This window comes from Rhododendron vialii, chromosome 2a (assembly GCF_030253575.1).
Source record: "Rhododendron vialii isolate Sample 1 chromosome 2a, ASM3025357v1".
Lineage (NCBI taxonomy): Eukaryota > Viridiplantae > Streptophyta > Magnoliopsida > Ericales > Ericaceae > Rhododendron > Rhododendron vialii.
The window spans coordinates 42028466-42099920 of record NC_080558.1 but is presented as its reverse complement, the minus strand read 5'-3'; the positions used below and the strand labels follow the sequence as shown (position 1 = coordinate 42099920).

General features: G+C 38.7%; 6 protein-coding genes and 1 pseudogene across 7 annotated transcripts; 3 read left to right on the top strand and 4 right to left on the bottom strand.

The window, feature by feature from the left end:
- Positions 1 to 8368: 8368 nt before the first annotated feature.
- Positions 8369 to 11590, top strand: LOC131317832 (probable WRKY transcription factor 40). Of its 2 annotated transcripts, none has more exons than XM_058347500.1 (5): positions 8369 to 8812; positions 8952 to 9011; positions 9535 to 9891; positions 10849 to 10965; positions 11107 to 11590. In XM_058347500.1, exons 1-5 carry the CDS (start codon positions 8732 to 8734, stop codon positions 11464 to 11466), a joined length of 975 nt encoding a protein of 324 aa, XP_058203483.1. In that variant the 5' UTR covers positions 8369 to 8731; the 3' UTR covers positions 11467 to 11590. The 2 variants fall into 2 exon arrangements, with proteins under 2 accessions (XP_058203483.1, XP_058203482.1); XM_058347499.1 differs by having other exon boundaries at positions 8436 to 8812; positions 9535 to 9895; positions 10853 to 10965.
- Positions 11591 to 14245: 2655 nt separating this feature from the next.
- LOC131317831 (formin-like protein 17) lies at positions 14246 to 27341 on the bottom strand. Its single transcript, XM_058347498.1, has 15 exons — positions 26488 to 27341; positions 26258 to 26381; positions 21933 to 22004; positions 20973 to 21071; positions 20725 to 20766; positions 20298 to 20378; positions 20116 to 20166; positions 19932 to 20013; positions 19499 to 19593; positions 18701 to 18772; positions 18504 to 18620; positions 15977 to 16045; positions 15841 to 15907; positions 14694 to 15129; positions 14246 to 14595 (listed from the first exon to the last, which is right to left on the bottom strand). Exons 1-14 carry the CDS (start codon positions 27339 to 27341, stop codon positions 14936 to 14938), a joined length of 2019 nt encoding a protein of 672 aa, XP_058203481.1. The 3' UTR covers positions 14246 to 14595; positions 14694 to 14935.
- A 142-nt stretch (positions 27342 to 27483) lies between these two features.
- On the bottom strand, positions 27484 to 31305 carry LOC131317553 (formin-like protein 18; the record flags this gene model as incomplete). Its single annotated transcript, XM_058347094.1, has 5 exons — positions 27484 to 27885; positions 28211 to 28548; positions 28651 to 28826; positions 29589 to 29634; positions 30568 to 31305. Coding segments are annotated over 5 exons (1323 nt in total), but the record flags the coding sequence as incomplete, so codon positions are not given.
- A 6237-nt stretch (positions 31306 to 37542) lies between these two features.
- LOC131317552 (uncharacterized) lies at positions 37543 to 38022 on the top strand. Its single transcript, XM_058347093.1, has one exon. It carries the CDS (start codon positions 37543 to 37545, stop codon positions 38020 to 38022), a length of 480 nt encoding a protein of 159 aa, XP_058203076.1.
- Positions 38023 to 38287: 265 nt separating this feature from the next.
- On the bottom strand, positions 38288 to 47755 carry LOC131317551 (protein BONZAI 3-like). The gene is made up of 11 exons (XM_058347092.1): positions 47622 to 47755; positions 47147 to 47529; positions 43897 to 43944; positions 41396 to 41544; positions 41257 to 41305; positions 40929 to 40985; positions 39507 to 39686; positions 39266 to 39400; positions 38735 to 38796; positions 38509 to 38608; positions 38288 to 38422 (listed from the first exon to the last, which is right to left on the bottom strand). Exons 2-11 carry the CDS (start codon positions 47297 to 47299, stop codon positions 38288 to 38290), a joined length of 1068 nt encoding a protein of 355 aa, XP_058203075.1. The 5' UTR covers positions 47300 to 47529; positions 47622 to 47755.
- A 1569-nt stretch (positions 47756 to 49324) lies between these two features.
- LOC131317550 (photosystem II CP47 reaction center protein-like) lies at positions 49325 to 57258 on the top strand. Its single transcript, XM_058347091.1, is given in 4 exon segments — positions 49325 to 49401; positions 49403 to 49552; positions 49554 to 49694; positions 57114 to 57258. Coding segments are annotated over 4 exon segments (513 nt in total).
- Positions 57259 to 71043: 13785 nt separating this feature from the next.
- LOC131317829 (cell division control protein 48 homolog C-like) overlaps positions 71044 to 71455 on the bottom strand; it is a 12590-nt pseudogene continuing 12178 nt past the window's right edge.

Genomic DNA, 71455 nt, shown 5'->3' with positions numbered 1-71455 from the left:
CATTTACTTTTTAAAATGAAATCTACTTATAGGGACAAAATAGACAATTCACCAACTTTTACCCACTAACTTTACAAAATGAACACTTATTAAGGGACAGTCCAAAATAAAATACCGAACTATAAATAAGGGACGGAGGGAGTATTTAGGGTCATCAGGCACCGCTACATTTTGTATATATTTTTTTATAACCAAATGTACGGATTAGTGATAAGCACCTGACAATGCTATTAAGGGAGCGCTAGGTCCTTAGACTAGTTTAATTTCATCGTTAAATTTGTCGTTTTTATTTGATATTGCACGTAAGGTATGTTTTTAGTGTTTTCAGGTAAATCGTTTGAATAAGGCATGCTTTAACGTCGTGGGTGGCCCGAGTGCGTCCGAGGACCTGAGGAACCAATGAAAACCCTGTTGGCCCCTGAAATCTGTCTAAGTATGAAAAAATGACTTTTCGAAAAAATATCGATTTTCGAGATAAAAAATAGCGGTAATTGATCATTGAATTTTTCTAAGAGCAATTTCAAATTTGCAAGGTTTTATTCGAAGAGCAATGTCATAGTTTGAGTCATTTCTTCGATAGAAAAGTGTGTTGTTTTTGTTTTACACTAAAAGCTGGGGGTCAACATTTTGATTGGATTGAAATCTCAAAATTCTAAAAATGTCATTATTTTCAAATAGGGGGTACTTCCTTATTTTCATTAAATAAATTAAAGTAAAAGAAAGGTTTTTAAAATATAGTCTTTGCTTACGTTTAAGGAATGAAAATAAGATGTTATGAAAGCTGTTGGGTGCTGTGAAAGCTGCTGAAAGCTGTGAAGTTGGCACTTAAGGGCCTCGATACCGGTACCATGGAATGTGAGGTATCGGTTCCGAGCGGTTTAGCAACAGCAAATAGCGAGTTCGGTATCAACACCAAGGAATGTGAGGTATCAATACCTAGGGCCTTCGGAGCAGAATTTTTAGAGCATCTTTGGGATATTTTGTGCGCAAAACAGGAACGGTATAAATACCCCGTTATGTAACCATTACACGATTTGGACAAAAATGTACCCATTTTTAGATCTAGAATAGGATTTGAATTACTTTTTAAATTGTTCTTCATCGTTCTTCATTTTTTCCAACTTTGAATCTTTAATTTTCTGCCTTAGATAATTTAGTCTTGTTATTTTCGCCTTCATTAAAGTTATAACTACGCTTCCGATCTATCATAATCTCTAATTTATTTCATGCTTTGCTATTTCAATATGTTAGCTAGATTTTTGCTTGCTTTTATCTCTCTAGATATGAGTGAGTAGTTTTTCAAGGTTAGGTCATGGGGTAATTAGCATCTCATGGCTTGAGTTAAATTTGTTTTTCTCATCATAAAATTTAAATTTTTAGTTCGAAAATCGATGTGTAGTTCGGATTTGTTTGTCAAATTGCTAAGGTATTAACCTCCTTAATCATGTGTAGGCAAGAGCAAGCCTATGATGAGCACCCAATATTGTAGATATTTGGTGCGACTAGTCCCATTTTATGTTGTTTTAACTTGTGTTTATTTAGCTTTAATAGCGATATTTAACTTCTGTTTCAGGTAATTCGTGTGAATAAGGCGCATATCAACGCCATGGATGACCCAAGTGCTTCCAAGTACTCAAAGACCCTGTCGGCCCCTTAAAATTTGTCTAAGTATGAAAAAATGACTTTCTGAAAAAGTATCGATTTTCGAAATTAAAAATAGCGGTAATTAATCTTTGAATTTTTTTAAAAGTAACTACAAAGTTGCAATGTTTTATTTGAAGAGTAAAGTCATGTTTTGAGCCATTTTCTCTTGAGAAAAATGTGCAATTTTTTATTTTATACTAAAAGTGGGGGTTGACATTTTGATTTAATTAGAATCTTGAAATTCTGGTAATGTCATTGTTTTCAAATGGGAGGTACTTTCTTATTTTCATTAAATAAATTAACGTAAAAAAAAGGTAAAATAAATGTTTAAAATGTAGTCTTTACTTAAGTTTAGAGAATGAAAATAAGATGCTGAGGAGTTGTAAAGCTGCTAGGCGTTGCTTGCTGAAGCTGAGGCCAAAATCAAATTTCTGGAGACCTAGTACCGGTACTGGGAAAAAACCAGTACCAGTACCCACTTGGCAGAAACTGTGTTTTTCCAGCATTTTGAAGACCCAGTACCGATACTAGGAGTTGGCCAGTACCTGTACTGCCTAAAGAAATTTTCACGTTTTTTGCTTGCTTTTTCAACTTTCCTTTTGAAGCATCCTTGTCACTTTTGAAATATTTTTGGATATTTTTAGAGTGGGAAAGGTGTTTTAGTATAAATACATCTCTTCTCCCTTTATGGATATATTTAGTCAACATACTTGCCACACATGATGCTTGAAGCTCTGTCGCTCGAAGTGTTTGCCAAATGAATTTTAGAGCTAGCTTGGTAATCGAACCATGTATCTTTCGGGTTGAGAACTTTGGTTGTGTATCTCAAATCGAGTAATGAGATGAGAAGAGTGATTTGGCTTGAGTCGTGAGTGTTAGGATCTTCTAGACCTAGCCAGCTTTTTATTCTAGTTAATTCGCCGTTTAATTTAGCCTTTTAATTTTCACCGCATAAAGTAAAACAAACTTGGCTGTTTAAAAGCCGAAAACCTTGCTTACATCTACAAATTCATCCAAGCCGTATTAGTTATTCCCTTGGGTACGATCCCGGTCTTTCGGATTATTATGCTTATTATGCTTTAAATGACGTATTTACCCTACTCTTAGGGTGATCATATTTCGATATATTGACGCAAACGAAGCAATTAGCTTATGCAACTTGGTACTACCTAAAACTCTCTATCATCATATATATTCTGTAAAATTATTTATGCCCAACTTTTTGGTCTGGGATTTTCTTTGGTACTTTTTTTTTTGTTTCAATTTTTGAGATTATTTATTCGTCTTGATGAGGGGTCTCAGAAAAGTATAAAAAATGTTGATCAAAGTTTGAAAAATATTCCTATAAAACGACATTAAAGACAAAAAATACTAGTTGTTTGGCACTAAATTTTTTGCTTGTCTTTAGTGATTTTTTTCCCATCCTACTTTTATACTTTTAAGTCTCCTCTTGTCAAGATAAATGAATAATCCCAATAGTATAACGTGAATCTACCAAAAATTCAAAAAAGATAAATGAAAAACCAAAACTTTAATTTATGAAGAGCAGAGCCTAAGAGTATCCACAGTAGAATAATCAAAAGTGGATAATCAAAAATTGTCACATCATCTTTTGGTTATCCATTTAAGGGGTTGCTAAGGTTAGCAATGTAGAGGTCCAAAATAGTACAATCAAAATTAAATAACCAAAACTTGTCACATTACCTTTTTAACTTATAAAAATCTAGAAATTGTGACACAGAAAATAATTTTTTTAAAATAGTTTTCAAACTAATAAAAATAATTTATTAGAAAAAGAGAAAATAGTTTTTTGAAAACTTTGATTAAAAAAAACAGTTTTCGGGAAAAAGTTGAAAATAATAATTTTTGAATAGAAAAAGTTTTTTTTTTTTCAAAAGAACAGTTTTTTCAAAAGAACAGTTTTTGAAAAAAAAAGTTTTAATAAAAAAACTGTTTTCAAATAAAACTGTTTAAAATTTTTTTTTGGGAAAAACAGTTTTAATTAAAAAAATGTGTGAAAAAACTATTTTTGCAAAAAAATAAAAACTATTTTTAAAAGTATTTTTGCTATAAACATGTTGAAAATGGAAGAACGAAGGTTTTTGTGTAATGATGGTGTACTTGATTGAGAAAATGTAAAAACAATTAAATTTGATTATTGGCAAAAGGTTAATAGTTTTGATTATCCAATGGCCAAAATTTGATGAGTTACTAAGATATTTCTAAGTTTGGTTATTCCAATGTGAACTCTTTTTATTCCAATGTGAGCTCTTTTTAAGCAAATGTTGCTAACCTTATAAACCTTTTTGTTTTAATTATGCCACTGTAGATGCTCTAAGAATATGAATCCCATGTAATTGTCTGCAGAGGGCCTGAGGCACCACATAACACTGCCTAGGAGCATTGAATAATATCTCACATTGAAGGCAATACTAATTTTGCTAATACAAGTTGTAAAAATACTTTGAAAAAGATTAATTGTCATATAATTTATATGAGTCTACTCAATTAGTAAATATGAAGCAATGGGTAAACTCAAATCTAAGCAAAAAACTAAGCAAAGCTTCGATAATTATGTAGTTGTGAGAAACTAAGCTTAGTTAAGTTGGTTTGTTTATGTGTTTTCTTAGTGGTGGCTAGTGTTCGAGCCTCACGGGGAGCAAGTTTGGAGTTCAAGGCTATGGATAGCCTCTGAACTCCCGTAGACTAACATACTAACATCTCGCTAGCCCTCACTGATGTATAAACTATGGCAAAAAAAAATAAAAATAAATTACATAGTTGTAAATTTAAAAGAGGAAATAGCCTTCAAAACTTTGAGTAAAATTAAACTTTTTTTTTTTTTGTCATTCGTTAATCCTAATCCTAATCTACTATATCATAGAGGATTTGGGGAGTAGGATGGGTACTTACGGGAATTGAACCCTGTCCATGTGCATAAGAGTATAAGGGAGGCACCAACTACACTCCACTCCTCTTGCACGAGTAAAATTAAACTTGAGTCTCCCTTGATTTGACTAAAATTCAATCTAATGTAGGTTTGAGTAAATGATTGGGTTGAGCTTAAGATACAAATTTGAGGAAAATGTTTTGCAACTTACTCACTTATGTACTTTATTTTAATTAATGGATTAAGCACATAACAAATAATTATTTAACAGTTACTAATTTATCTTATTTATTTATTACAACAATTTCACTACACAAAATGAGAACACTACTACAATATTGTTAAAAGATGTCAGTTTTTGAAAAAATCGTAATTAAAAAGATTGCAATAGATAAATAATGTCAGTCATCTAAAAAACTGTAATATAATATATTTATGATGTCACTTTCTAAAATAGTGACATAACTATTCTTTCTTTTTAATGTCAGTTTCTCCTAAACTGTGATCTAATATATTTATGATGTCACTTTGTAAAATAGTGACATAACTATTCTTTATTTTTAATGTCGGTTTCTCCTTATAAGTGACATTGAAGAATAATTTTTTTTTTTTTGAAAAAAACGGCGTCACCTATGAACGTCATTGCTTTGAAGTCTCAAATCGGGAGCAGGTCGTTACATATGTTATCAGACCATGTACCAATCAGAAATGTGAGACAGAATCTCGACCCCATACGAGGACGTGTGTTTCTAAGTGGGGGAGATTGTGACGCTCTGCCCCTGGGGAGTTTTAGGTAGTAGTCAACCGGCCTGAGGGCAGTTGAGACCTGTGCGAGGGGCTGTCTGATCGGTGAACTAAAGGGTCAATCGAGGGTAGTCCCATATCTCTTGGTAAAGTATAAGTTGTGTGCTACAAAAAATATATCGTCATCCTATCTTGTACAAGGGCTTTTAAAGCTATGAGGGTGCCAAAATCAATTGAAACTTCATAGTTAAGCGTGCCTGCACTGGAGTAATCCTGGGATGGATGACCTCACTGAAAGGTTTGATGGGGTTTGGTATTCAAAGCAGACAATATTATGTAGAGCGGGAGCGGGTCGTTACAAAAGATAACGGCTTTAAAGCACTTTAATGACGTTTTACAACTGTCATCTTTTACCTTCAATTACGTTCATAAAGCGTCATCTTTATAGATATTAATGACAGTTTCAAACCGTTATTTTAAGTTTCAAACTTTTAATGATAGCTCCATAAATGACAGTTTTAAAACTGTCATCTTTCATGTTTAATGACACTTTTAAACTGTCATCTTTTGTGATTATTGTAGTAGTGGAAGTCTAATTAATGAAGAAAAAAAATATAGCCGCTGCTTACCATTTGAAATTCTCCCAAAGCATAATGTCGAAATTCAGAAGTGGCAAAATCATGGGTTATATGCATTATACTACTCCGGACAATTTTATTAGTTATTTACAATTTTGAAAGTAGTCTTGTTTTCTTGTCTTTGTTAATAGAACATGAAGAAACTTTATATCCATCTTAAAGTCAATTGGTAATGAGTGGAGAGATCCCAGATGTTATTAAATGATCACCCATTTCACTTCTAAGCAATATGGAATTCTATTTCTTTAACACCCCCCTCACGTGCAATTGCATTTGAGGTCTGACACGTGTGGCCACTTTTGGGTCCTATCATCGTGCAGTCTTTTTTTGCTGGTCTGTCATCATGGGGCATGAATTGTAAAAAAATTTTAAAATGTGGGGTGGAATGAGCTTTGCTTTGATACTATGAAGAAACTTTATATCCATCTTAAAGTCAATTGGCAATGAATGGAGTTACTTAATAACATTTAGAATCTCTCCACTCATTGTCGATTGGATTTGAAATGGATATAAAGTTTCTACATGATATTAGAGCAGGGCTCGTTCCACCTCACATTTTGAAAATTTACAATCCACACTCCACGATGACAGACTAGCAAAAAGGCTACACGATAATAAGACCCAAAAGTAACCACACGTGACAGACTTCAAACGCGGCTACACGTGAGGGGGGATGTTAAGGTAATAAAGTCCCACATTGCTTGGGAGTGGAATGGGTGATCACTTAATAACATTTGGGACCTCTTCACTCATTGCCAATTAGTTTTGAAGAAACTTTATATCAATCTCAAAGCTAATTGACAATGAGTAGAGAGGTCCCAGATGTTATTAAGTGATCACTCATTCCACTTCTAAGCAATGTAGGATTCTATTTCCTTAACAGAACCGACAACGCAAGACAGATTTGGAGGTTTAGAGATAAAAATTGGAAAAAAATATAGTAGTATATTGTTTCCAACTAGATCAAAATTGTTTAATATGGACATTTTAGTTATTGTGTATCTAACAACTCTTAGATTAGATCTCTGAAATAATTCAAACAACTTTAATTTGTTTGATAATTTATGAAATTACTATCTTTCTTAGTAAATATGTAAGCTTTGTTATTACTTTTAGCACAAGCATTCTTTTGTTATTTTGGTATTGCTTATCACAATTTATTTCTCGTTCAAGCGTATTTAAAAATGTTCTCACTATCGTTAATTTCAGGCTACGTCACAGGACCACTTGCCCACTGCTCCTCTAAGTTCAGCACATCCACGTAATGTTGGAGTCGTCATGATCAATGACTCAATACTCAGAGTTGGAAAATATCAAAATATCCTGCTCTCTCTGACTCTCTCTCTCTCTACTGAAAGTTGGAAAATATCAAAATCTCTCTCTCTCTCTCTCTGGGGGAGAGCAGCGCGCTACTGTGCCCGAATTCTGGATCCACTTTGCTCTCGCTCCAATGATCGGAAGCGTTCACTTCGTAGAGCTCGTCGGGTAGAACAACTATGTGAAAAAATCAGCTTAATTGGATATCATTAAGTACCTGATCGGAACCCATATAACTCTCGGTCCATGGGTTACAGCGGATTTGATCCAGTGTTTTGGATCCATTCTTTTCAAGATAAAAAGGTTCCAATCAGGAACTTAATGATATCCAATTAAACTGATTTTCTGCATAGTTGTTCTACTCGACGAGCTCTACGAAGTGAACGCTTCCGATCATCGGAGCGAGACCGAAGTGGACTCAGAATTCGGGCACAGCAGTGCGCTGCTGCCCCAAGGGGACAGCAGCCGCCCGCCTCCCCTCTCTCTCGTGCAGTTAGCCCGTGCCATATTGTTTTTCTTCTATAAAAATTTACCATACCCAATATTTATCCACCTTCTCAAATATTGGTTTTCAAACTTAACAAACAAAAAAAACTTTAAAACTTCCCCGCACGGTCCTCCTCACCTTCAAACTTTCTCTTTTAAAGGGTTGGCTCTCGAGACCCAAAACGGATACAGTTCCACGCTCGACATATTTTATGTGGTCATCCTTTTTTTAAACTTTTGATTAACTTTTTTTAGGATTGTTTTTTAATCAGCAAAAAAGGTTCTCCTATCATTAATAATAATGATACAAAAAGAAGCCCGTAGCAGGGAGCGTAATACAAAGAAAATAAGTTCAACCTATCACCACTGATCACCTCATTTTTTTTATAAAAAATAAAAAAAAAAAAAGAAAAAACACGTGAAACGTGTCGGTAAGGAGCCAACAAATACCCTAAAACCCAATAACCAAAGCCGATGCCCAACACCAAAAAACTAACCCAAAATGAAACAAAACATTTATAAAAGCCAAAACTTTAAGGTAAACCAAAACAATTAAAGTCAACTGACCGATTCACGTGTAACGTATTAGGATATACTAGTAGTTGGTGATTTACGGAACCTCAATTTCTTGGCACTTTCCTGAACCATATCTCTCTCTCTCTCTCTCTCTCTCTCTCTCTAGCTCTCTCTATAAGTATCTGACCATTCTTGGCTTTCCTTCTTCATTGAATAGAAAAACATACCAAGTGGTGCAACGTACTATTCAATTGCATAGAGTATCTGGTGGTGTTATTTTTTTTTAAATTTTTTTGGTAGAGCCGGTCCTTAGCTAGAGCTTGGGGTGTCGCCCCCTTTAGACTCCCGAAAAATACAAATTTTAGGAGCCCTTCATACTTTAACATCCCTTATAATAGTCCAACAAAACAGAATTTCATCGTTCATCTTCGATTTAGGCCCCCAGAAAATCAGGGCGACTGGCTCTGTAGTTTTTGGTGAACGATTGGATTTTCAAATGGGCGATACAATTCTCAGCCTTAACCTCAACATTAACCCTCAAGAGGACGACATTATTGATGAGCACGAATTTAATAAGGTATATAATAGTATTTCCTCAAGTTATTTTTTGTTTGCTTGCTTTAATTAATTGCTAATTCAACGACTTTAGCAGTTAATTAAGCATTAGTTTTTCTTTTTGTTATACTTACTTTTCCTTACTCTTTTGTTGCAATCAGGAGAGAGAGTTCCAAGGTGATGTGGTTGGTTCAGAAAGCAGAATACCAATGAAGAATGAGGCAAGTGAATGATATTCTTTGACTAATTAATTTAAGTACCTTAATTAGGGTCGATAAACGAGCCGAGCAATGGGTTGTTCAAGCTTGCTTTGTTTATCAGGCAACCTGATTTTCAACTGGTTTTAATCAAGCTGATTGAAACTAAATTTCAAAGAAGCTTAAATTTTTTAAACACGATCTTATCGAGCCGAATAGTAACTTGGTTTGCTGGCCGGGTTAACGAGCTTCAAAATATTCAAGGTTAGTTTATTTTATATAACAAACCGCATGAAACAAGTTTTTAACGACCCAAATATGAACTCGAATTCGAGTTAGCTTAGTTTGTTTATCAGCTTTTCTTTCTATTGTTTTAGTACAGTACCAAACTAGACAGATTAATCACTTTCCTCCTCCTCCTCTATTAGATGAGGATCAGTACTAAAATTATACAATTCTCCTGATTTCCTACAAGTTTCTAATCAATATTGTTTGCAAGTACTAAATCAAAGTCTTCTCTGATCTCTTTTTTCCTGGCATAAAACAGGAGACTGTCCTGATGGAAGAACTAAAGAGGACGAGAAGCGAAAACAAGAAGCTAACCGAAATGCTGATTTTCGTCTGCGAAAATTACAACAATTCCCTGAAAGGCGGCACCCAGTCCGCGGATTTGATTTCGGAAGACGACAGTAATTCCAAATCTTCAAAGAAGAGAAAGGGGTCAGGAGGTGAGGATTTGGGAATTGGAAACACTAGTACTCATGAGATCAGCAGCTCATGTGGTGCAGATAATATTGGTTGTGGTGGTGGAGCTGGTTGTTGTAAGAGGCCAAGGGAGATTATAAAAACTATCAGCAATGTTTCCAAGGTTTATGCAAAGACTCCTCCTTCTGATACAACCCTAGTAAGTTCCAACAACAAACAAAATATAGTTTCAGAGAGCTTTCACTTAAAAAGTAAACTAAACATGTTAGCCTTATACGGGGTTGGCGCCATGGTAGTTACCTGCAAACTAGGGCTCTCAGAAAGCTTTTCGATCGGCGGGGAATCGACTTCCACAAGTGTTTGATCACCAGTGGTCCAGTGCATACGGAGTTTTGCCCGGCCTTTAATGGACACCCTATAAGAGACGGTGGGATTGTTCTCCCGGATTAGTCGATCCACTGGACCGGATATATAACTAGTACCAGAAAACTTGAAATATGGTATGCAACTTTGACAAAAGAATGTTGTGACAAATTTGAGTACTAGTATGATCTTCTCAGTGAAGTGCTGTTTCAAGAATGACTAATTCAGAATTCGGATTCAGTGTTATGTAGAGGTTCTTGAAGAATAGCATTTTTTGTGATGAAATGATCTCTCTGTCATCTAACTGGGTTTTTTTTTCAAGAGTTGGCAAGACCCTATATTTCACACATGGGAGATCGTAAAGTTTGAACCTCAAAAGTTGGACCACGATCAATGATATTTCATTCTTCGCAAGAGCCAGCCTTGAGCTAAAGCTCAAGGTGCGACCACTTTAGACCATTGAAAATTTGCTAATTTTAGGGGTCACTCCTATTTTGGTACCTCTATGATAGTTCAATAAAAAATTATCTTTAATATTCACTTCAAGCCCTCAAGAAGTTAGGATCGGCCCTGTTCTTCACTCAACCTTGAGGTAGTCGCCGTAGCTTAGGCCTGATAATTTTCTGAATATATGGGACGAGGGACTCCATGTACACGATATTAGTCAGGGCGCGCGAAACTCTAAACATCCTAATTACGGAAACTTAAAAACATTTCTCCTCAATCGAATGTTTGAATGAGCAACATTCAAAGTACTGAGAACCCTTTGCGTCCTTTTGTGTTTGTATTGCAGGCAGTAAAGGACGGATATCAATGGAGAAAATATGGCCAAAAGGTCACTAGAGATAACCCTTCTCCTAGAGCTTACTACAAGTGCTCCTTTGCACCAAATTGCCCTGTTAAAAAGAAGGTGATCACCCACATCTCTCTCTCTCTCTCTCTCTCTCTCTCTCTCTCTCTCTCTCTCTCTCAAATTGTACCATCTAGCAATAGAAACACAGATACTGATTTGCTTTGGTTGTTTTTTGCTTTCTCTCATGTGTATGTTTAGGTGCAGAGAAGTGTGGAAGATCCATCACTGGTAGTAGTAATCTATGAAGGAGAGCACAACCACATCCAACCCAATTTTCAAGCCGAGATGCCTTTGGGATTCAACCAGTTAGCTAGCATGATTCCTTTTTCGGTCTCCAGCCCGAACTATACAACCTCTTCGAGCCCGAGACCAAACCCGAGCCCAATGCCCGATTTTATTCGGCACGGGATCGATACGTCGGCATTTCAACAGCTTTTGGTTGAAAAAATGGCTGATTCCCTGACGAGAAATTCCAGTTTCACTACATCACTTGCGGCAGCTATTTCAACCAGGATTCTTGACCAAGATCTTGTGGAGAGTTGGGAAAACACCACCTAATTACGTTATTTTTGGTGTTTTGTATTTTAAATCTACGGTGGAATCTTTTGAAGCATAAAGAGGAATATCAAATGATTGGCAGTACACCATCTGTAGGCATGCAATGCATTTGTCTTTTCTTTCATTACTGGGAGGTTTCGCCTGCAGAGAGCATTTCGTGTAATCTCAATTGTCCAGGAGTATTTAATGGGTAGGAGTTGTTACAAGACTCGGGATTAATAAACTCTACCAGAGAAAGTCTTTCTAAAAATTTGAACCATTAATCGTCGAGATGAATAACTGAGATGCAACTACAGAGAAGTTGGATCCTTTAGGGATGTTCAAGGATGAGTTTGGTGCAATTATGCTGAGAGCCAAGAACAATCCTACCTACAGTCGCAGAAATAACAAAAACAAACCGAACACAGAGTGCCGAATCACAAAAACCACTTCAGTACCACAAAAACCGATTTGGAAAATCCAACCTACAGTTGCAGAAATAACAAAAACAAACCGAACATAGTGTGCCGAATCACAAAAACCACTTCAGTACCGCAAAAACCGATTTGGAAAATCCTACGTACCTACAGTCGCAGAAATAACAAAAACAAACCGAACACAGAGTGCCGAATCACAAAAACCACTTCAGTACCACAAAAAAAACCGATTTGGAAACGTTAGGTTCTACAGTCGTATGCCAGTCAAGCAATGCTTTGAGGATGGGTTCACTACACATACAAACTATCTAGTTCAACAAAAAATACTGTACAAGCGTTCCAAAATCGAACTATAACTCAAGTATCCACCGTTCTTCAGATCATCTTCCATAGAATGTGCAATCATAGAACATGTAAGCATACAAATCATATTTACTGGTGAAAAAACATTAGATAAAGTACATAGATTTTGATATAGCGAGAGCGCGTAATTAGTTCACAATCCTGAACACATATGTCACCTGGAAAACAGATCCATTCGATCGGCTCTTTACAGTTTTTTTCTGAGTTTAACTTCATGAACCAAACCGTAGTCAATGATTCATAATTGGAACCAAACTGCTCGTAAAAACAGTCAAAACCAAACTACGCGTTTTGGAAAAGGTTCAGATTGGTCCCACGAAAAGAACTGTCCTGACAATCTATTAGTAGTTTGCACTACACGGTACGCAAGCCTATATTTTCAGTACATGCAGCACAACCAACCGATCCATATGTATTCGTTGACGGCGGGTTTTTCAGACGGGACGGAAGTAAGATAAAAAAGGAATAAAGGGGTGATGCTCACCACCTAAGTTAGGAAAACCAACGGGATAAGATATTAAGATATCACCACCCGAGTGTTAACTAGGGATACAGGGCTAGGGAACCGCTCACCACTCAAAGGAATCCACCTAAGAGATACAAAAACGGAGAACTCGCCACCTATCGGAATCCACCGAAAGATAAGAGTTACAAGAAGAATTATCTTCTCACAAGCCAAAGGCTATTTTAATTCAAAACACACTCTTCTATCGACTCAATGACTTCTTGGACTTTGACCGACATCATTCTCCCCCGGTTGAGAAAACTCGTCCTTGAGTTTCCAAGGCTTGAAACAGTTTAGAATGCCGAATCTTGTCTGCATCAACCTTGTACTTGAAATTAATTTTTTCATACCTGAACTTTAAAACGAAGCCAAAAACTAAATGAGTTGTTTCCTTCAAATTGTGCTCTAAATACGTAACCCATGGATTCTTGCTTGCAAAGTCTTCAATAAAATTCAAAAATGGATCCACATTTTGTTGCTCGAAAGATGCACCATGTATTTGGAACTCACCCTTTGCTTTATAAACTTCTTCAACAATAGTTTTTTTTCCGTCAAAAATTGGTGATTCAATCCAATCAAAATGCTTTTTCACTTCAACTTTCAGTTTGCTCTCTTCAATATGTTTGACGTGAATAGCACTCACCATGGTACTAGATAATTGCAAAATTTGCTTTTGCCTATTGCCATCTTGAATATTATCGTTGGCCACGAATAAATTATCAATTTCGCCATCAACGGGACCAACAACTTCATTAGCCACAAACAATATTCTTGGCGTGCACATCATGCAAAATCAAGAACCCATCTTCAGCGTATTCATCATAGATTGGAGGCAAATTCAAATTCACTATTGGTAGTGAAGAAGAATCCTTGTCTGAAAAGATTTCATCTGGCATTGTTTGAAATTGCAAGCAACAATAACTTGCCATTGAACCCAAAGCTCTGATACCAAAACTGACTGACGGCGGATTTTTCAGACGGGACTGAAGTAAGGTAAAAAAGGGATAAAGGGGTAACGCTCACCACCCAAGTTAGGAACCAACGGGATAAGATATCACCACCCAAAGATTAACTAGGGATACAGGGCTAGGGAACCGCTCACCACTCGAAGGAATCCACCTAAGAGATACAGAAACGGAGAACTCGCCACCTATCGAAATCCACCGAAGGATAAGAGTTACAAGAAGAATTATCTTCTCACAAGCCAAAGGCTATTTTAATTCAAAACACACTCTTCTATCGACGCAATGACTTCTTGGACTTTGACCGACATCTTGAAAGCAACATAAATTCTCACTCCAGACCTCATGATTCCCAGACTTGGCAAATAAGAGATGCTGGCAAGCATAAGCATCATAGAAGAACAATGACAAACACAAACAACATAAACTCCAGCGATGAATCTGAAACTCTTTTTGTGAATATAACCTCAAAAGACGGCAATATTACACCACAAATAAGAGGATTTTCAGCCAATGTCCGACGAGACCTGAAGTTAAAAGTGGGATTTGAATATCAGGTCCAGACAGACTTTGAAGAACGAGGTTTTCCGTCGCTAATCACCTCAAATCTAGACAAACATATTGCAAATCCAAAAGTTGGAAGATTTCCTTTGAAAGTTTTACTACTCATTGTATGTATACGTGAATCTATAACACAGCATACATGAGGCAAAATTTACAGATTGACTAATACAAGAAAAGAATAAACGACTAAACTATGAAAGATACCTTATAAACTCACTATAGAGGAATTTAAATGACTAAACTACAATAGATACCTTAAAAAACAAACTGTCGAAAACTATCTTACAGCTGATGCAGCAACCACGAATTTCCACTCCCTCTGTGTTGCAGAACATTAAACCACATTAGAATTGCTATGGAAAGTTGAAACAATGGTGGAAGAACCGAATTTCAAAATAATGGGACATAAAGGCTTACCACTTGTGATGAGTACAAGTAGTTGCGTTAAATCCTCGGGGAATTGTAAGACTTCAACTGCTGGCTTATTCTGCCATCAAATTTATAATCGTCCCCATTTAATTGTAAATATACATCAAACTTGCATTCCAGCTCACATGTATCTGTTGATCAATTAAATAAATCGTAAAAGGGGCTTGATTAATTGATGTTACTATTCTTGATGGCAGTCATGCCTTTTGGGAGAAATTGTTTCCATTTTCTCATTTAAAGATTCCTTTTTCGGAGCCACTTGTCTTCGTCTTCTCAGTTTCTGCACCCTTTTTCGGGGTACTTGCTTTCATGTTCTCATTTTCTGCTTCCTTCTGAGCCTTCTTCTTTTCCAGCTCAATTTGCTTGAGATTTTCATCATGGGCTCGGACAAATGTTCTCACAAAATTAAGTAGAGTAGAAACAACTGCAGTACATATTCTAAAGGGAGTCAATATTCAAAGTTACTCACAAACCCAAGGGAAAAGAGCATGAACATGCAACTGCTTCTGCAACAAAATAGAGCTAATATCTAAACAAAATAAATCTAGAGCCCAAGATGCACATCTCCTCCCCATCATAAATGATGTGCACTTGATCTTATTGCATCTTCAGTAAAGCATTATGATTGCTATTTTTTGCCATAGCCGCTGGAAAAAATTGTTTAAGTGAGTATTCCCTTTTTCTATTAATTTCCACCGAAAATTGAAGTATTTGATTGCTACGCTAATTCTATCATTTCCGGTATTAAATAACCTCGGGTAGTCAATGAGAGTATTCTTCTCAGACATGGATCAACTTCTATTTTATGAAAGGACATTCGTGAACAGAGACTTGAGCACTAGAAATGTCAACCCATTTAACCTTTTTGTGCAATTCCAGATGTAAGGAAAGTCTTCATATCTTATTGTCACTACCACACATGCTGAGCTTCAGAACTTACTTCTGGTGACTCCTAGTGAGATTAAAATGCACATCATGTATGAACTGAGCTTAGTAAGCAAAAGTGATGGAAGTAAATGTTGCCTTTTATTAAACTAATTTATTTTCTTTTCATTTTCAACAAGCAATGATTTACTGCATTTATCATGCTACTTATTACTACAGCATGTTAGAGGAAATTAAACTACCAGACTACCTTGCTCAAACGGAGTACGGGCTGGATCTTCTCCGAAGTAAAGAGCCAACGCGTCTGCATTTCTTCCCTGGAATCATCCAAGTTAAGGAAGGTGTTTTATATCTTCTGAGCTTACAATGGAAAAATCGAGACATACCACTCCAGAATAAAGTGGAGCCAAAGATCTCACTTCAGCTTCAGCAAAACCAAGAAACTCCTTCAAAATCTGAATATTTGCAAATAAAATAACAGATCAGAAAGGAGAACTACACGGAAGTGCATATTTGAGAACAACTAGTAGTCCTGGTAAATAATCTAGATTTGCACTGGGCTTAAAGACAATAGCATTTGGTAAGTGACTGTATATCAGAAAATACCAAAATGACATTTTTGCTTTTAAGTCCATCAGAGAATATGACTAACCATAGCACCAGCACATCAAGTGATGCAATGATAATAAAGCATGAGGGAAACAATTAAACCTTGCTCAAATAACTATGAATGTTGTAAGTGATCTACGTTCAATTTGAAAGCGAAGCCCCTTTGCCAAGTGCCGACAAAGAAACATAATTAACGTTCATGTCTTAATGCCTTCAGTAAAGTTTGACATCGTAAATCCAACTGTCTATGAAAGGCAATGGGGAGGAATTCTATGTTACATGGATCCTTCATTTTGGCTCAAGTATCCGTGTCGATGTGTCCGACACCCGTATCCTTTTGGACACTCAGATCCTCTAATTGTTAAGATACTTACAGAACAGGAATATCAAATTAGCTAGAAAAGCGATATTTCGAGTATTTCAAATAGACAGGAAATAGAAAAATAGCAAAAACATAATTTTCGTAACCCATTCTTGTTTAAATAAATTTGTAAACATAGTTTACGGTACATAATCTGACAAAATTATCCAATATATAATGCAAATAAGAGTTTAGGATGTGTCCCCGTGCCTGTACCCAAGTTGGGGACACATCCACGTATCCTAAGATTTAAGGTTAGGAAGGTCCGACGCTTGGACTTGCACCCGCACCTGATACTGACACCCGAGTCCATGTAACATAGGGGAGGATCACACTGTGGGTTATTCGTATTTGATCCTGGAGGAAATTTTAGAAAGATAGTATTTAGTAAATTAAGTTGGTACTTTAGGATTTTATGTATTAGAAATATTGGTCAGTTAGTCTTGTCTTTATCTTGATGTTATCGATTTGAAGACGCTATTCAAGGGACTTTACGAATATTGTTTAGGATAATTTATGAAACGACATTTATTTCTCTGCAGTACTGGTGCAAATGCCTTTGCTCCTCCCTAGATGTGGATTCTAGGGTTCCTTAGGTACCCGTTTCCAAAGTTTATCTGCTATGCCATTCTTCTTCTTCGATCGTCCAGAATCAGTTTGTACATATAATCAGAGCTCAGATAATGCACTTTACCAAAACTAAGTAGCTCCAATCACTGAAGTACCAAAAGAGAGAAAACCATGAGTTCTAGAATACAAAGGTGTCTCCACTCACACTGTAAATTAGAAAACATACAAGGAAAAAATTGAGGCGTGAGTGGTGTCAGAACAGAGGGGAGCGCTGAGATTTGAGACATGCGTACTTCAATATAATAGAATTAAATCAAGGATCATCAAGAATCCATTTCCTTTTGCATTTGCTATTGATGAAAGTATTCGATTTAATACTTTTCCCTTTGAACTCTAAGCAAGACCTCGAACCTCTGAATTCAGATGATCCAAGAGCAATAATAGTCGGATTTAGTTGAAAGACAGGAGAGAAACTAGAAGTTAATAAACTAAAAAGAAGAATGAAGGTAGAACGAAAGGAGGTTGACAGAAAGAGACACCTTAGAGTAGCAATTTCTGATACTCGATTTCAATCTCAGAAGCACAGACAAGGATACAAGACGCGGACATGACACAATACAGATGGACAGACAGACATGTGGGTCTTGAAAAAAAACACTAAAATAATAAAACCTCGCAGAAATAATTAAGCATAAGAAAACACAAAAGGCCTGCTGGAAATTTAAAATCATCGACACATACTAGAGCAACTCAGTAACAAAATAAGAACGAAAAAGGGCAATTCACACAACACAACAACAAAAAACATGCACATTAAAATGAGCATTTTCCCTAAAATATCTTGAGATGTATCGGGACACGAGCTAGAAGACAAATACTCCATGCGGCGTGTCTGATACATGTCAAACAAAGCTAAGTGTCCTTGCTTCATGGGCTCTGATGACGTATACCCAAAGATGGAAAAAAATGTGTCCCACAAAGTCAAAGGTTTTAGGAGTCAGAGATTTTTAGTGGTTGTTTGATAGGTCAAGTCCAAGTTGTACAAGATAGGTGAAGACCATGAGGATGATGAAATTGATAACTTAGACACGTCAGTGAAGTCACAATGAGGATGAGATTGATGAGCCATGCTACAAGGAAAGATAGTGGACTCCACATGCCAGTCTCATTTTATTATCACGTCAAATTTCACGTCATTGCATTCAACAGACAAAAGGCCCCTAGTCCAGTATAAATAAGTTCAGGTTGAGATGGCCCATCTAGGAAATCTTAAACATCATTGCATGCAAAGCACGTGGAATATTAAGAAAGATACAAAGGCAGATAAAACTCCCATCATAAATTTGATAAGAGTACTTTATGCACATGGTTACCTTGCAAAAGTTTTCAGACACAGGACCATCATTTTCTGATGCAGTTAGCTCCTGAAGAACTTTTTCTATCCCTTTGCTAACCGCTTGCTTTTCCTCTGCCAAATATTTCAATTGGATCTGCACGATAATCAACCATTTAACCCCTAAGATGCCAATGTAATGAAAGAAAATTGCATGTTCACATAGAAAAGGTGTACCTTTGTTGAAGCCTCCAAACTTTTGAGATCTGTCACAAAATCTAGTAGTTCTGGTAGTTTCTCAGCGAGCACCTGCAGATTGAAAAGAAAAAAGAAAGTAAGCAGTTCATCAATAACTATGAAGCACAGATACTTCTAGATGGGAGTCGTATCCTTATCGGATACTGACATTCCTTCGATACTTGCGCAAACATATCCCAGAAGTATCCACAATATAAACTAATAATTTTTAATTTTTGAAATATTGGATACTTTTGGATACTCACACGCATTCAAACTATTATGACATTAAGATATGGATGCGGCGAGAGCTGAGCACCCCAAGGGGAGAAAGGCTGGCAATTATCAGAGAAAGAGGGAGAAGACCAGAGGAAAAAAGCTGGGTTGTAGGTTGGTGGCCTCACTTACGTGGTTGAACATAGGATGAGGACCTCTACACCTGATGTGTGACTTGTCCCGAGGTATGTCTTCCATCCCAGGAGTTAGACCTCAACAGTCATGTCATGGGATGGCAATGCGTAGTTATAAAGTATCGCAATCAAGCTAAGATACGAGCTCCAACGCATATTCAACTATAGATTCCAGATTCATTAAAACAATAATGCATGAAAGGACACATCAAATTCGTAGCCTAATATGCCTGGATTTTGAGAAAGGAAATAAAAAAGAGCAAAATAGAAATTGGCTTATCAAAGATCTTAACGTGAGACGAAATTAGGTAAACAATGAACCACATCAGTCGAGCGGACTTGACAAGGGAAATAAACAATCAGAATTTAGAACGCACATATGACATACCTTGCACAGATAGTGCATGAGAGTCATTTTGTTGTTTTTGGCTCGGGTATCTGTAAGTTTGAGAAGACTATCCAATCGAAATCCAACAGCAGAACCTATGCAGAATGGAACTTGACATCATGCTAAAAACAAAGCAAAGTACATTTGAAACAGTGACAATATAACCACCTGAAAACATAAGTTTAGAAAAAGGCATGCTGAATGCACGAAAATTTCAGATTGAAGTAACCCTAAACTCAATTACGATAGGCATGCTGATTCATATTTCTCCTAACCATGTCCCAGGACCTACCATATTTCTCCTAACCGTGTCCCAGGACCTACCATGTAGAACTACCGCCTCCAATAAACTGTAACTATAGAAAACCCCAAACCACAAAATAAAACTATTGAAGCTGGAGAGTAAAAGAGGGGAACGAACTTTTTCACTCACCTCTTGCAGTCCCATGGTTCAAGGCATTCCCCAGTGAAAGAATAGTTTGCATAATTCTTTTCAATTTGGCTGAATTCCTGATCTGGTAGAAAAATTATTCAAAGTGATTAAGCAAACAGTACCTTCAAAGATACATCTTTTCCATCACAAGAGAAAGTAAACTGAAAAAGGCCGTCTATCTTACCTCATCAGCTACAGAATTTACAATATTCAAATTATTTCTAAGTTCAGAAACCTGAAAAAAGGTGCAAGAAGAAAACCGGATTGGTAACACACAACAACAACAGAACCCATGTAGTCCCCAATCATTGGGGATTGGTATCACAAAGAAAAGTAAAAGAAGACAATAAGAAACATTGCTCTAACCTGGCTGCGGAACTGTATTTTAAATGAGAATACTCTTAGCTTTGACTCTACTCGTGGCACTTTCATCAACTCTAGGAAGAACTGTCATAGAAACGTTCAAAGCACGTGCATCAGAACAAAATGATAATAAATCACTTTAGACACGTTAAGTATTCCTCCCAAACCTATAAAGTACTTTAACAAAAAAAGTCAGAGTTGAAGAGACGATTAGTACTTATATCTGTTTATTACGACCAATAGTTACAGTTCTGGGCCGCAAATACCCAATTTCCTTCCAATTGCATGGCCAGAAGATATATGGACGGCAAGTCAAGGTTAAAAGTTTGCAAGCTTTACCCACTCAGTAATGCTGCTTTTCTACCCAAAAGATAACAAAACAGTGAAAAGAGTTAATAATTAAAGGATGAAGATGTACAATCTGACTAACCTGTTCACATTTTCCTAAGATCTCCTTCTCGCCGTTGTAGTTCTGATTATAGAACTAGTGTTAGAATCCATTAGAATGAAAAGGGCACCTGTATAGTACAGTTGATGATCTAATTCTACTCGGAATCGATATAATCAATGGTGGGATAATATTAAAAGCTCAGCATGCAGGGGAATATTAAAAAATGGCAGATGCTAAATACATATTTTCATGTTATGATAAGTACTCAGAAAACAAAGTTCATTTACCTTGAGAAGTTCCATTTCTTCTTTCGTCGGACAGAATTTTATAAGATTATCAACCTGATCAACATCCAATGCTGAATCATCCAAAGCAAGGACTGAACCCTGTGATGGTACCAAGTAACAATTAATGGAGTACCAAGCAACAATTAATGGGAATACAGGTAATAGAAGCAAATGAAGCCCCCAAAGTTAATTTGAGATATCCCTACCCAAATGATGTAGCCACCAAATCTATTTCACCAAACGAAACCAATTGTGCCATAGCACTAAAGCCATGGGACAATGCCAAAAAACAGAAGAAAAAGATAGTCCGTTTCTCTTCATCCCTCCTGCACAAGTGCACCATCGCAGAAGCAAAAGAAAAAAATTATGTCCCATTTCTTTTATCATAGCATTAGTATTGAGCTATTTAGGAGCCAAGGACCATAAATGTTCCAGGGGCTTGCAAAATTACTTCCGGCCCCTTATGTTCTGAATGTTCTTTTCCAAAGTTAACCACAATGACATTTCAAACAACACTCGATCTTCACTTTCAATAACTTCTTATGCTGACTAACTCTATTTTCCTAGTGCATTTGTGGTCTCTGTCTCTCTGTTATAAACAACCTTCAAATAACTTTTCCTAATTTTATTTTCAGATAAAACTATAATGCCGCAAATGCATTGCTAATGTGTTTACATTGATCCTACTTCAGAACACTGCCCTAATTATAGCCAAGCTTGTTATTCCGGACAAATTAATGTCACTCTTATAAACTCAAAACCATTGGCTATGAGTGGAGAGGCTGCGAGGTTCATAAACTAGTTTTTAGGTGATAATTAACCGATGTGGAACAAGATCCACCACTCCCCTAAAATCACTTGTCTCTGTCCAAGATCCCAGCACCACAATTCCAGTTTCAAGAGCTTAAAAACTACAACAAATGGAAAATAACAATATTGAAGCCATGAAGTTTGGCTCACCATCAAATCAGGCAAAGGAACCTTAACTTTTGTAAGCATGATTTCACAATTATATGCCCGTCTGAGGTCAATCTGCAAGAAACAAACATACATTGATGATGACAGATCAGAGTTGATGCTCAAAGTGATAACTAATTAATCATGAATACTCATGCAATACACAATGCCACAAGCAGCGTGTTCACCTGGAAGGAGTACACAAGAGAAGGAATGAAGAAACACAACAAGCATGTTCACCACTCCGACAGTTTCAAGTGACTATGCAGGTTGCGAGAACAAATTCAGGTATGAGGACGGCTAACCGTGAGGAGTTGGACCATTGATGACGGATTTGATACGAGCTAGGTATGGACAGTGGACAGGCTTTTGAGACTATTAGGGTTGTGGAGTACGTTTAGACTAAAAGCTCTTGTTATAGAGTTAACATGCAAGACTTAATTCTTTTAAGTTTTTGATGTACAGCGATTTACTAGAATTTTGGATTTCTGTTGTGGAATTGCTACCATTTACATCTACTATCCTGCGATTTACAGTGAATTTTAGATACATGTTGTGGAATTGTTGCCATGTGATATAAGTCCAAAAACACACTCCCAAACTTGGATTATATTGCAATCGGTAGGAGGCCACCAAATAGATCATGGCACGGCTCTCTCACAAGCCAAACAATGGAACCCAGTACAGTAATCTATTTGGTGGCTTACTACCGGTTGCAATATAATCCAAGTTTGAGAGTGCGTTTTTGGATTTATATCATATAGCAACAACTCCACAACTTATATCAAAAATTGAATGTAAATCGCAGGACAATAGATGTAAATGGTAGCAATTCCACAGCAGAAATCCAAAATTCCATGTAAATCGCAAAACAGCAAAAACCTATAAGAAGTATCGCATGTTAATTTGCACAGCAAATCTCTATCACAAGAGCTTTTATTCTAAACGTACTCCACAGCCCTAGTAGTCTCAAAAGCCTGTCCAATGTCCAACTCCTCACGATGAGCCTCTACGTTAGCAGGATACCTAAATTTGTTCTTGCAACCTGCATAGTCACACTCGAAACTGTCAGATTGGTGAACAAGCTTGTTTTGTGTTTCTTCATTTCTTCTCTAGTGTATTCCTACAGACAGTGGTAGCAGAACCTACAAAACTAGACTTGGGAGAGACCAAGCCATAGCAGGCCTCCTATTGAATGAGGCAAGTGGCAAAAACTGATGGGGGAGTTTCTTTTAATGAAAGAATCCCTCTCCCCCTCCCCTTCCACCACCAAAACAGGAACAACAAAAATAAAAACAAAAACAACCACCAATACAATTTATATTTCTTCTGGTTTGTATAACAAAATGTAAAGTTGAGAGACGACAGTATCGATTTGTGGAAAACCCAAAAATTAGGGTAACTTTCATTAAACTGGGTATATATACAACGCAAGATACAACAATTACAATGAGGTCCTAACTAATTAACTATTTACATACTAAGGATAAATAATGAAACTCCGTACAACGAACTAATTCAATAATCTAACACAAAAAAACAAATTATATACTCCAACTTGGAAATGAGAGAATGTACAGATGAATTTTCAGTGGCAATGTATCGTAATCAGTCTAAGTGCCATCCACACCCGCACATAACATCTATTTCAAGTGATTAATCCTAGAGATGTCCACTAAAAGATGTAGTATATGGTGAAAAACTTTTCATAGCACCAAGGCAAAATGGTTCCACTACATGCTTCAGATTCAAAAGAACTGTCAAATGGAATTAGACATGGCATGCTCTGAACATTACAAAAATGCAATAAGGAACTTTCACCTATTACGCCTCTAGAATCTAACCAATAGTTATGAAATTTTGACGGCATTCTTTGTAAGCACGATTATCTTGAGCTATGTTACATGGACTCTTCTAAATGTATAAAAGTACTCTTGTAGTGCACAGGACATTCAGACAAGGGTAAGGGAATTGTGTTCGAAATATCTAGTTGGACATCCACTCAGCAAGCACTTTTCTAGTTGGACTCTTCTATATGTAATGGAACGATGCACTTCACATGCCAGAGATAGTACCAAGTAATATATAGCAAAACGGTTCTCTCGGGAGCATACTGCAAGAGTGGAAGTATACTACCTCCGATTTCAGCATGAATTTCAGCCATAGTTGTCAAATCGAGAATCGAATCGAGAATCGAAAAGGCCCATTTGCGAATCGTGAATCGTATCGAATCGTGAATCGTTCCGATTCAGTCAAATTCTTAAAAATGCATAAAAAATATAGATTTGAAGTTTGAATAATGATCTTGTGATCTAAATATGCAATACACTAGTTAAAAAGAAGTTTATTAGACTATGTTTTGCTTTTTTTATTTTTTGATAAAGGACTTTATATACTCTGATGTTTGGACACTCCATGGAACACATCTCCCACTGACTAATATATATATAAACACCCCACTACTAAAATATATATACTATATTATATACACCCACTAACTAGAATATACTATAATAAATACACCCCACTAACTAGGAATATATATATAATATACACCCATTAACTAGTGAATGTATAAAAGACAAAGAAAAAACTCAGTAAACTCACCGACAGGCGACAACAACGAGATGCAGTTCAGGCGTCGACGTCGAAGGTTTCGATGGAGCTCGAAGCTTCATCACGAGGGCTTGGGTCTGTGTTTTCGTGGATCGTTTGGATTCTCTACAGGTTAGAAAACATATCCCGACCCCTCGCCTCCCATAAAGGTAATGTATTTTCCGATTTATGCCCAGAAATTTGACCGAATCTGCCAGAAAACTCACTCATTCGAAAATAAACTGAATCGTACGATTCTCATGATTCACCTCACGATTCACCGATTCAAAGCACGATTCTGCGATTCTCACTTCGATTCTTACCTATTCACGATTCATATAATCGATCCGAATCGTTTCATACCTGAATCGAACCGAATCGTACGATTCGAATCGGGAATCGTACGATTTCGATAACTATGATTTCAGCATGAATTTCAAAACCACCATCTTTCCATGAAGAGAAACACAGCTTAGGTAGACAACTATACAAATGGTAACAGCCAAAAAAAACTATACAAATGATGAAAATCAAGTAAGAGGAGCAACCTCCTTCTCTCTACTTTCTCTCTCTAAAAACCACCCCCCCCCCCCCCCCCCCCCTCTCTCCCTCGTCCCTCCGGTGTATCTCTCTCTCCGGTCTGGTATGGCGAGCGTTGGCGTGTTTAAGGCGTCAAAGCTTCGGATGATCGGACCTCCGGCCGGTGTTCCGTGGGCTTGACTCGTCCGGGCCCTGCCTTGTCTTCTCAGATCCGGTGGTTGGTGGCCGGCGGCGAGGTAATAAAGGTGTGATGGAGTTAGGGCTTTTTTCCTGTTTTTTTTGGGTTTCCGGCTGGTCTCCCCAGTCCGGAGCAAGTACCGGTTTGATTTTCAGATCCGGTGTGGAAGGGTTGGTGGGCGAATAATCCGGCGCCTTTTGAGGATCGTCCGACGATGATGATTTTTTTGGTCTTGCTCCGTTGGCTGTTTTTCGGGGTTAAGATTGATTTGATGAAAAGGGATCCCCTATTTTCTTGCTTATTCAGTGATCAGGCTCCGTTCCCGTAGGTGCTTATTCTCTATTACGGTGAACGGCTCTATTGGTCAAACTTCGTGTGTCGACTCTGCTTTGCAGTATGTGCTTATTTCTCGGTGGTAGAGTTTAGGTTCCTGCCTGTTGTGCTTGTTTAGCTTGTATCTCTGTATTTTCAGTGGATTCCTGTATTTGCCCAATGGGCACTTTTATTGAAATGAAACTGATTGACTTGTCAAAAAAAAAAAAGTAAGAGGAGCAAAAATAGTTCAACAAATATTGAATTGTAGAATGCAAGAAAAGTGGTCAGCTCAAAATTCAAGTTATTGGAAGAAGCTAATCCGAAAAATTCATGTTATTCAACAAAAAACAGCATCAACAGCTCATCTTAACCTATACGTACAAGATTTGACTTCCTGGTATGAATACACAGTGATTGGTCTATGCATACGCATGCTATCCTTCTATAAGTTCCATTTCAAATGAAATTACATGGTTAGCCCAGAAAATTAGAGACTAGAAGGCCAACCTAAACCCAATCCCATGACAGCTAAGCTCGAGAATTACAACCTGGAAAACCAATTTCTGTTATTTGATGAACATGCAGCCCAATGCAAGACTACTAACATAAACTAGTGCACTAGAGATATAGATCACTGTGTTCAAGAGCAAAAAAGAGAACTAACTGTATGCTCCATTTTAATGATTTAGCACTAAATTACCAGATTGACTTTGTCAGATTTAGGTCCCGACCCACGACGATTTGATTTCCCACCAGTGCTTCCATTAGTTGGAATTGTTGCCGCAAAAAGACTCTCAAGTTCCGTCATGTCAAACTCAGGAGCCCTGGGGCAGGTGCAACACGGAAGGAGAATAAACATAAAAGAATTTGGGGGAAAAACAGCAACAAGAACTAAAAGAAAGAAAAGAAGATGAGGAAAATCACAAATACTTGGAAGCTTCATCAGATTTTTGCGTCTCAGCCCATAAGCTTCCTTGCATGGCCCTTGTCAACTTCAACCAATGATATGGCTTCAGGGATGCCTTTTTTGACTGATCCTGATTCCTGGAATTAGCCCGCAATGGCAGCCTTCCCTTTGTGCTCAAAGGTGGTCCTGGAATCGGAGGAATATTTCCATTACTGCCCGCTGCATGAGATTGTCGAGAGGCGCCACCAGTTTTTGACAGCCCATTGGTAAACGGAGCAGGAGGAGGTGGTAAAGGTGGACCATGGGGTGAATTCCTAGACAATGGATCCTTCAGAGCAAGACTGGGAGGACGGGGGGGTGGCGGCAGTGCTGAGGATATAGTACTAGGGCTTGAGGCTGGCCCAGGACATAAAGGAGGAGGAGGAGGCGGAGGAGTTGAAAATGAGTTCTTAATGGAGGGAGACTGAACCGGCGAAGAGGAAGAAGTGGGTGGTAGAGGGGGAGGAGGGGGTGGGTGAGTGGGAAATGTCTTCTTGATGTTGGGCAATGGAGCTACCCCTGAGAAAGGAGGAGGTGGAGGTGGTGGAGGAGGAAAAGACTTGTTGATAGTGGGCAATGGAGCTACCCCCACGAAAGGAGGAGGCGGAGGAGGCAATGACTTGTTGATAGTGGTCAATGGAGCTACCCCTGAGAAAGGAGGAGGTGGAGGCGGCATAGGCAAAGCTGTGAATGATTTATCAATGGAGGGTGATGGTTGTTGCCCTTTACCTTGTACTGATGTTAAAGCGAGCTGGGACACTATGGGAGGTGGAGGAGGAGGAGGAGGAGAAGGACAAGATGTTAAAGAAGTTCTACTCAAAGTTACGGGAACCTCCATAGAAGGTTGGAATGAGGGAGGACATCAGTGGTGGAGGCAATATTGAGATGATACCCGGCTGCAAATGTTTTGACGGAAGTGGAAAAGAATCTGAAGTGGCAGGAGGCGGCGATATAGACAATGGGTGAGTAAATTGGTTATTTTCAGACTCTGTGTGATCTTGCAACAGAGCTGTAATGCCTAGAGCTGAGGGTGCACTGTGGTATCTGGAATTCAACACAGGTGAACCTTGCAAGGAATTGCAATATGAAGCTGGAGCTGATAGAGAAGTTTGACGTACTCTCTGGGATATGATCTAAGTGTGAGTGGGGCGCTGAAGAGTAATCTTCAGCTCTTGAGGCTCAATCTTCTTAGAGTGAGTGGGGAGCTTAAGAGCAATCTTCAGTTCTTGGGACTCAATCTTATTCACCACTGAGCTCATCATCTCAGATGCCTCCAAAGAGGGCATAAGGTTCTTACCCATATCCATTGATGGTGAACATTTGAAGTTGTTTTCTAATTCCTCCGATTTTGGCTCCATTAAAACTCTTTCAGGATCCAGTTCCTGCAACAGATTCCTGTTAGATATGGTAGATATATTTTAAAAGCAAGCTTATAATTTTTTCCTATTCCTATTCTCGGTATTTTTTTCCCTCCATTTTTGGCTCTGTATTTCATGGTTCTGTAAAAACAAAAAAGTTGGAACCTAAAAACATAGTACTAGTAATACTCAAGATTCTTAACAACTTCCGTACTAGTAATACTCAAGATTCTTAACAACTTCCCACTCCTTAGCCGGAAAGATCTGTAGCCTTAGTTGGATTAGAATTGACTGGGTAAAATGGAAACACTTCTTTCCCAATTTAAGTGAGTAAAATAGAATTCCATACTTGATCTTTTTTGGCGTAGCAGCAGGGCTAGACTCCAATATTTCTAGAAGAACATTAATTTTCTGGAGCCCATCAGATTTTTGTCTCTCTGTTACTTCTTCAGGACTTGATTCTTGCAACAAACTGATCTTTTTAGCAATCTGGGGAGAACCGGACTCCAATTTCTCTTGGATGATATTGATTTGCTCAAGCATACTTAATTTTGGATCTAGCCAATCCACATTACTGAACATCTCTTGAACTTTAGCAAATGCTTCAATCGGAAGACCTTTCTCTTCAGTACCAGGCAAGTCAATCGTAGTACATGAAGGTGCAGCATCCATTTCTGAAAAGAGTACCTTCATCCAGCCCACAAAAGAAAACAGAAATTTGCTTCTGAAGGAAAAAAAAAAATGTTGTATCGCTAAACATTATTAAAAAAATTATAAAATCATATTTACCTCTATTCTAAAATCCTTCATAAACTGATCCTTGGCATTCCATAAAATATCGATTTCATCACGGTTAAGCATCAAAATGTTTGATCTAATGAAGGCAGTGTTGAACATGACACGAAAAACCATTGCCTCATTTTCCAAATCATTATCCAAGCTAATGCACTCGAGCACAACATCACCTTGAATATGGCCATAGTTGTCAAATCGTGAATCGAATCGAGAATCGAAATGGTCAATTTCGAATCGTGAATCGAATCGAATCGTTAATCGCTCTGATTCAGTCATGACTTCTATAATGCATAGAAACCTATGCTTATTGATTAGGGTAACAACAATATATACTACAAATGAAAGATTTAGACCTAAATCAATAAATACTTTCTTCTAAATGATGATTTGATAATAATGTGGAATATTAGGTAAGTTGCTTCTATTGCAACTACCAAGAGATGATGATTCGTAAAGCCTACTTATGGTTCTTTTTGTACGAAAGAGTTATAAGTACAAAACAAACCCTTAGAAGGCCTATTCCATTTATCTTCCTCATTTTCGATTCACTCTTGTAATAAATCTCTTTTTCTTATTATCAATCCATATAACATAGATAATAGATGACATATAACAATACTAGACCTTAAAAAAATATTTGAACCCGTTTCAAACAAAAAAAGAAGCAAAACAAGAGAAAAATGAATTTTGGAAATTTTAAGTGAATCGAACAATTCACTAATTCACTTATGATTCTCAGTTATTTCCGATTCGGCAGCCTATTCGTATCGATTACCCACCGAATCGTATCGAATCGTACGATACGAATCGTAAATCACCGATTCACTTACGATTCTCAGCTATTTCCGATTCGGCAGCCTATTCGTATCGATTACCCACCGAATCGTATCGAATCGTACGATACGAATCGTGAATCGTACGATTCTGACAACTATGAATATGGCAATGGATGTCAATTTTAACTAGTTCACAAGCTGTCTGCAATAAAGTAAGAAAACAATATGATATAAGCTATGCAGTGAACTTGATAATTAAAATTTAAAGTACCAAAATCTCCAAAAGTTTCTTCATAAGAACACAAAGCATAGAAATATCACTTATATTGAATGCAGTTAATATGAATGTTGTACGCAGGCCAGATCAAAGATTCAGTTGGCTTTAAGGCGACATAACAGCATTTTTTCCCAAGTTGGCAGAGAACAACAGCTGTCATTCCCAACCCGGAAAATAGAATGTAGTTTCACTTTGTTTGGTTTCCATTTTTGGGTATTTTAATTTTGGTAGTGGGTGGAGAGAGAAATAGGGTAATGATTCTAGAGAGAGGTAATGAGTAGAGAGAGATAGAGAGAGGAATGAAAGTAATAATTGGCGAAAAAGGGTAATGATTGAAGAGAAAAATAGGGTAATGATTAGAAAACAAAAACAAAACAAAGTTAAAATGGAAAATGAACAAAGCCATTGTCTTTGCCGGGTTGGGCGAGAACAGGTGTACGGCTTGGGAACCAGACCAAAGAAAGGATAGTCAGTGGACGCATGGGTAGAAGTTGAGGTAGCAGCCCCTGGATTCACACTTTGTGAAGCTGTGAATTCAGTAGATCTTTTTGATCCTGCTGACCCGGGTCTACACGAAAGCAATTCTACTGGTTAGCAGCAGAGTTAAAACAAAAATAACAAGTAAAAATGGAAGATTTGCTACACTAACTCTCAAAAACTATCCTTTGATGGTATGATTGCTTCAAGCATATTACAGAATAACGCAATAACATCTAATTAGCCGAATGATAGTAATATAAACAATATCCAGAAATTATGTTTCCTTATGATCTGGCATGAAGTGAAAACTACCTTTGAAAAAAAGAAAAGAAAACATAAGGAAATCACACTAGGAATAGCAACAGATATTGAAATCACCTGCTTGTAATGACGAACAGTTTTGCCCCTCTTTGGTGTTGAGAACAGCACTTTGGGAGTCCGATCTGCAGCCATGAAAGGATCTTGTCCATATATCCTAAATATCGGACGGCAACCTCCCTCTCCATCCATGTTGGGAATGAATCTGAGAATGATGCAGTCCAATGTAACCGCCCGATCAAGTGGGGGCCACACTGAGCCCACATTCCTTCTTGAGACATACTGTAGGTACCTCAGTTGTGAAGGTAATGGATTCAGTGGCGACATTAGCTGCAAAAGCTCACGAGGTGCTTGCTTATATACCATGTCCAGAGTTTTCTGTTCCCCAATGTATTGCTTCCTATAAATGAAGAGAGCGGCGAGCATGAAAGCCAAAACTGGCCACCCACCACTCTCACAATGCATTAAGAGTATATTCCGCTGCCCAAGTGAAAGCCAACTCTCACTTGATCTTAGGAAGTGGTGGATCATCTCCATGGTGAGTAATGGGCAACTTTCATATTGACTAGGATAGTCCATCACAGTCATATCATACCCAGACAATATGTTATCAATCTGGCTTTGATGCTCTCCCTCTCGGAAGTTAAATACCATGAATGAAGCGTCAGGGGAGTATTCACGAAGGTTATTCACTATCCTTCCCATGTAGGCTTTGTAATCATCATCTTCCAAAACATCGGTGGTAAAGCAGCAATCGAAGACTATGCATTTACAAAAAAGGTGAAATGACAAACGTATAAGTTAGAATAGGCCAAGGTCCTTCTGCAGTCTTTCTGCAGCATCAAGATGCAAAAATTTCCATACAATGCATGGCATCATTCCTTTCTTCATGCAGATAAGTTCATATACAAAAACGACCATACCAAACACATAAGGCATGCACAGAGTCAACAGGGGGCAGTTCCCTCAACCCGGGCCATGTGCACAAAGTATTCTGAAGAAACCATCATGCGTTCAGCTTTAAACAAAAAGAAAAAAACCTGAGTGATGAGACAATTAGGATCACGTTGGAAGATTTCAATATCCCAATCATTTGGTCTGTTTTGGACAGTTTCCAACCAAAACTTGACTCTTTGGACTAGTGTCTACTCCTTTACTAGACAAACACCAGTTACAGTAAAATAAGGATGCAAAGGTTTAAATGCTGCGACCAAAAAGCTACCAGAAGATTTTCTGGATCAACTTTTATTAGTCTTGTGCTGACTTTGTAAATCTATTCTGGTTGTGATTACTGCTTGCAATATATACTAATGGTCTATGCAATATATACTAGCATCCAAATCAAGTATCGGTGCAATATACAATTAAAACGAATAATAATTAAAACAAATAACAAACAATGCAAACACACAACCTCTTATGAATGGGCCGTTGCCCTTAGTCTTGCATGGTCAAGATGTCATTAATAATGTAAGAACTGAAAAGAAGTTTTTTTAAAAAATATTTATTTTAGGCTCTTATTAATTATTTCTAAGAAATTAGATTTATTAAGAACTAATTAAATACATTAATTAAGTAAAAATATTTAGAATAATTAACATGACCTTATTAAGAGCCCTAAAGGTCCTATGCAACCAGTTGAGTATTAAAAGTTGGGTTCGGCGGGCCGCGGAATTATTTTAAATAAAGATATTAACAAAAGTTGTCGTAGGTAAAATAAATGGATAATAAATTATTTAATACATAAAATAGGTTGAGGTTAGTAATGTTTCATCTTCGGAAGGTAAGGAGTCTAAATAAAATTATTCGGGCATTTATAATAAGGCTTATAAAGTCATTAGGAAATTTTGTTTGGAAACATTATAAAAATATAATAATTAGTAAAATAAATAAAAAATATATATATAAGTAACAAGATATCATCTTTGAGATAGGAGAAGTCTAAAAAAAAAAAGTTTGGATGTTAAAAACATTATTCGGAAGGTCGCAAAGATTTTTCGTTTGAAAATTTTGAATGAAAATAAGTAAAAAAAATTAAATAAATAGATATTAAAATAAAAATAATAATATTAACAAGTTATGATCTTTGAAGTGTGAGAAGTCTAGGAAAATTAGTCCGGGTGTCAAAAATAGTGTTTGAGATGTCGAAAAGTGGTTTCGAAACATTTAAAGTTACTAAATAAGAGTATATAAATTAAAATGATATAATTAATACGTTTTATACTAATATGATATTACATTGTAAGAAAATAATATCAAGTAAGTAGTTTTTTATATTATTAATATCAAAAATATCAAAAAGATTGTAAAATAAATATCATAATGGTCATCGTCTTAGTAAATAATTACAAATAAAATGTCGGGCTCAAAAATAATATCAAACTGATGAATATGGCAGAAAACGAGCGGTGAATTATATTTTTTTTGTTCGGGACATAGGGTTAAAGATATAAACACTTAATATACTTGGAGAAGAGGTTGGAATGGATTATAATACCTTGAATCGGATCGAATTGATTTAAAAACGAATCTTGAATTTTAGGGAAGAAGATTTCGGGTTGTTTGATCGGGAGACTTTGGGATCGGATTGAGGCTTGTTTGGGGATGCCCTGGGTTATAGGAGGTGATCGGGATGGTTGAATTGAGTTTCGGTTGGGCGTAGTTATGAAACTCACTTTTCTTTCTTTTTCTTTCCCTCTCTAAAACTCCATTGATTGGAGCTTGGGTTTTTTCTGTTTTTCTCTTCTTTTCTGGTCGGTGGAGTGTAGGAAATATCGTGGTATTTTCATAGGTCAATGGGGTTGGCTATTTATAGGAAAATTTTGGTGGAAGAGGATAAGAGTGAATTTAATGGAGTTGGGTTCATGGGATTTAGAATGGACGAATTGGGCTTGATTTTAGGGTTAGGGAGGAAGTAGAGACTGAGTAGGAGACGGAGAGACGGAAGGAGTTTAAGTTGAGGGAGGAGGAGTGTGCATGCACGCATGTGTGTAGAATTTTTTATAAAAAGAATGCATGTATATATTACATGCATAATTGTATATAAAAAATAATAATTGCATTTAGTAAAATAATTCTAATAATATTATATTTAGGAAAAAAAATTGGGTCAAAAATTCGGGTCGTTACAACCTACCCCCCTTAAAATAATTTCGTCCTCGAAATTAAGGTGTACTAGATACGAAAGTTGGTGTGCATAGTATCGGTCCGTTCCGAGTTGCTTCTGGGCTCAGTCAGTGTCACTCTGCATGGGGTTATGGGTATTGGCGTCATTCTTGGTTGCAATTCTAAAGTTTATATCCCATTGTGGGGTAGTCCCGATGATTTCTCGGAAAGCTCGTCCTTGTATTCACATGTAATATGGGAAGATCTAACTTCACACGATCTGTTTCCTCCAACTCGAGGCTTGCTATCCATCCCGTGAGTTTGTTATGCCACCCAATTTTGTGAGCCTTGGTGAAAAAAGGTCCTGCCTATTCCCCTTAAATTTGAAGCACGTTCTATCTGGCGATTAAGTTGTCACCATCCTTCGATGGTAGTCTATGACAGCTCGGTTTGCGGTCAGCCAATCTACCCCCGAGTATGACGTCGAAGTCAGTCATCTCGATTACTTGTAAGTTTCATGTCAATCGCAAATCTGACACTTCCAATTCATACCTTTTACAGGTTAGTACTCTTATCCCCTTAATGGTGATGTCACATGCATGGTCATCCTTAAGGTTTCAGTTTCTAGTCTAAGTGCGGGTACACATGCAACAGATATGAATAAGTGTGAAGCGTTGGAATAGAGCTTATACGTAGGTGTATAAGAAATGAGGGTAGCTTGGATTACTGCAAGGTTTATTTCTTCTTCCGTTCCTTGCAGTGCAAACACCCTCCCTGCAGTGGGCTTGATTTGTCCGTTTGGTCCTTTGTTCTGAAAAGGGCGAGTTGGAGCTTGATTCCAACCACCACGAGGCTGATTCTGTCCTCCGGGTTGGTTAACAAATCCAGCCGATCTAGCCTGATTTTGATTCCCAAATCCTACAGTTTTACTCTGATTTGTGGCTGTCCTCCTTGGTTTCCAGCTCCAATTAGCTTAGGACAATAACTCTTAATATGTCCCTCCTCCAGACAGTAATAGCAGCGGCGGTTTAAGTTTTGGTTTTGAGGAAAGAGGTTGCGGTTTGATCCAAGGTTAAAGTTTGAGTCTTGATTCTGTGCTAGGATCTGGTTAGGATTAGGATTTTGGTTAAACCCTGGATCGAGGTTACTCCAAGCTTGGTTAAATTGTGGTTGTTGGGGACGAGTATAGTTCAGGTTGTAGGGTTGGGGAGTAGGAGCATTCTTATTACTATGGATTGAGCAGATAGGTCCTCCAGTTGTTGTCATGACTTTCCTCTGCTCACGTTTCGCCCTGGAATCTAAGTTTTCTCTCTCCATTTTAAGTGCGCATTACACTACCTGTGAATAGGTCGGGAGAGTTTGTGCCACCACATCTCGACGTGTCTCAGTGAGTCCCCATTCGAACTTTCTTGCCTTGGCGTCGTCAGTAGGCACGACTGTCTGGGCATAGCGAGACAGTTCCTCAAATCGTGCGGCGTACTGGGCTACAGTCATGGTGCCCTGCTCGAGACTTATGAACTCTTGGGCCTTTGCTTGTTTGACCGGTGTTGGGAAGTACTTATCAAGGAAAATTTCCTCGAACTTCTCCTAAGTCATGGTTTCCACATCGTGCATGCTTTCCATCAGTTTCCACCAATGTTGAGCTTCCCCTTGCATCTGATAGGTAGCTAGCGCAATTCGATTGCTGGCTTCGCAGATGTCTAGTGTTTTGAGAATCTTTTTGACTTTCTCTAACCATGCTTCTGCAGCTATGGGATTTGGTTCTCCATGAAAGTGGGGTGGGCCGCATTTGCAGAATTCATTCAGCGCATGGCTCCTAGTCATGGATCCTTGGGGTGCGTGTGGGGCTGCCTGCTGTTGCTGGCCATTTGCGGTGGCAGCGGCAATGAAGGCTTGCATGAGTTGCAATAGGTCAGTAGCTCTGAATGGGCCGTTAGGTTGAAGGCCCCTATCTTGTCCATTATTCAACACGTCATTCTGGTTGTTGTTTCCGTGCGATTCGTTCCTTGTTTCCTCCATCTAGACACCGTTGTGTTTTGTTAGTAAGGGGGGAATTTTATTTAGTGTGTGTATATATATATATATATATATATATATATATGTGTGTGTGTGTGTGTGTGTGTGTGTGTGTGTGTGTGTGTAGATAAACGAAGACAAGACATTATGGATTTATTGGTTATATGCTCAGGTTGAAGAGATTGTATGGAGGTATTCCCGAACAGATAGAATCAAGATATATGGTATGAGGCACCGTGGTATAGATCTATTAGGAGAAATAACATGCGAAGTCACTGCTCCAAATAGTCTGTTCGGCCTAGAGTAGGGCCGAACAGACTGAGAACTCATGAGAAGACGTAAAGCCAAAATGATTGACAAAAGACCAGTTAAAGTATGAAGTAAACTAGTCCAGACAGTCTGTTCGGCTATGAGCATAGCCGAACAAGGAAGGAGCTCCAATCAGGTGTTAAGGCAGGAACAACATTTTGGAAAAGTCTAGAAGCAGTGTTATTCCGTTATGGAATGAGATCTCGAGGATATAGGATCTAAAATAGATACCCAATGACAGTGGGATGTTCGACCAGCTATAGAAAAGAGTCCTAAGTGGACTAAGGTAATGAACTGATAAGAGAACGAGAATCCAAGATATTCAGGTTTCCTATACGAGGTAGGAAACCTATTGTAACACGGATACTTGGGTGGCAAGCATCCATGAATCTATAAATATGAGGTAAACATAGAGATAACGGTACGCAATACATTGCACTCATACGTTACTTTCCTATTGATATTTAGGGTTTATTGCCAGTACGTGATACTAACTTAGGCATCGGAGGGCCTTTGTCACGGGAGGCAAAGGTGCACTCACCCCTTGTCTGTTTTGCAGATTAGGGTTCCGACGACGAATTAGGGTTCCGGTGAAAAGGCACGAATAAGCCGTTGCATTCCCAATTGATCCGAAGCATCAATTGTTTTCATCCCCCTACAATTGGCGCCGTCTGTGGGAAACGAACCATTTTCCTTTGAAAAAACGACCATGGTGGAAATAGATCTAGCAACACCACACGATCCGAAAAATCTGCTAGATGGAGGTGGAGATAAATCTCCGCTTGGGGCTCCGAGAAAGCCCGAAGGCGGACACAAGAGGACCACGAGTAAAGGCCGCTCCCCTTACTGTTCATGACAACTCTAAGAACAGAGAGGGAGGGACGGCTTCGAGATCCACAAGAAGGAGTAAATCCCACCGAAGGGATGAATCAGTTGCACACTCCAGGAGTATGCACCATAGCGAAGATGTTCTCGATAAAAAGAGACAAGAAATCGAGGAGTATGCTCGTCTGATTAAAAAATGAGAGCATGAGATCAGGGAGTTAGAGGGAATCAGGGAACACCCAGAGGATTCCTTACTGTCTCAAAGAGATTCCAGCGACAACGGGTATGCTATGGTAAAATACAAAAAAGCCCCTTCACGAGGAAGAAAGAGCAGAAGCAGAAGTCCAACCCCAAGGCGACACAAAGCTTCTCCACGAAAAAAGAGGAGCAGAAGCAAGAGCCGAACACCGGAACGAAGAAGGACTTCTCCAAAAAGAAGGAGAAGTAGGGGCCGAAGTTCTACCCCTGAGGAGGAAGGGACTAGGAAGCATCATAGGGACAGGTACGAAAGACCTGATTCCGATTGGGGAAAGGATTAGACCCAACAAAACAAAAGGACAACAAGATGAAACCATGACTGCACGAGAAGCAGCACGGAAGGCCCTGAGTAATATAGCGGCCTCCCCATTTGCAATGAGGCTACAAGAGGCTAGGTTGCTGAGCAGAGTGAAGCATGGTACGTTCATACTTTACGAGACAAACGCAGACCCCGTAGCTCACATACAGCACTACCAGCAGGCTATGTTCATGCATGATGGGGATGATTCCATCTTGTGCAAAATGTTCCCTTCGAGTCTCGGGAAGGTGGCCCTATCTTGGTTCCATAAATTGGCCCCACGATCCATACGAGGATGGAGGCAGTTGGCCGAGGAGTTCACTGCCCGGTTCTTGACAAGCAGAAGAGCCCCGAAAACGTTCGAAAGCCTTTCCACTATGAAACAAGCGGAAAGTGAGCCGATCAGAGATTACGCTAAAAAGTACTGGGAGACTTTCAACGAGATTGAGAGCTGCAGTGAAGAATATGCGATTGCAACCTTCAAGACTGGCTTGCCTGTTCGGGGAAAGTTGCGCCGGTCTTTGAATATGCATCTGGTAGCAACGTTGGCCAAACTAATGGAGCGAATTGAACAACACGCCAGAATGGAGGATGACATACTCCGGGAGGATGGCAGGATTATTGCCGAACAGACAAAGGCATCTGTTAAGAAAGTGGATAAGCCAGAGCCCAAGACTTACAGAGAAAGAAAGGAGTATGGGTAGGCTAAGAAAGAACCGTACAAGAATAAGCAAGCTCCTGACCCTAAATCTTTCTTTTCTATCACTACGGTTTGGAAAGAACCAATTTATAGGATTCTTTATCGAATAAAGAATCAGCCATACTTCAAATGCCCCCCAAGTCTAGGCGGGGATAAAGACGCAAAACGTGCTACGAATCAGCACTGCAGCTACCATAAAGATTGGGACCATATGAGTGTATGAAGCGAGCAACTAAAGTTAATTACCAATTCCTTAAGCAATCCAAGAGTTAATTACCAGTAAAATTACCAGTAAAATCAACAGCTACCATAAAGTTAAGCTCGAATCCATTAGAGATATAATCAAGAAAACTGTTCAGTTTCTTCTCAACAATTCTATCCACAAACAGTTGGCTCTTCAGAACCTATACACACAAAAGTACAAGGTGCATTAAGAAACGAGGGCTGTGTAACTGTAGTTGAAAACCTCGTCCAAGTATAAAGAAAATACCTTCTCATGACTTCGAAGACGAGAAGGTGGCGAGATGAGATTTGCACCAACTTTTTCGTTGTGAATTTTTTCAAGATCTGCGACTGACTTTTGCAGTTTACTATAAACAATAAAATGAAAATTTTAGTGCTATGACCCTGACAGAAAACGATAAAGAAGGAACTTTCTGAAAAGCAACAATTACTAGAAAATTAGAAAATTGACTCCTAATCCACTCGACAGTTACCCGATTAATACATGATTGCCATTGCCATTGAAATCAAAACACTCGATAACCAACGGATTTTCCTGCACCATATTAAAATTCTCTCAATCAACATGTGAAAAAAAAGAAAAGGATATCAGTTAAGGTAGAATATTGGTTAAAATTCTGGGTTCTAATCACAATGTTTCTCGTTTGTTGAAATGATATTTATGTGTCCTTTCATTTACAAGTCAAACATGACTATTACTGAGGGCCATCACATCAAAGAAAGCTCTTAGATTCCTTGTCCAATTACATAGGACTACAACAGACACCAAACCCAAACAAATTCAGCTCTGGCCTCTCAAAAGAAGAACGGTCTTGCTATCTCCGCCCACTAGGAGGAGGATAATATGCCAATAATTCCAAACAAGTTCGGATATCAACGCATATCTCACGGATATTAATACACTTTCACAAATATCAATATACATTTCTTGAATATCAATGCAAATTTAACCTATTATCCAACACCCTTTGGCAGGTTAGAATAATCCAAAGAAGAAAGTTTACCTTGCTTCCAAATTGCTGTGTAGTAAGAGATAGGGGCTTCCAAAGTGGATTCAAGTTGTTGTTCACAACTTCTGTTTTACAAATTGGTACAGAACCTCCATTCTCAACAATCCTAGAAATCCTTAGGAAAGGATCCTAAAGATGAGTAAATCAAAGAAAAGTAAGAAACCAAACAACTCTTTTAAGTAAAATAAAATCATGGCCAGATAGGCACAGGAGTACAGCTGCTTAATACACGTATGCTCATGGAAAATAGGTCCTTGTTTTCCAAGTGTGAACAACGAAATGTTATCTCAACAGCATTCCTTGAAGCAACAGTTTCCTCTGCCTGGACAGTAAGTGTCCCCAAGTTTTTCAGACCACTGCGGCCATGTTTGTTCTGAAGCTTTAGAGTCAATCTCCGACTTAGTTTAGTAACTATCTGCCATGGATTAAGCAAGGGAAATTTAGAAATATAATAGGATAAGGATCTGAATAGGATTCAAAGAAAATAACAGAATACAAGTAGAATCAGTTAGCCTCCAGTATACAAAGATTGTAAGGACTGATGAGAGAGAGAATCACAAGGAAAAGCCTCTTCGAAAATAATAAGAGCATTGGTACATATACCCGTGTCTATGGACACTATGTTTGATCACAAACCCTATACTCCTAGTTTATGCTGCACAATTTTGGAGGATATACAAGCCTTTCCAACTCATGGGAAGTAGAAACATCTCCCTCGGAAAGCAACTACTTCCAAATGCTTGGCATGTGACTCGGCGTGCCGCTCCAGCTTGAGTTTGTTTAGTCTATTAACTAAGGCTAATTCTAAAGTAAATGGACCCATATTTGATGAATGAAATTAGGGCACAAGCCGCACAATAATCTAGCGAGACACATGTATTAAGAGACCTTAGACAATGACCAATTCAGGGTCATGCTCTGTTGCGCTTTCATTGGCACTCCACAATAATTCAACAGATTCTGGAGAGAGGCACAAACATGTGAGGGTTTGCCTTACAAGAAGATTACATATCAAGTGACCAACGTTATGTTACTTCACAAAGAAGCCTCTTGTGGTCACTGAAAACTGAGGTACATTGGATACTTGGATACTTAAGCTGCAACACTTGTTTATCACTTTTAAACACTAGAGATATAAAATTTCTGAAGCAAAAAAACTTGAAGGCAAATAGTTAAGATATAATAATCAATAATGTGCATCTATAAGCATTTATCCGTGTTCCTTTTCTGCTATCAGGAATCCAAAGTAGTTTGTTTCAATTTCCATAAAGAAGAATCAATATTCTCAGGCATACAAATAAAAAAATTTAGTTATTATTGTGTGTTTCCATGTGATGTCTTGTTTTTCTGAAAACTTGTGTCAGGGGAGTCTGTGTTGTGTCATATCATGTATTGGGTCTCTCCATACTTCCAGAGAACATATGATTCTTTCAAACGTAAGTAACATAACCTTTGCCACTTCAGTGCGAACATCACACAAGCAACCAAACATGTCAAACACTTCCATTTTCATTTGTAAGAAGTGGATACAAGTTACTGCATTACATAACAATACCATAATCTGAAAAATAATGTCGGAGATAATAACATCAAAAAAGTTGGCACAAGGATCAAATAGAATAAACAGCTTGCATTGTGATTGTTCAAAGGCAATTACCTCAGAGAGAACACAACTGGCTTCACCAAGAAATTCTTGATCCTTCAACTTCAACATCTGCATGACACCGTATTTTTCATATTTAGCTTCTGCGACTTTTTGTTAAATGGCGATGCTGAAAAGCTACATAAACTTACAAGTAAATTATTGATGTAGGTACTTATTCCCGTAGTTACCCTTTTGTGAATGCTCAATGGTTACAAAAGGCAATGTAATTCAAATGTTGAAGCATTAGCAAATTGAGAACACATCTCAGCTACGATAGTGAAGCCAAGTGAATTTTCAAATGATAAGAAAAAATAACCTGCAAGCAAAGACCATAACATACCTTCGCAGGTAAATTGTGGTATTTTGTATCAACATCGTACACATGAAAGCTGCCAGAACAAATGAGCAGACATTTGGATAGATTAAGCTTAAGGAAAAAGTAATTAATAACAACGAAATGCAGTAAACATAAAACTTACACCAAGGGCTGCAGTATCTCGAACTGATAAGAAACATTAATTTTCTCAATCCATGCAGGATCCAACGAGTTCATTACCACTTCCGAGCGACCAAGCTCCTCAAGTGATCCATCCAAGTTCTTTATATAAACTACTGCCATAGGATCACTCTGTAATGAAAATGATATGCTTAGAGTTAAACGACCTTAGGCCATCCACGGTGGTATAACCAAAAGACAATTGTTGTTAAAGTTAACAATATTTGTGCAAAAAATGGCTCACAATGGTATAATCAAACTTAGCAACATCCTTAGAAATAATCAAATTTTGGGCTTTGGATAACCAAAACTAGCAACCTTTTTCAATAATCAAAATTTGTGAACCCCACACTACATAAGTTAACTAATTCCAAAATTTATATACACATGTATTTCAACTACTATTTTATTCTTCTCTTCTTCACTTGCTCTATATCTTCTTCACTTCAACCATAAACTGTTTCTCTTTCTTTTCCTCCAAAAGTGAAGCTCATATTTCTCGATCATCTATAATTTAACTCATCGTTGTTGGATTAAGGTATTTTACTCTTCTTTTACGTTTCTATTTTAGGCTGCATTCTTATGAATTTAACTTAAACTTAACTTAAATTTGAAAATTATCTTTATTTGAATTTTTTTCTCATTTTTTTAGTTTTGCACCAAACTTTTATAGGTTATTGATTCATCTCAACCAGAGGAATCGAGAAAAGTGTTTTTTTTTTTTTACTTTTACCTAAGTATTTTGATAAATAATCACTTTTTAGCAAAAAAAAATTGATTTTTTCGACTAAAAAGTGGTTATTCATTTTTTTGTTCCTCCCCCCATGGTTGAGTAAACAAAGAATCTTGCAAAAAAAAAAAAAAAAGAGAGAGAACCTTGCATTCTTTTCCAAATTTAAGAACACATCTGATTTTTTTTTTTTTTAAAGATTAAGAGTGTAGTTGATTTGTGATATAGGCTATAGGAATAGGAAGAAAAAAAAAATCGGTGTTATTTTGATAGATAACACTAGGAAGAACACCATATATTCGATATATTTTTGCCCAAAAAAAAAGGTAATGGAGGGAAGTGAATGGTGGGAAACAAAAGGGGAGAGAGAGATTGTGTGAAATTGTAGTGGACCCCTTATTTTGGTTATGGACTAGAAGTGACCATTGTGAACCTCAACATTGTTAAGCTTAGCAATCTCTTAAGTGAATAATCAAGAGCTGATGTGTCAACTTTTGATTATCTATTTTTGATTATACCACTGTGGATGGCCTTAGGACAAGGATCGACATAAAATACGTTCACAAAGCCTAAACAGCCATAATATCAAATGTTTCATGAGAACCCATAGAGGCTACTCACATGCAATGTGCACCCTACTTCCAATACAGGGGAAAACCTCTACCGACCGAATTGTTGTGACAAATCCGCAAGGGAAAGGGTAAAGGAGTTCAACTATTACGAGCTCTTGGTTAGCATTCTTTGTAGTAATATTCTTGAACCTTTCATATTAACTCCCAATACCAGTTTCTCTAAGGTCAGCATTACAGTGAAACCATAGTTCTGAATACCGTTTCGGACATGGTACCGGTTTTTCTACTGGTACGGTACGTACCGGTACCGGTCAGGTACCGGGTACCGTTTCGGATTTACCGCAACTACAATATATATAATAATTATATATAATTATAATTCAAAAAAATCCCCCATATCATACAATTCATCATAAAATATCTCTACTAGAGATTCTCTAGTCCCACATTGCTTAGTTACAAAACTCTTTTCCACTTTAAATGACTTTGCACACTAGTGAACTTGTGAATGAGAACCCAATAAGAGGTCTCGCGCGCTTAGGAAAATGTGCCGTGGCCGAAGGCAATTTGGAAAAACTGATTCGGAAACCAATTAACCGGGTGCACGTCACGGGTTATTTGTGCGCAGGGGGGGTGCAAATCCGGGATATAAGCCTCGCGCACGTACTATGGTTAAGCCCATGTTTTGCTAAAATTTTTAAAAACGTTTTTATATTTTTTTGGGCCTGAAAAGTTTTTTTTTTTTGTTTTTTTTGAACCAGAAAAAAACGTTAAAAAAAAAAAAAAAACTGCAAAATTTCGGCCCAAAAAAAAAGAGAAAAGTCCGGTACCGACCGGTATTGGGACCGGAACGAAATTGGGGGGTTAGGGTACCGGTTCTTCGTCAAAACGGTACGTACCGGCCGGTACGGAACGGTATCCATAACTATGAGTGAAACAAAAAATAAAACAGCAAAGCGGGTACGGCAGAGCTTGCTCTTAGCATCATAATAGGGATGAAGCATGTCAGCCACAAACATGATGACAGTCTCATAAGACATAAACAAAAGTGATGAATCCATAATAAGATGGCACTAGAACACAACTAAGAAGATAGTAAGCAAAAACATATAGAATAGGGACATTGCGCAAAAAAAATACAGCTCTTAGACTGTACAATTTTTCTGAATAAGAGAAGCGTACCTTAGAAACAATGTCACGGTCGCGTAATTTTGTAGCTGATAAAGATAACTGCAGTTAATTAAGACACTTATCACGTCATGCAATATAAATTGAGTAGACAGACTCTACAAAAGAAAGAAAGAGAAAAGTATGTGGGGTCACAGGTGTTTGATGTGAAATCCTAACTCTCAGAAAGGGCAGAAGAAGTTAAAAAGAGTACTACTCCCTCATCCCACAAAATGGTCCATTACGAAAATCCGTGCAATTTTCTGATGAAAAAAAACTTTCATGCATAATTTTTTAAATTTCTTTGCACCAAGAACTAATTGAGATCTCTTTTTTTGAACAGCGACAAATTTTATTAATCTCTGAACAAGGTACAAAGATTACCAGGACAAAGAGAACGACACGTATGCCGAGCCTGAGACCCAATCTTTTGATTGGCAAGATGCCAACCAAGGAACAACCCAATGGGACTAGCCCAAACACCTAAAGGGCCAAAAAGCCTAGATAAAATGGGTCAAACCCAAACAATTAATATACGAACACCTAAAAGGCCAAATACCCAGAAAATTGGAACATCCCAATGAATTAAGCCCAAATCAAACCATAGCAAAACCCTAATCAGGACAGCCGCCCCCATCTGAAACATCATCAACCTGGATCCGAAAAGCAGCCGCCGCTACGAGGACAGCCGTAAGTCGCTAGTCCCAAAAACACTCCAACAGCCGTTAGCCGCAAAACACCTCGCATCCCAAGCTCTTGTTGCTATCGCTTTGCTGCCTTCGTATCATCACCAACAGCTCCACTGCAACCACGTGTAACTTCTGCCCCCACCGCCACATCCCACTAATTGAGATCTCTTAAATGGTGTAAGAAAATTGAGAACTTACGCAAGGAAGCATTTTATTTTTTTATCCGAAAATTGCACGTTTTTTCGTAGTGGAGCATCTTTGTGGGATGGAGGGAGTACTATAATAGAAGCGTTGAAACCATAAAGTCAAATAACAGCTATTCGAATGTATGATGCTAATAGGACCTGGTGATAAAGTCCACAATAGGGCATCTCATGTTGGGGGCCAAAATTAATTTCAAAGGACCAAGATGTTAACTCATATTTTTCATACCACGCAGGCCAGAAATAAAAAGATCTCTACAATCATTGAGTCCCCCCTACTTTTGTGACAAGGACTGGCTTTGCCTAAATACAGAAATCTAACTCGCGAATAAGGACATAACAATGAGAATCTTGCAATGCTTTCATCAACAAAAAATGTCGTGAGGGATCAAATATCCATTTTCAGCACATTTCATCTGATTTATTTGGTGTACAACACTTTGTTCTTGACACTCACTTCTTTTTTTGAATGGCTTTTGCACAGTTCAAATACTTTTTTATTGATCGGCAAATATTTCATTCATCACAAAGATATAAAATGAAATCTGTACAATACAGTAGGAGTAGAAATGCATTGAGCAACTTCTTCTCGTGAGATCTAAACCAACTTCTTCGCCTCCTATTTTTTAAGAACACCTGTTACCAAGACGCAAACAAGACTCCCAAGGGCCAAGCCCAACCTACACCTAATGAACCCAAACACCAATGCACCCCAAACCTAAAAGCAATTTATCCAACTCCAAGTCTGTTGTTCATCCGTTTCCTCCAGCAGGTCAGAAATAAACGGTATTGGCCGTATTGTATGCAAAATAGCTTACAAATCCATTTTTCTTATAGTAAATTAATGTGCAAGAAAGACCCAGCTTTTCTTTTTCAATTAATCTATCAAAAAGCTCAACACAATGCCAAATATCAAGATACGAATAATACTAGCGGATTCCCGTGCCTAAAGGCACGTCGGAATGTATCATAGTCTCAATTTAAATAAATTGTTTGTACTACCCTATTGCTCTACGGAATAGTTGTAATCTCCAAAAAGCATCAATTATCATTTTGAGAAATTTTCTATTTGAACATACAAGGCAACATTATTTTACATAGATATATATTGCCTAAAAAGTGAGTATATATTCTCTGTATCTTTTAAAAAAGAAATGATCCGATGGTTATAAATTTAACGTAAAGTGATCTAACGGTTATAGAGGTTGCTCTCATTTATATGCCTAAATATTTTCAACAGAAACCGCTCAGTTTTATAATATAGATGTTATGGTTACTTCCTTCAATTGAATAAGTTTCGTATAAGCAAAGATGCTAGAGATTCATGTGAGTATGGGATCTGGAATTGAAATTAACAATGGCGAACAAAAGGAATTGAACAAAAGGAATTGAAGCGAATGTGTCAAGCATTACATTGTTTTTGAAAGACAACAAACGGGTGATTTACCGAAAACGTAAACCAGGGGACTAACAACCCCATTGGATTAAGTGATTTCATGAACAATGAAAGGTTATGGTTTCTCGCTAAATATGTCATCACCTTTTATGAGAAAAGTTGCGAAACAGAATAGATATCATTTCTCACTTATTTTTTTATCCAAAAAGATTCTTCTTCCTATTCTTTTCTTTTCTCACTAAACCCCCAAGGGCTGTAAAAAGTTGATGAAAAGGCACTATGAAATTTCATATTTTCATTTAGCGACTATATCATCACACACAATTTTAGGGGGAGAAGACGAAGAGTGAGGTCTCATTCTGCTTTCTCCCAAAACCTTCTTTTTGAAAAAAAAGATAATTTTAAACTCAAATATAATGAAAATGAAAAATGATTTTTTATTTTTTTTTTGCACCGATTAAAAGATCTCAATGAAATCTATCAAATAAGATCCATATTGATAGGAAAATTATTTACGTAAATACATGATTTTTGACTTTAAAATTACCTTCTATTTCTTAAAGTTCCTTTTTTCAAAATTGGAACAGCCTCTGATCCTCTATACCTGTATACCTGTATCTCTGTACCGAAATGTATTGCCGGGCCATTGGATCACATAATTTTTGGGGAGAAAAATAAAAAAATTCTCAGACAATCTAAAGACTCAAAATACATGGGTACAGAGGATCCACCGTGGGAGAAGACAAAATTGGGTTTGGGGTGTGGTGGTAATTGCATACAGAGATGTATCTACTGTGTGTCAATGTCTGCCAAAAGGACAATCGCAATTAGGGTTTGTGTGGTGGTAATTGCATACAGCGATGTATGTACGCAGTATACATATTCATCTACTGTGCCAAAAGGACAATCGCAACCAGGGTTTGTGTGGTGGTAATTGCATTTGTATACAGTATGCATATTCTTCTACAAGATTATACCTCCATTGGAGTGCAGAGAGTGTGAAGACCTTTGGTCTTAAAGAAAAAGTCTACAGCGTCGTTGTTCCCACCACCACCAATATTCCCTGTCGCTTGCTGGGCCCCTCCCACCGCCTGCTGCCCTCCCCTCACATCCGAACAACATCCCCCCATCTCTCTCTCTCTCTCCCTCTAAATGCTTTTCTCTCTGTAACCTCCTGATATTCCTTTGCACAATATCGAAAAACAAACGTATATAATTTCTCTCTCTCTCTCACTATAATCCGGCAGTTTTCTAACTCCTCTCCGGCGGTTTTTGGGCCCTTCACGTGCCGAAATGAACCATGTTGATGCACGCCTTGCCTTCCCCGCTCACTCAGACAGCGTAGTTTCCGGGTCAATCTCTGGCAAACGTATCAATAGGGTTCGTCATGGGTCAGTTGAGAAAATCAATGGAAATAGAATTCGAAGAACAATTTTGGAAATTAGGTCAAACCTCGTCTCAATTTTTGACCTCTGCCCTGTTTATTTTCCCCCATTTTTTGGGGAAAACTAGTAAGGGAGTACGATTTAATTTCTTAATCTTTCTTTTTTCTATATTGGGAGAAAACGACATTCAACCCACCAGTAGTAGGGCTCTAAACGAATCGAATCGAGCCGAACCCTGTTAAGTTCGACTCGGGTTCGTCAAGATATGAGTTCGGCTTGGGTTCGGCTCGAGTTCGATTCGAGCCTGAATAACTTGGTTCGAGTTCGGCTCGTTAAAATTTTTCAAGGCTCGGGTTCGGCTCGGTTGGGTTCGTTAAGATATTAGTCTGGCTCAAGTTTAGCTCGGATTCGGCTCAGGTTCGATTCGAACTTGAATATCTTGGCTCGAGTTTGGCTCGTTAAACTCAAATGAATCGAGCCGAGCCGAATCTAAGCTCGAATTGGGCTCATCAAGACTCGGGTTTGATTTGGCTCAGCTCATTAAACTCAAGCGAACCCAAACTCTCTCATTGATCGTACAGAATTTGGGAGAAAAATAAGTATTGAATTATATATACAACCTTAAAATTTTTTACATTTACAAATAGACCCCTATTGAATTATTAATTAAATTTAAGTATAGGTTTGCGAACCTAACCGAGCCGAATACCGTTAGGCTCAGGTTCGGCTCATTTACGGAACGAGCCTAGAATTGATGTTCAAGTTCAGTTCGTTTAGCAGACGAATCGAACTCGAACGAGCTCTTACCGAACCGAGCCTCGAACAGTTCGCGAATGGCTCAGTTCATTTACAACCCTAACTAGTAGTAGTATTTATTAGAGCATCCGGAAACGTTATCCGCACATCCAAATTGTTGCTCAAACGAGAAAAACTTTGATCTTCTCCTGTCCTTTAATTTTAAATGCACTCAGGCCCCGTTCCGGAACGCGAAATAAGTACTTATTATTTAAGAAGGCAATTTCAAGCTCAAAAATGATGGACTTATTGAAATATAAAAATATGCAATATGGATCTTGTTTGAAAGATCTCAAATGAGATCTTTAATACGATGTAAAAAAAATTAAAAAGTTATTTTTCATTTATATTATTTTTTAGTTTGAAAATGTGAAATAAATACTTATTTTGTAAGAAGGTATTCTGGAACGGGCTCTCAAACCGTCTAGTTTTGATCCGTGTGAGCTCTACTCAAGCCTGCCTTAATGATACAAACTCTTGAATTTTTTAGAAACATGCGGAGAACATAACGAAAATGGTTTCCAATCATTAAACCCATTTATCTGAACACAAATTCATCTTGAAATCATCTCGAATGGTTCCCGATCAACCTTCTTCTTTTTTTTTGCGTGATATGAGTTCTCAACGTGTTTAATAAGTGAATGATTTGGATCATTAACGCAAGCTCGAAAAAGACCCAAAATCGACCGAAATTGGCCCTTCCAGATCCGATAGTTATATACTGTAATGGTAGACATACGTCCTCAAACTAAGATTGTATGTAGGTACCTAACGAGTATAGAATGAATTTGATTCTTTTTGTTCTAGAACAAAATTAATTTATTATTATCAACAAAATAAAAGAAATGTTAATATTAACCCTTGGCCCAAGATAATCCATTGAACAAGGAAAATCCATAGAATTCGTAGTATAGTCTTTTTCAATACAATAAAGTTACGTGGTGTTTATTTTTCTTTAATATTAAGGGTATTTTCATGGGTTTGTCTTGGTATTGTGTTCATACCATTATATTGAATGATTCCGCTCAGTTGCTTTCTGTCCATATAATTAACTTTGATTGCAAGTTGGGCCAGTTTAATGGCTTTGTATGAAATAGCGATTTTTTATCCTTCTGACATTGTTCTTGATCCAATGTGGTGATAGGCAAGTATGTTCATTATACATTTCCTGAAACGTTTAGGAATAACCAATTCATAGGATGGCTGAGTAGCACAGGGGGATTTTCACGAATCTTGAAATTTGGAGTTATAAAGGAATGGCCGGGGCACATATTGTCTTCTCTAGCTTGTGCTTCTTGGCAGCTAGCTGGCATTGAGTGTATCAAGATCTATAAATATTTTGTGATAAACTTACACAAAGACGAAACCAAGGCTGGCTAACAGGGGCCACGGCAACCCCCAATTTGAAAAAGTCTATAATCTACAGTATTATCTAAGATTTTTATTTTACATAAAAGACTTAATATATTGGAGTGGTGCTATTTGCACCCACAGGTTTTCTACCGACGGCAGCACGCGGCCGTCTCCGGCCACCAGACGGTCGATCCGAGCCGTCCAAAAAAAATTTTAAAAAAAACTGAGGGGCCTTTCGCGGGAATCAATGGCATCCGACGTGTGTAGGGTGCTTGATCTAAAAACTCTATTTTTCGTGTATATATGTATAGGGTGTTTAGATCAAGCACCCTACACACATCGGATGCCGTTGATTCCCGCGCCAGGCCCCTCGGTTTTTTTTTTTTAAATTTTTGGAAGGCTTGGATCGACCATCCGGTGGCCTGAGATAGCTGCGCGCGGCCGTCAGTACGATTTCCCTACATTTTGGTCGGTACATATAGGATTTTCGTAATATATTAGCCCTGCAATTTGTCATATATTACAAAAGAACTTAAAAAGGAGTAACAAACTAGGATTACTTTTTCACACGTTTCTTTCGTCTTTTTGGACAACAGGCCCACCACTCCTTTGTCTCATACCAGAAAAAGAAAAACTCACCAATCACCTCAAGTTCTCTCTCAATCCGGTATTAATTTACATTGAACTTTTTTTATACTTCTAAACCTTAAAATTGAGTGCAAGTGGAAGGTTCCGACTCTCCTCCTCCCCGCCAAATGGGCAAGTGGAAATCTTGGTAATCCAAGGTTCTCTTCCTTGAGCGTTTAATTTGTTGTAAGCGTTTTTTTTCTTACTGTCATTGAATATTGCTGTGGTTGGCTGCTATGGTGGTTGTTGTTAGTTGGACATGTGGGTTGTGAATCAGATGGCGACAGTTAAGGGTAGAGACGTGAGTTGAAAGAAACAATTGGCGTAGAAGGTATACTTTGTTGTGCTTGTGTTTACACCCGTTTTTTGCACCAAACCTTGGGCTAGCGCTGAAGGGTCATTTAATTAACATTTAATTAAATTTGGCCAGTTTTTATGAGTTGCTCGGGCTAAAAAATTAATGGGTCATATTAATTTTGTGATTTGGAGCAAGACCCAATTAATTGAAGCCCAAGTGAAGCGAGATACACCGAATAATTTTTCTTTGAAGTATTATTCGAAGCACTGAAAATGAGTTTTGGCATGTGCTTGCTGGAAAAGTGGAATGGCCCACGATGTAGAAAACAGTTGGTTTTTTACTTGGAAGTTAAAAGTCATTATGGACACTTGGCATCCAAAGAGCTATGGAGGGAAGTTAATTTTCAAGACAAGAGACACTTGTCAACATACAAGAAGCCCACTTCCCCATGATTTCAATTTACACAAGCACTCTGGCCACTCTCTCTCATCTCTACACCGCCCATTAGCCCACGATGTGCAATTGCATGGGACACTTGGCATCACCAGGAGAAGCTGGAATTCCTCATGCATGCAAAGCCATGGCCTATAAATAGAAGAACTCAAGATGAAAAAATGGTTTACACACCAATCAAGTCCAGCGCTTAAAAAACCAAAGTCTTCCTAGCGAAGCAATTATCTCATCTCTCTCTCTTTTCTATCTCTCTTGTACCCCCAACTTTATTATTACGATATAGTAAAGTTATTCTGTCTCTCTTGTATCTCCAACTTTATTATTACGGCATAATAAAGTTATTCTATGTTTGTTAATTCTTTTTCTCACACGGATGGGAAATTATTAAGTTATTGCTCATAGAGGCAAAACCACGAATCTCATTGTGGCCTCACCCTTTGGGTCACACGCAGTCGCACTACATACGAAGTCAGATCGAGGAGCTCATGCCTTCTGTACGTTGGACACTGACAACTCCTGGCACGCCCGCGCTCACACCGCACACATCATTGGATTTTCCGCTCACGCCTACCCGGCGGAAAAGTGGGAAACCATCTTTTGGCACGCCCGGTGGGACACCAATCATTTCAAAGGGTATCACGCCGATTCATTGACATGTAATTCAATATGTTGAATTGGATGTTGAAAATCGGCGTCTTAATGAAGAGATTCATTGGTGCGATGATAAGGTCGACGAGCTTGAAGATGAAATCTACCGTCTCGATATGGAGAGGCTCCGACACCATCATACAGAGGATGGGTATATCGACACACTAAACTCCTACAAGGATGCAATTCAAGGGCTTGAAAATGAAGTTAATAGGCTTGGAGATGAGGATCGCCAATTACGTCATGAGGTAAACCGTTTTGTTAATGCCAAGTTACAAGGCTATTCACATACTATGTCTTCAGACCTGCCCGAACAGCATAAATTCCAAAATGGTGGGCTTAATGATCCTTCTACTCAGACTTTTGGGGGTCAAGTTGAAGAAAATATAAGCACTCAGTCCTGTACCGTTGCATCCAATGAAGAACTCTCACAGGAGTTCATAGATCCCTTGCATGCATCTTTGCGTGAGATTGAAGAATGGGTAATCAACTCCAAAAACACCATCGAATACATGAAGTCAACTCCTACTCCACCACTGTTGTCACAGTTTGGCAATTTAGGCTTAACTTCAGGCCTAAATGTGTCTAAACAAGTTCCTGGCAAACACATCAGACCTCCAGGCTTCTCTAAGCCCTTAGCTTCTAAAAACCCTACACTCGAGGGGCAAGGAGGTCAAGGACTTGAACTCGGGGGGCAAAGTTCTCAGTTCAGTCCTTTGAGGATTCCGAACAGCAGGAATGTCTGGATGATAAACATCAAAATGATCAAGGCAACAGTCTCAGATCTGAGCGCAACAACTAACATTCAGGAGTGTTCCAAAAACTTTTGGATGGTAAGCTCTTTCCATGCCTAGAGGAGCAAAGAGATAGATCTGCTTCAATGCAAGGGGAACATGATCTCAGACCTGGGAGGAGCCAGCACGTGAAAAGTTCTATTATGAGACAAGATCAACCCATTCACTTCTCTTAAGAACTTTATCAAGTGTCTGAAGAGTTACCACGTCCAGATTCAGCCCTGAGCAGTGAGCAGATAACATATACAAATCAAGAACGATCCAGACCTGCCATCAGCCTTATGGGCAGGACTGAATTGCAAGTTGCACCCATTCCAGAACAGCAAGAATTGAATGAAGAGGAGGAAAGTGGCGACATTCCAGGGCTTGATCACAATTCATTTGTACTTGGAGATTCCCCTCCTCCCCTGGTGCATGAAGGCCTTTTTGGCATTGTCCAAACTACCAAAAGGTATTATAAGTGTAGGCCAATTTTAGGCCTTAAAAGTGCAGAATTGCGCCCACGTTGGATTTGTGGGGCACATAAAAAACGAGTGTTGTTCACTTGGCTTACACAAAAACGCCAAAGTGGTGTCAAGAAGGGCTAAGAACAAAGAAGAGTCCTTCATGGGCCGAACTAACACCTTTTAAATGTTCGGCCATGGCCTATCAATCCTTGAAAAGGCCCTATCAGAGTTTTACTAGGCCTTTTCCACAAAAGTGGAGGCCTTTTTATTTCATTAAGCATGCCTGAAAGTTCAAAGCAGAGGTTTAGACCTTAAATATATTTTCAATCCTTCCCAGGCCTTTTCATCATTCTATGGTTTCTCTACAACCAGGCCTGGACGCAAGACTCTATTAGTGTAAACAGGCTTTTGCTATAGGTTCGAAGGCTCTTTGAGCCCTTTGTCTAGGCCTGAACCACTATTATACGCATTTTATGCAAGAGTTCAAGCCTTTCAACATACTTCGAGTTCTTTTTAGGCCTTCATGGGTTTATGGTTTCTCTACAACAAGGCCTAGACACAAGTCCTATCTACAGGTACGAAGGCTCTTTGAGCTCTTTGCCTATCTACTGGTATGAAGGCCCTTTGAGCTCTTTGTCTAGGCCCGAGCCAATATTATAAGCAATTCAAACAGAAGTTTAGACCTTTCCCGTAGGACTTAATCACTATTATGAGCGCTCAAAGTGGAGGTTCAGTCCTTCCAATATGAGGTTCAGTCCTTCCAATATGAGGTTCAGTCCCTCCAATATGAGGTTTAGTCCTTGCCAGGCCTTTTTTATGGTTCGATCGTTTTTCTACGATTAGACCTGAACACAGGCCTTTGTTGGTGGAAATAGGCCTAATAATAGGTGCAAGCATCATCAAATCACTTTAAGAAGCTCTAAAGGATGCAGAATGAGGCATTTATCTCTAAGAGAGGCCTTTGAAAGGCTTGTCCAAAGATTTCTGGTAGACTCCTTCCAAGGTTTGAATTCAGAGAAATTTTATCAAAGACCTGAGGAGTATGGAAACTGCCTAATGCCTACTAAGTCCATAGGCAAGGCAAACAAAAGAAGGTATGCTACAACAGAGGACTGTTTGGATGCCAAAAACAGTTTTCTTTTTAATACATGCCTTGATCCTAAAAGTAAAGAATCAAAGCATGGAGGGCATTGTTTACACCCGTTTTTGGCACCAAACCTTGGGCTAGCGCTGAAGGGCCATTTAATTAAATTAGGCTAGTTTTTATGAGTTGCTCGGGCTAAAAAATTAAGGGGTCATATTAATTTTGTGATTTGGAGCAAGACCCAATTAATTGAAACCCAAGTGAAGCGAGATACACCGAATAATTTTTCTTTGAAGTATTATTCGGAGCACTGAATATGAGTTTTGGCATGTGCTTGCTGGAAAAGTGGAATGACCCATGATGTAAAAAACAGTTGGTTTTTTACTTGGAAGTTAAAAGTCATTATGGACACTTGGCATCCAAAGAGCTATGGAGGGAAGTTAATTTTCAAGACAAGGGACGCTTGTCAACATACAAGAAGCCCACTTCCCCAATGATTTCAATTTACGCAAACACTCTTCCACAATTTGGGCCACTCTCTCTCATCTCTACACCGCCCATTAGCCCACGATGTGCAGTTGCATGGGACACTTGGCATCACCAGGAGAAGCTGGAATTCCTCTTGCATGCAAAGCCGTGGCCTATAAATAGAAGAACTCAAGATGAAAAAAGGGTTCACACACCAATCAAGCCCAGCGCTTAAAAAACCAAAGTCTTCCTTGCGAAGCAATTATCTCATCTCTCTCTCTTTTCTATCTCTCTTGTACTCCCAACTTTATTATTACGATATAGTAAAGTTATTCCGTCTCTCTTGTATCCCCAACTTTATTATTACTGCATAATAAAGTTATTCTACGTTTGTTAATTCTTATTCTTGTATCCCCAACTTTATTATTATGACATAATAAAGTTATTCTACGTTTGTTAATTCTTATTCTTGTATCCCCAACTTTATTATTACGGCATAATAAAGTTATTCTACGTTTGTTAATTCTTTTTCTCACATGGTTGGAAAATTATTAAGTCCTCGCTTGTAGAGGCAAAACCACGAACCTCATTATGGCCTCACCCTTTGGGTCACACGCAGTCGCATTACATACGAAGTCAGATCGAGGCGCTCACGCTTTCTGTACGTTGGACGCCAACAAGTCCTGGCACGCCCGCGCTCACACCGCACACGCCATCGGATTTTTCGCTCACGCCTACCCGGCGGAAAAGTGGGAAACAGCTTGTCATCGAGGGTGCAAGTTTTTTATTCTTTCTAAGGGGGAAAGGATCCAATCATCTCACTTGCACCCTCCATAACAAGCACAAGAAAGTATACACAAACGAGAAAAACTTGATCTTCTCATGTCCTTTAATTTTAAATGCACTTGACCATATAGTTTTGATCCATATGGGCTCTACTCGAGCCTGCATTAATGATACAAACTCTTCACTTTCTAGAAACACGCTGAGAACATAACTAAAATGGTTTCCGATCAACAAGCCCATTAAACCCGTTTATCTGAAAACAAATTCCTCTCGAAATCATCTCAAATGGTTCCCGATCAACTTTTTTTTTTTTTTTTGCGTGATATGAGTTCTCGACATGTTCAATAAGTGAATGATTTGGATCATTAACGCAGGCACAAAAAAGACCCAAAACCGGCCGAAATTGGCCCTTCCAATCCTAGAGGATCCATGTCCGATAGTTATATACTGTAATGGTAGACATACGTCCTCAAACTGAGATTGTATATAGGTACTCATCGAGTATAGAATAAATTTGATTCTTTTTGTTCTAGAGCAGAATCAACCCTTGGCCCAAGATAATCGATTGAACAAGGGAAATTCATAACATTCGTAGTACAATCTTTTTTAATACAACTAGCGTTGTGTTTGTTCGATGCACGAACCAAATTGTGCAGACTCGACACTTTGTAGTGAGAACCACACAAACGTATGGTGGAAAGATAAGTTGGGCCACCACATAAAAATGTCACTGGAGCATTGGATTATTTACTCTCAACTCTCCTGGAATCTTTACCCCTCCCCATCTCTCTCTCTCTCTTTCTCTCTCTCTCTCTCTCTCTCTCTCTCTCTGTGTGTGTCAATTTAAACAAATTAAAAAGAAAATCTAAAATCTAAAAAATTAGGGATGAAGGTTTGAATTGAAGGATTGATAAGCCTAAACACATTCCTACAGGATATTGATAGAAGATAGATAGATAAAATTACGTGGTGTCTATATTTCTTTGATATTAAAGGTATTTTCATGGGTTTGCCTTGGTATCGCATTCATACCGTTGTATTGAATGATTCCGCTCGGTTGCTTCTTGTCCATATAATGCATACAACTTTGATTGCAAGTCAGGACAGTTCAGTGGCTTTGTATGAACAAGCGTTGTACCCGTTCGATGCACGGGACAAACAAAAAAAATTTTGTGGGCTCGATATTTTGTAGTGAGAATTATACAAATGTTTGATGGAAAGATAAGTTAGGCCACCACGTGGCAATGCCCATGGGGGCATTGAATAATTTTTCCCCAACTAACTCTCTCTCTCTCTCTCTCTCTCTCTCTCTCTCTCTCAATTTCAAAAAATGAAAAATCTCATGGTCATTGAATAATTTTTCCCCAATTAATTCTCTCTCTCTCTCTCTCTCTCTCTCTCTCTCTCTCTCTCAATTTCAAAAAATGAAAAATCTAAAAAATTAGGAATGGGTACTTGAAGACTTGAGACCACACAACACATTTGTTTAGTATATTGATTGATTGATTGATTAACGGTTTTTGATCCTTCAAAAAAGGAAAAATCTGAAAAATTAGGATTGGATGCTTGAAGGCTTGAGACCACACAACACATTTGCTTTAGTATATTGATTGATTAGTGGTTCTTTATCCTTCTGACCCAATTCTGTCTCATACCACAAAAAGAAAAACGCATCAATCACCTTAAGTTTTCTCTCCACAGGGCATTAATTTAAATTGAACTTTTTTTATACTTCTAAACATTAAAATTTTAAATTTTTTGTTATTGCCTTATGGCTCCTGCGTATATGAAACCTTGGTTCTATTCTTGAACATACAGGAAAACCTTCTTTGGATTTGCCCAAGTTATTTGGAATTCATTTATTTCTCTCAAGGGTGGCTTGCTTTGATTTTGGGGCATTTCATGTAACAGGCTTACATGGTCTTGGAATATGGACGTCCGATAAACTTTAAACTAAATTAATTATTCTAAACGATGGTGCGGTTGGTATGATTGATGTTTAACAATTTTTTAGTATTTCTCAAATTTTTTACGACTAATCATTCGTATTCACAGAGGAAAAAGGAAAAGTACTAAAAAGTGGATCAAAGTTAAAGATAAATAAGATATGTCGAACAAAGAGAGCAAAACTGTCATTTTTTAACTTCTTCATTTCCATTTTTTTCTTTTTGCCATAGTTTTTAGTTTATGTGTTCTTTGTTCTGAAAGATGATGATGAACTGAAGTCTCATTGTTAACAAACCACCACAACATCAGTCTATATCGAATTCAACCACAGGGGGTGAACTTAATTATGCCTGCCCCACCTTAAGAGCATGTACACAAGAGTATGTAAATGTATGTATTTAGGTATTTACTGAGGCAAACCCAAAAAGATGCATTGCACCAGTCTCAGTGAAGCTTAGGTATTTTACCTTCGGCTACCATACCTTTGGCCACCAAACCTCGCTTAATTTCCCGAGGCACTGTTCATCAACAATTGCTTCCTTTATTATTATCCCACAATTGACTTTTTCTCTGTTCTCTTCTATCCAATATTGTAGCTAAAACCCAGCATATCTCTCTCTCTCTCTCTCTCTCTCTCTCTCTCTCTCACAGTGTGGAGGCAGTAGAAGACGACAATCTACGAGGACGAAGAGTTAGACGAGGATCTGGAGTAGCTGAAAGAGTGTTCTCTTGAGCTGAAAGGCTGTTTGGATCTGGAGAAGCTGAAACTTAAAGGGTGTTCCATAAACTAGAGGTTTCTTGACGAGTAACAGAAGTCGCCAAAGTTGGCGGAGTTCGACGCGTGCTCGTTGGTTCTTCGGGTAGAGTTTTCCGATCGTGGGTTTAGGGTCAATTGGTGGTACTCAATTTATGGGTTTGGGGTCAATTTATGGGTTTGGGTTCAATTTTTGGTTTTCTATAGATGAAGTGCATGTGTGTGTGTGAGAGAGAGAGAGAGAGAGAGAGAGAGAGAGAGAGAGAGGGGGGAGGGGGTAATATTTTATAGTATTTTATAAGAAAATGATAATAGAAAAGATTGATGTGGGATTGAGAGATGTTTGAGTATGTAAAATAAAAAAAGTGCACTATTGGATAGCTAAAATACATTTCTATTGGTGTACATGCTCAGTGTACATACTGAGCATGTACACCAACCTCTCTATATCACACTTTTAGATAAAATAGAGAGGAATTTCTCAAAAAAAGAGGCTGCACCAGCCTAGCTATCAACATAGGTATTTTACAAAAGGGTATTGTAGCTCTCCAAAATAAGCTAGGCATAGTAGCAAAGGAAAACATAAACAAATAGGGAAAAAAACCGAAATGGCCCATGCAGTTTAGTGTTTGTGTCAACTTGGTCGCTACAGTTTGAATTGGCTCGATTTACGCTCTGTAGTTTTCATTTTGTTTCAACTTGGTCCAATTACTAACTGTCGTTAGCCTCCGTTAACCCCAGACACAAATGAGCCCCTTTTCTAGTGAATTACAGAACCCTTTCTTCTCTAACCTTGCAGACCTAAAAGCCTTTTCCTAAAAAGCAAAATAGAGTCACTCTTTTCTAAAAACCGAGTTCTTTGGCATGTGTTCTTTTTTCTAAAGTACTTGAACTATTCTTCTGATATTCAAGAGGTGACCAGACACACCTAAACTCTATGCCCGGTGGAAACTCTAAGTTATTTTCTAAACCTCTTTTGTGGCCCGAACTACGGCCAGACCTGTTTCTCCTTTACCCGGAGATATGTAGGCAGCTTGATGAAAGTTCGGTCCCTTTTTAAAATAAAACCCACTTCAATTTCTAAAATTCAAACATTTTTAAAAAATATCTGAACCCCTTTTATAGAACACAAATCTCCTCATTTTTCATTTCTTTTCAAGAACCATGTTGCAATCCATAGGACCCTAATCACTTATCCAAGCCCTAATCCCTCTCGTTCCTTCCCCCCGAAGGAGAATGAGACACGTTTCGGTAGAAGGTAAAGTCCTGAAGCAGTGAAAAAAAAATGGAGAATGGAACAACGAGACTCTGTGTTTTGGTTCAGAGGTACACTAGGGCAAGAGGAGAATGGCAGATTATGGTTTTAACCCTAGAAAAGGGGGCCATTTGTGTCTGGGGTTAACGGAGTCTAACGATAGTTAGTAATTGGACCAAGTTGAAACAAAATGAAAACTACAGAGGGTAAATTGAGCCAATTCAAATTGCAGGAACCAAGTTGATACAAATACTAAACTACGAGGACTATTTAGGTTTCTTTCCCAAAATATTATCGATGCAAGCGTATTCTTCTCTCGATCTCCTCCAAGAACCAAACCCATTAAACCTTTATACCTTCCAAAATCTGATTTGTGCAACGACATTTAAACCAAAATATTGAGCAATTACTCAATCGATGCATGTGTTTTCAATTTCAGCCCCTTTTGTTCATGACGAAAAATTTAAGGCACCAGAGTGTTTTGTTGTTTGTTTTTATTTTACAAATAAGAGTGTCAAGGAGTTATTTGCCCACTTCAAAGTATAAACGAAAATAAGGAGAAGAAACAAGTGTGGAAGAAGAAGCAATCAACGGACCCAATTCAGGTCAAAGCCCTCATTCATTGTACTGATATACACAAAGCCGTAGATTCGAACCTATATAGGTATATATGCATTTTATATAATTCTTAAATAGTGATAGAGAGGATAATAGAGATGATTGTTGTAGTGTTCAAGTAAAAATGAGTCGATAAAATAGAAATTGTAACGGTCCGAGTTTTCAAACTACATTTTATCTTTATAAAATAGAAAACAATCATTTCATGTAGTTGTACGATTTATTTATTTTTATATTAATTACATATAGTTACAATCTTGTTCCTCTTTATCCCTTCCAGACTTCCACCAAACCACCAGTTTACTTCCCTTTTCTTATTCTTCATTCAGGACAGAAAAGAAAGAAAATGAAGACACTCTAATCACCACCTAAATTACCCCTTTCGGCCCAGAATAAGAACAGTCCCAAACCGCTACATTTTAGCTCTCAAAACAGCCCCAAAATCGGCTCCATTCCAGTTCCAAACCAACTGCAAATCTGCTCCATAAACCAGTCCCGGACAGCTCCGTTTCTCTTTGAAAGCAGTCCGATTTACCCGATAAAACAGCCCATAAACTCCAGTTCCGAACAGCCCCGTAGCAACCCGAATACTACTCCATAACAGTCCAGAAAACAGCCACGAACTGGCCTGACGGAACTCCGTCACCGTACGTTTGATCAACCAACTCGCCGTCGCTTCCCGCTAGAACTACCGGACCGACGTAGTTAAATTCTAGCTCCCTAAATATATATATATATATATATATATATATATATATATATATATATATATATATATATATATATATATATATATATGTTGCTAGTATAACATTGAAGTGCTTGATGAGTTACCTGTGATTAAACAAAAATTTCGGAGTGGAGAACGATATGTTCAACCTAAGTTTGTGTTCTAGTAATTTTGATTTAGAGGACCATTTATGATTTACGAAAGTATTGGCTAATCAGGGAACAATGTCAGCTAATCTCATGCATGCTTAGTGATCACTTCGAACCTACACTCTGACTTGGGATATGTTAACTTGACAGGAATGATCATTACTTATGTTCTTGGCATATGTTTTCTATGGATAAATTTAATATCGTAATGACGTGATTTCAATTTCGTGAATGATAATTACTGTTTGTTACATTACATTGCTTCGTGAGAACATAGAAAGGACATTAGGTTTACTGGAGAATTGGTGTACGTACCTAGAAGATAACGTAGACGATTCGAAAGTTAAAGAAACTCAGAAAAGATAAGGAGAGGTTGTGAAGGGATTCTTGGAGGTTATCCAGCAGAATCCGAATCTATTTGAGGTTAACCACGGAGTCCAGTTTGGGGAGGAGAAATGAAGCTAGGGTATGGCACTTGATTGTATATTCAAAACCTTAAGATATGATATTGCATGATCGCTCTTTTTGAATAGGAGGTAAAAGGGTGATATTGTATTATAGTATTAGGTTATGGTCTATATACTCCCAAGGTTATGGTTAGTTCTTTGTGGGCCCAGTGGTTACGGTTAGTTCCCTGGGAAATTCATTCTTGTAAGACCATCGATCATTCCGAGTAAGTAAATAACTTAGGCCATTTCATCGGGGCTCCCGGTTAGGGCAAGCAAGGGGGAGCAGTATCACGAATGATCATAGTCCTAATGGTTAGCATGGGAGGGTGTTTCTCAAAAATTGAGATTCTAGAATTCACTAAGTTTAAAGGCCAGTAACTGAAATCGATCGCTCGTTGCTTTAATTGCTTCTTTTTTTTACTTTAACCGCATTGTACATGGTTTTGTATGTAAGTTATGGGTTTCGGGTAGGCTTTAGCTATTGAGCGTCAATCACTCACGGTACTACGTTGCCCTAGTCTTCAAACACCAGGTACCGAAGACGAAACAAAAATACCGTACAATCCATCTGAAGTCAACACTGCTGAGAAGGGAGTCGAAGAACCTTGGTTCCTGTACGCGTAGTCTCTTTGATTAATTTTATTGTAACTTTATTTTGGAAGCTTCAAAGTTGATTTGGGAATTGTAATATTTGACAAATTCGACAACTTAAACATAATTCAATATGATTGTAATATGATGACATTTGCTTTTGGAATGGTGATATATTAAATCTATGAAGTCCTTTTGAAAAAAGTTGTCTTTTAAATTTTTTATTAATGTTCCAAAAAGTGAAAAGTCGGATGAACCATGTTCCCCAAGATCGCCCTTCCGTAGACCTCGCGGCCCTCCTATTGAGGAGCCGGTAGGCCTTGCAGAAATCAATGGATGGATAGTGTACTGCTACTTCTTCGGTTCTCGTACTGTAACCGTAGTGAATTCTCGCACCCATGCTCCACTTTCGGTTCTCATACTGTAACCGTAGTGAATTGGAGCATGGGCGCGTGATCTCCTGCCCATCGACTCTACTGATCGCATCACCTGGAGTATGCCCTCGAATCAACCTGCTCTGGACGGGATGACCCCAGAATCTCACACTGCCCTTCATCAGTTAAACGAAAATCTGATTCGGAACGAATCTGTGTTTGCGGGGATGAAACTAGGGCTCATCAATCTGTGCTCGCAAGGATGAATCTGGGGGTGGATAAGTCTCAAAAAAATGTGTTGATAGTTAAAAAGATTTTTATTCCTCAGTTCAAAGGTGCATAAATCGACTCGGTTAGGAAAACAACAGAAGAAGAGGACATGCATATAGATTACGCTTACGATTGACTTGAATAGTGTTCTCATACACCATATTTGACTTGAATAGTTATTTTAATAATTTTTTTCCCTAATAGAATACGTGTTCGGGTCAGCTGATGGGCACCTTGACACTGTTGGGAGCTCAATTCAACTGCTCAATTGCGGGGAGCCCAATTGAAACTGAAGCAAAGCTACGTACGGATTGGTCTTAAATGAGTTGATAGCATCTTATAAGTTTTAAACCTGAAATCTTAGGAGAGAGCAAATTCTTACTTCTAAGTCTTGACGGCGAGGTCAACTCCTGGGGGTTGTCTCATGCACCATATTTAATAAGAACATTTCGGCAACACGACTCTCAACGAGGCTGAAATGAACTGTTCGACCACTGAAAGGAGCCTCATTGAGAGTCTTGCTTTCATAGTAGATGACGCAAGGCTCCTTGTCCCTCTGTTGTCATAGAACAACCCCCACAGCATAGTCGTTAGCATCGCACATAAGCTCAAAGGGGAAAGTCCAATCCGAGATTGCATGATAGGCGGAGTAGTGAGATTTGCCTTTAGCTTCTAGAACGCCTCCTCACACTCACAAGTCCACACGAATGTAGTGTCTTTGGAAAGGAGGTGGCACAATGGACAAGAGATGGCGCTAAAATCCTTGATAAAGCGCCAATAAAAGAGCGAATGTCCTTGACACACTTTGTGGTCGGCAGGTTTGAAATCAAGTCAAATCTTCGCTTTGTCCACCACAATCCCCTTTTCCGACACGATATGCCCTAATACAATCCCTTGGGTCACCATAAAGTGACATTTTTCCCAATTGAGCACGAGATTCTTCTCACAGCGCTCTAGCACCCTCTCCAAGTTTGCCAAACACTCCGCGAAAGAATCACCGAGAAAATGTCTATAAAGACTTCGATGATCATCTCTATCATGTCACTAAAAGTACCCATCATACACCTTGAAAAGGGTCCGAGTGCATTGCACAAGCCGAAAGTTAAGCGACGATAAGCAAACGTCCCGTAAGGGCAAGTGAAAGTTGTCTTTTCTTGATCATTAAGAGAGACCGCAATTTGATTGCACTCCGAATAACCATCAAGGAAGCAATAGTAAGCATGACCAACCACTCGCTCTAGAATTTGATAGATGAATGGGATGGGAAAATGGTCCTAACGAGTGCACGAGTTGAGCTTCTGGGAAAATCACCGAAGAGCTACCAATTGCATGTTGACCTTAAGGGTTAGCTTGAGGTTGAGCGGGGAGTTTTCCTTTCTCTTGTTGCAAAAGGCCCACAGAATTTGTTAATTTGCCCATTTGGTTCTTCATTTCTCCAAAGAGTTGGGCATTTTGCTCATTAAGGTTCATCTGGTTTTGCACGAAGGCTTGCAAGGTATCCTCCAAAGATCGCCTTTGTTGTTGCGAAAAGGGGTTCGAACCTTGAAAGGGGCCAAAGGGCATGAATCCTGAAGGTCCTTGGTTTTGTGCAAAATGAGGTGGCCCTTGGCTTGCATTAGGCAGCCACGGTTGATTTTGAGATGGTGGAGGTGTTTGAGAAGGCCCACTTTGGTCTTGTTGGTTCCAACGGAATGCTGGACTTTGCCTCAACCCCGGATTGTACGTAGACGAGTAATGATCAAAACGTTGGTTCATTGCGCTCACCTCCTCCAAGGGGAGTTGGGTGATGTGGTGCTTGAGAGCGGGAATGGTAGGGCAACTCTTGGTCGAATGACCCAATGTTTCACAAATGACGCATACCTCCTCCAAAGCTCGCACCTCCTTGACCTCTTGAGCTCCTTTCAACTCCTTGTCCAACTTCTGGGATATCTCTTCTAACTGAGTTTCAAAAGTGTTATGCTCGGTTATGGAGAACTTACCCGACCCACTAGGGCCTTGGTTGAACATCGCCCATTCACCGGGATCTTTGAATTGCCAAGTCTGAGATCTTACCACCAAAGCTTCCAAGTAATCCTAAGCGGCGTCAAGCGACTTTCCCATAAACGTGTGGAACCACTGCTTGGCCTTGTCCTTCAGAGTAAAAGGAAGCAGCGCCAAACATGCTTGATCAAGCTGACCTGGTACGCTCACAAACGGGTGGACAATAGTCTCAAAATCTCAAATATGGGAATAAGGATCTTCAAGCTCACGCCCCCGGAACTCAGGGATCACTTGGTGATAATCCGAGTTGAACACAAATGTATTGGCAACAGTGGGGGTTGGAACTACGATAGGAGAAACTTGCGAAGCCCTTTCTGGATTCAAAAAGTCACACAACGTTTGAGCCGGTGGGGAGATAACTCGCATGGTGGAGAAAACGCCCGAATAATACTGCACACCCTTGGAGGAGAAGCAGATCGATGTAGCCGATTCAATAATGGACTACGATAAACAAGCATAAAACCAACACAAATCTAGTTATCCAGACTAGAGGGGCTGTGCCGCCTCCTCGGCTATATAAACAATGAAAGAAAAGGCAATTGATACTTATACTAGCTTCGTTACACCTCAAGTTTGACAAGATGATCGATTAGAGGTATCCGCTAGAATAAGTATTCATTGCTCAAAGTGAAATTAAACGGAATATTTACAATGGTTTGTCAAACCTTCAAATAAACTATAATAAGAGTCCCCAGCAATGGCACCAAAAATGCTTACGACAGAAGATTGATACTCCTGGATGTATAGCCCGAAGCATAGGGCTTCTAGTCGTTTGCAGAATAACTCAGTAAGACTGAGAACGTACCACAGGGAGTCCGAATTTAGCTAGTTCAGATTGTAGGTTTTATGTGAGATTTGTGGCGTTTAGACGGCCACCTGTCGGTTTTGCCTTTGAAAGTGGAAAATACTCTATGAAAGAAACTAGAAACGAGGATTTAAACTTAGCCGATGACTTAGCCATTTTAACTGTTTCCTTCTAACAACTCAAGGCCAAGACATAGACAATCTTAAACCCTAAGCACTCAATATTAAAAGTCAAGCATAATCATGGTATTAGCTCAAAAATGACTTAATCTCATTTAGCAAACATTTAATTCAAACACCATGAGCGTTAAAAGCTCCAAGCACCGATTGTGCAAAACAAAGGTTAAAACTTCGGCCAACACACGATCAAAAAGGGTAACAGCTCTTTGGTTTCGCCGAACATAAGAGATTAGGCCTATTTCTTACTAAACCATGATCAAGTCATAGAAAAACCATTGAAACCACGAAGTCATGGGAAAAAAATTACCCCATGACCAAGCCTAAAAGACTACTCAACCATACTTGAAAAATAAAGCATGCTAGGAAAAAGAGACATGAGATTTAACCGATAGAAACGAAAATAGACTTGATATTATGAAGGATCTCAACTGCGGCTACAACATTAACAAACGACAAATTGACGTACGACAAATACTTGAGTTTTTAAGGAAGGCAGCTTGAAATAAAGCTTAGAAAGCTACGGAGTTCTAGGAAAATAAAAGACTAAAAGTATAAAGTAAAGTGTGTTGAATCAAAGGGAGGAGAGGGGTATTTATACAAAACCTCCTTTCTCTCTCTACAAATATCCAAAACTTGCCAAAAGTGGCAAGTATGCTTTAAAAGGAAAGTTTAAAAAGGTGAAAAAAACATAGATATTTTTCCAGGCAGTACCGGTACTGGCAATTTCACGGTACCGGTACTGGGTTTCAACGGGATGGATCTTCTACTCTCTGATCAGTGGGTACCGGTACTGGCATTTTCACAGTACCGGTACTGGATGCCGGTACTGGCATTTTCCCAGAACTAGTACTGGGTGGACAGACACCTTCCTTGTTCTGGACTTCGTCCAAACGGCCCTCCGACAACCCGAGCACTCCTCGACACTTATTTAAACACCCCTCAGGACTTAGTGGGGAGTCACCACGCGGCCTCGGATACTTAGATGCTTCCGAGAGTTATCGTGGCGCTAACAACCGCCTTAATTCCACGTTTTACCTGAAACTAACAAAACACAATCTTATGTGCAATATCGAATAAAAACGACACATACAAACGCTACAAACTAGAGGACTTAAGCACCAAGATTATACAATCTTGGACGCTTATCATACGCTTGCCTCTTCTGTCCTCTATAGGATAACAATTGATTGAGACTCCGGGGAGAGTGATGTATTCTTCGGGATTTCTGGAGGGAGATATATGATCTGCAGTAATCATGTTGACGGTGTATCCCTCGTCCAAATCAGTGGTTTGATTCTTTATTGTTAGGAACTGGAGGCGAGAAACCCTTTGGGTCAACTCGTCGTATTCTTGGTCATTATACTGCGGAGGTGGATATGGAGGTGCTACCCATCCCTTAGCATCCTCAGCAAATTCGTCTCCTCAACCAATGGGCAAGATTGTAGAGTAATCGCCAAGCTGGTTTCGTATTGTGGGATCCTTCTCAAGATGCCAAAAGGTGAGCCCAACCTTGCGGGTAAAGTTAAACTCATTTTCCTCATCATCAGAATAGTGGATGATTGTAGATTCCTCGGAGAAGACAGGTCTTCCGAGGGGCTTTTTTTTCATAGAAGTGATCATCATCATCATCGGTACTATCACTATCACTAGGGTCTGGAAAGCGGCAGATTATGCAACTGTCAATATATTCCGCAGTGAAGGTAGTGTTGACAGGTCTGATAAGGAGAGAGTATCAATGATGGATTCTTTGGTGATAACAAGGTTAACAGAGTTGCTCATACAGGAGTCCTCACTTTCTTCATGGCAGGATGACTGCGTAGGCTTAGACCTCCCTGACTCATAATCCTCGGCGAGGTACCTCTTTCTTTTTCCCGGGACAGGGAGATTGAACCTGAATACCCGAACCGAGAGGCCTATGACGCTCATTCGAGGTTTTCTGCTGACGAACTTAGGCGGTGACTCTTCCTTAGACGGCGAGTCGAGGATCCAACAGTCATTTGGGCAGGAAGAAAAGCTTTCTTCAAAATCGGGAGGCAGCGGTATCCAGGCACTAGGATCAGGATAGTGCGGATAATATGGACCGTCTTGCATGACGGGATACCAAGAGAACCCACCATCCTCGAAGTTGGATGCCAGCCTTTGGTCAACAAGAGGGAGGAGAATCCAATCCCGATCAGAATCATCGAGCACAACTATGGCCGGAATTGCAGTTATCATAGAATTTAAGTTTCCCATGTTGAGGGAACTTTCAGCCTCGTTGTCGGCATCACTGGAGTCGGAATAGCTGCCAAGGGCAGAATTAAAGGAGTAGCCGTAGTTGGGAAAATTCTCCCCATAACTTTCCAGACGGTGGCCATTACCAATAACCGCGATACATTCCTTCTTCAGCCCGGGAGGGTCTTGAGTCATGATCTCCTGCCCGGGGAGCCCAAGAAGTTGGCAATCGGGGAAGAATCCAGCGGCCACCATGTTGACTCTATTTGATGATTCTGGCGAAAACAGGTCCCCGTACAGGGAATGAATTAGTTGGTCGACAGTTCCTAGGCTGATGTAGGCCTGATATTCTTGCATGGCAGTGAACCGAGCTTCCGCAAGCAGTTCTTCAATTGTAGATGGGAAGTTATCCTCCAAGATAATAACGGGGTGTTCTTCAAAGTTTTCCAGTAATAGAAATCTACCGGTTGTGCATACACTGGCGCCTCCGGATAAACTGGTATTTTCGGATGGTATGATCCCTCCGCCTCAGATTCTAAATATACAGAAAGATCACCTTTAAGGTTTTCCATAAGCACGGGATATGGAGTGTTCTCGTAATACTCTTGGAATGCTTCCCAATCTTTTTCTTGAAAACCACACAACTCCCATTCGTCGGTTTCTGAACTGACCTCAAACCCTGGTTCACGATTTATCACTCTAGTGCTACTATTGTCCTCAGGTTCTTGGTTGAGGTCAATGACCATAATTTGGTTCTCTAGGGAGGAAAGCACTTCGTAAAAGACACGCTTTGGGCCCCTAGCCCTGGTGGATCGCCGGACAGGAGCAGAAGTACCCTCAGCTGGTAGCCTGCCATCCTTCTGAACTTCGGGTGCATGGACAAACATTCCCGAAAAATTTTCCTTGAGATACTGTAAATGAGCAGCATTTGCAGGAGTTAAGTCCTCTGATCTTCGCAGTGTGCAAAATGACGTAGGTGAGTTGGGTTCATCAGAGTCAGAGCTTGAACTATCCCATGAACCATCTCCGTAATCCCCTTTGGGTTCACAATTCGAGTCATGTGACTGATCACCATGTGAGATATTCAGTGTAAGAGGGACACGGTCATATAGATCTTGGTTTCGGAGGGAAGTCAAAGCTTTTAGAAGAGTCGGCTGAAAGATAAAGAAGATGGGTGAACTATTCAGAGGCCTTGAAGGCCTTTTATATTGGTAGGGGCGCCTCTGCTAAGGCACCTCAGAGGGCTGGTGGCCACTCCATGGCCAATCGTCCAGGCCTTGGTCCGGTTGGTACAAAAGCGTGCCACATTCCAAGGTCTTAAGGGGGTCACTGAAAGTTTGATATGAATCCGTTCAGGGTGACCCCCTTAAGGTTTTGAGGTGCTCCGAACGTTGTCGCTACGTACATTTTTCCAGATTACGTCTTGATTGGCGGAAAATGGCTCGCCCAGTTCTTGTTTGACTTCTGGCGATGCATGCGATTGGCAGATCAAATGAACTCCGAATGACCTAGAATTTGGCAGGGGTCTTCGTAACCATAAGAAAGAATTCTAGTACGGCTGGATTGACAAAACTTGGTCACAAAGTATGGGAAAAAAATACTGTGGGTTTCAGAAAGCACAGTACGCGCATAAATATCAAACGAGCTTCCTTATGCACGAAACTTGTCTACAAACCTCAGAATACCATAATATCACCATGCATGATGTTTGGTAAGGTTTGGAGAAGATTTGACTTGATTAAGATTTTTTGGGATTAAATTGAGTGTCTGACTGATAGCTGGTGACGATTCAATAGTGAAACGTCCTCGAATTGTGACAAGACTTGGCAATTCACCTAAAAATGATGAAATAAGCACATCTGACAATGGCAATAATGGTTTGGATGTTCTGAAGCACACGTTGGCTTTTTGGCCTAGATTAGGGTTACGAGGACCCACTTTCTGACCATCAATCGAGGAGCGGAGAAATAGCATGCCTCATCGCTGGGCTATGCACATGCAGATATTTTAGGGTTCTTACCATATTAAATGACCATTTGACTCTCTGGGAAAAAACCTGGCCAATTCATTGTAGTTTTGTACCTGCTGGGAAGATGCGCACTCCTCTTCGGGACTGACTACTACGTCAGCATGCTGAAGACAACGTTCTTGTTCCTTAGGATCAGTGAAATAAAAGGGAGGGGCAAATTTCGGTGTTTACAGTTATATCAAAATCACCCACAAAAAATAAAGTGGATTTACTAAAAACGAATGATTTTTACTTTTTTCGTCAAAAAATTGCAATATTACTGACCATAAAAACGTAGTTTACATGCCATTTATTAAGACAACACTTACTACGTTATATGGCTACACTTACTACATTGTATGATTACATTTATACTACTTAAATGTTTTGACAATCAATGGTTGAGATCCACAAATACAATCCAACGGCTAGAAACAATTGAAAGTATCATAGGCATTGCCACTTTTAATAGGTGGGTGGAACCCATGCAAGGAGCAACATATCCCTTTTTAACGTTTCTAAATCTAAGAGAACACCGTTCAAGTTCAATTATTTTTCTTAGTCCAATTAATATATTTTCACCATAAGGAGCAAAGAGAAACTAATTTTACTTATTCTAAGTAACTGTAATTGAACCGCAAGTGGAATGAAGTGCAGTTAGTGCCTTCTTTATACTCCCATGCATATGGGCAGTGTTCGATTGCCGTAAGCACTCATCCCTCTCCCGAAGTCTTTTAGGATATTTTCACCATAAGGAGCAAAGAGAAACTAATTTTACTTATTCTAAGTAACTGTAATTGAACCGCAAGTGGAATGAAGTGCAGTTAGTGCCTCCTTTATACTCCCATGCATATGGGCAGTGTTCGATTGCCGTAAGCACTCATCCCTCTCCCGAAGTCTTTTAGGATATTTTCACCATAAGGAGCAAAGAGAAACTAATTTTACTTATTCTAAGTAACTGTAATTGAACCGCAAGTGGAATGAAGTGCAGTTAGTGCCTCCTTTATACTCCCATGCATATGGGCAGTGTTCGATTGCCGTAAGCACTCATCCCTCTCCCGAAGTCTTTTAGGATAGAATAGATAAGGATTAACAAATGTAAAAAAAAAAGTAATTGAACCTAGAAAGATAATTCAACATTGGCTATTCGTACCCAATGTTCAGAATCAAGCAAAACGTATCGTGAATTTTTATATTTGGCAACTTGAACTCGAGTTTTTCAACAGTATTGTTTTTAGTTTATGAATCCTTTTTTCTAAACCCCTGCAGGGTATTTTTTTTTTTCTCTTTTTTTAGCCCTGGGTGGCCGTAATTAGCTAGACTGCATGTTAAACACAAACGATGGGGAAAGAAGTAAGAACAGCTTGGTTCAATTATATCCATAAATATAAAACGTATATTCCAGTTGAATTTGACATGTACAACCCTAGATATTCTCCAATCCATTGACAAAACTCGACCCAAATAGAAAATTTGAAATTTTAGGTACCAATACAAGCTAAATCATAGTAAACTCTCTCATGAACTCATGGTTCATTCAAGCTATTTCTTTGAATTGGGACTTCCCCAAAGAAACGTTTTGAGCTGTGGAGGTATACGCCTAGTTCTTCATCAACTACAAAATTTTCTACCTAAACGAACTGAAACTATATTACGAGGTACTAAAGAACACTTACATGGAGCAAGAAGACAGCAAAGCACACAAACACGGGATAAAATGGCCACTCATGCTTCCATAGTTTAATTGCTCTTGGCAACTTGAAACC

Bases quoted from the DNA above. Each gene is read 5' to 3' on its own strand.
- LOC131317831 (XM_058347498.1), bottom strand. From the start codon at position 27,341: ATGGAGGTTCCCGTAACTTTGAGTAGAACTTCTTTAACATCTTGTCCT. The intron at 15,908-15,976 runs GTATGTCTCGAT...GGATGATTCCAG, and splicing joins CTCCACTTTATTCTGGAGTG to GGAAGAAATGCAGACGCGTT. The intron at 15,130-15,840 runs GTAGTCTGGTAG...TATGTACTGCAG, and splicing joins CCGTACTCCGTTTGAGCAAG to TTGTTTCTACTCTACTTAAT.
- LOC131317832 (XM_058347500.1), top strand. From the start codon at position 8,732: ATGGGCGATACAATTCTCAGCCTTAACCTCAACATTAACCCTCAAGAG. The intron at 8,813-8,951 runs GTATATAATAGT...TGTTGCAATCAG, and splicing joins ATGAGCACGAATTTAATAAG to GAGAGAGAGTTCCAAGGTGA. The intron at 9,892-10,848 runs GTAAGTTCCAAC...TTTGTATTGCAG, and splicing joins CTCCTTCTGATACAACCCTA to GCAGTAAAGGACGGATATCA.
- LOC131317551 (XM_058347092.1), bottom strand. From the start codon at position 47,299: ATGGGGGGATGTTGTTCGGATGTGAGGGGAGGGCAGCAGGCGGTGGGA. The intron at 43,945-47,146 runs GTATAATCTTGT...AATTAACTGCAG, and splicing joins CTCTCTGCACTCCAATGGAG to TTATCTTTATCAGCTACAAA. The intron at 38,609-38,734 runs GTAACTGTCGAG...TATTGTTTATAG, and splicing joins GGCAATCATGTATTAATCGG to TAAACTGCAAAAGTCAGTCG.
- LOC131317552 (XM_058347093.1), top strand. From the start codon at position 37,543: ATGTTCCCTTCGAGTCTCGGGAAGGTGGCCCTATCTTGGTTCCATAAA.